This window comes from Phoxinus phoxinus, assembly GCF_949152265.1.
Source record: "Phoxinus phoxinus genome assembly, chromosome: 10".
Taxonomy (NCBI): domain Eukaryota; kingdom Metazoa; phylum Chordata; class Actinopteri; order Cypriniformes; family Leuciscidae; genus Phoxinus; species Phoxinus phoxinus.
In genome coordinates this window covers 1903844-1975932 of record NC_136885.1, presented here as the reverse complement: position 1 = coordinate 1975932, position 72089 = coordinate 1903844, and the positions used below count along the sequence as shown (strand labels likewise).

Here is a 72089-nt window from a genome sequence, read left to right as displayed (position 1 = left end):
GCCTGTAACGATGTTAAATAGGCTATGGTGTATTTCATACATTTTATGTAGAGTTTTATGTAAACGTGACAGGACTGAAAACATGGGGACAGTTGTAAAATACTATTTATTTGTAGAATTTATATATAATTTCATGGTTTTGATCAATTGATGTGAACGATAACAGCTTAAACTTGTTATTTATGGGGTTTTTTTCTTCTTCAAAATTACACTTAGCATAACAAAACTATGAAAGCTGTAGCTCCAATGAGCCAGTTCTAGAATTTTTTTGATGAAATACTTTTTTTATTTACTGTAACAATTCAAGGACAGATAATGTACGTTTCTGGTCGAATGTCCCCTATTATCAATTGCTGTATACATCACATCTATTGTTATTATATTATAACAATCTTTATATCTTATGTAGAGTAATGTTAGTCTGATTCACTAATGTAATGTCACATCGTTTTTTCTCTAGCACAAATCTGCAAGCTGCCCGGCTTATCCAGGAGGCTGTTCAGCTATTACTAAATGACCAAACACCCAGACAATCAAGCTCTGCTGACCAAACACCCAGACAATCAAGCTCTGCTGACCAAACACCCAGACAATCAAGCTCTGCTGACCAAACACCCAGACAATCAAGCTCTGCTGACCAAACACTCAGACCTGCTGCACCAGCTGAACATCAAACAAGTGAGGGGCACACAGGCCAAATAAGGTCTATTTCCTCTCCTCTGGCAGTGAGAATGATTGAGTCTCATCAATTAGGAAATTCCATTAATTTCCCTCAGCCATCAACCTCCAGAACAGATTTTGTGCAGGCTAATCTTTCAAGACTCTTTCAGCCTTATCGACAGCCAGCAGCAAGGCGGCCCACTCAGTCCCGCAGACCATATGAAACCCCATGGTCCCATTTTTTTTTTTGTCTTGCTGACCCCAAGAGTGAAATGGCACCTTTAACAGAAGAGCGCAGTGTGTTGCAACATGTTGGTCTGGGAAAACAAAAAATCACTTTTCCCAATAATAACAGCTCTTCATACACTGAATTTTGTGAACAACTGTTCAGTGCTTACCCTTTGCTGAGACAGGCAGGGGGCTTTAAAATAATGAGATGTGGAAGGAGCCGGGCATTGATACAGATACCAGTGCCAAATTCTGGCTACAGTGTGAAGTTCCTTCGAAGTGAGAGTAGTCTCAACAAGGCTTTGGCTTATATTGTGCCACTGCAGCAAGCTCTTTACGTAGAACCAGAAGAGCCAGAAGTAAAGGTAGACTACACACCAGTTCTTGTGAAATTGCACTTCATGCTGTAAAATGTGAAAAAAAAGCAAACATGATTTGTTTTATGAAGGAGGAGGAAGCTGCTGAGATCTGCAGGTTGTGTCACGAACTTGTAGCTGTTCACAAACTGGAAGAACATGTCAACAGTTGTTCAGGGTATGTTTTAGCAAAGTTGAGAAACTGACACAGAATGCTCAAAACACTTTGACTCTTCTTTGCCATAGCAACAAGTTTAATTATTGATTTAGGACTTGCAGCACTGTAGTGGACCTCACTGAAGATCAAGATGCAAAGGACTCTTCAGTTTCTGATGAAGCAGATGAGTAAGTAGTCAGTAGTAATATTGCAAATAAATGCATTCTTGCGGTTCCTTTTTTGTAAGACATCTGGGCTCACAAACCTAAATCACGCATTTAAAGGAACTTTTCCCTCTGAAATAAATGATTCGACATGTTTCTACACAGACATGACCTGGATACATTTGCAGAAGATTGTGACGCATGTCCTCAGGCAACATCACCACAAGCTGTGAGTGTAAATTAAAATGCATTATAGTGGCATTATTCTAAAGTTTAAAGAAACAGTGTTAATTGTTAAATATTTAAGTAAGTAGATGTTTCATTTGAACAAATAATAATTAATATTGGCTTTGTAGTTATGTGGTGGTGATGGTAACTGTTTATTTATAGGTACAAGTTCAGACACCACATGAGGCCGGACCAAATACAGGGTGTTTGTATACACCACTGGGGTTTGTTGTTTCTGCTGTTTAGACTAAATACGAATTAACAACTTATTTCCTTCTTTCCTAGTGTGATTACATTTGCATACAAGAGATAAATACAGTATATACTCAACCTAATGAACCCTTTCTTAAAATAAAATAAATCTTATATACCTGAATGTATATATATATATATATATATTGTATTTGTAGTAGTATTGCAATATGCTTTTATGTTTGTTTTCACTTCTTTCTTATAGTGACATATTGCTGGATAGCGATTCAGAGGAAGATTTAGAGATGCTATCATCTCCTACCCAACCTTACAGTCCAGCTCATGTGAGTGAATTGTCATTATGCACTTTTGTCTAGCAGGCAGTCTTAAATGTTATACCTGATATTTGTCTTCTTCTATTTTATTAAGGATGAGGATGACCCAGCTGAGGTTTTAAGTAACTTCAAAAATAAAAACATTTCTTCAGAAACTTCCTTAACCGTGGTGGTTAGAAGAAAGTGTGTGCTGCAAAGTGCCCTCACTGCCCTTGGCAAAACATACTTTGCATGGCACAGACGACCACAGGTTGAATTTGTGGGTGAGCTTGCTGAAGATCATGGTGGTCCCACAAGAGAGTTTTTCAGGTAAGTTCACATTGGTCAGATGTTGACCTTTATGTGCACTTAAGTTTAAATTAGTTTTCCCCATCAGTAAATTTAATAGAATAACAACATCTAAGTTTGACCTCCCTGGCCGATAACTGATTATGTTTCAAATTGATACGGAATAAAAACAGCACTTGTGCATAACAAAGTGCATTAAATGATGATAGCAGCAGATCAACAACAAAATTGAAATATATACATTTAAAAATGCTGAAATTAACAATATTTCTAAAGCATTTATTAACCTTGGTTGGTGTTAAGACTGTACAGGGTGTAAGATAATTGTTAAATAACTTATGTAGTTGTTTGATTATTACTACCAAAACTATTTCTTTAATTTGTTATAGGCTTTTGATGAAGGAGGTCCAATCATCCTTAGGAGTTTTTGAGGGACAGGAAGGAAACCTCTTTTTTACATATGACCAGTCATCTTTAGAGCAGGGCAGGTACTATACAGCAGGGAAACTGACTGCCTGGTCTCTGATTCATGGAGGACCAGGCCTCAAAGCACTGGACCCAGCATTGTATTTGCTAATGTGCGGTCAAGATGCAGATGTAGAGAACTTCCAGTTTGAGGTGTTGCCAGACAGGGAGGTGCAGGAAAATGTCCTAAAGGTATTCACCATTTGGTTAAAGTCCCCCTGTAGTCAATAATCTTATCCCTTAAAGGAACACACCAACTTTTTGTGACTTTAGCTTATTCACCGTATCCCCCAGAGTTAGATAAGTCCACACATACCCTTCTCATATCCATGCGTGCCGTAACTCTGTCTGATACACCCACCGCTAGCCTAGCTTAGCACAAAAACGGCTCCAGCTAGCATACTGCTCCCAATAAGTGACAAAATAACGCCAACATTTTCCTATTTACATGTTGTGATCTGTATAGTCACAGCGTGTACAAATAACAAGGTCACATGAGACACAGCCATCTTCTACCATATACACACTGGGAACTATATTCTCAGAAGGTGAAGCACTGCTACTTGGGCGGAGTGATTCGCTCGCAGCACCCCGCCAATTTTGACTTTGTGCATGGTTTGTCTTAAAGCCTATTAAAAAGCACCACATATTTAAATAAACAACTTTAAATAAAATGATTTTCACCACAGGAGGACTTTACCATATTCCAAAAATACAAGTAGATCAGTATAGTTAAAAGTTTGTTTTAAAAATTATATTTCTCTGTTTGGAATATCTGCCTTAAACAACTTATTCTCATTTATTACAAAAGATTAAGCAGTGCAACTCAGAAGATGATTTGGTGAAGCTCAAACAAGATCTTGGGGAATGGATCGCTGAATGTGGAGTGCCACAGATATACAACGCTAACCTTGAATGCCTTCCCCAAATTTATGGACGGATTGTGAAGCACTTCATTTTTCACAGGTATTATTACCAATTACATAGTTTAAATGTAATGTTTTTTTAATACACAATGAAACACGCAGTGACAAATCTATTATTCCTTATTGTGGGGTAAATCCAGGTGAAACAGGCTATTGAAAAAAAATGTATTTTGCTGAACAAAAATGTTCTCTTTTGAGTGGAAATTACTGAGGAAACATTTCTACAGTGCTGTTTTAACACAGTCTACAGAAATTCCATTAAATTAATTCCATAAAAAAGAATGTTAAATAAGCTTTTATAATAAGCTTATTAGCTTAGAGAGGTAACATTGGCATGCAAGCTTTCAGTTCATTGTAAGAAAGATGCTGTTTCTCAGCATATAAAATGGGCCTCATTCATGAAACTTTTGTAAATAAATTCAGACTAATTTATTGTAAAATGGACTGTCCTAAAAACTCAAAATTCATTCACACATTTTATTCACACTAAAAACATCCTGATTTTAAAAATTGCTCTGTAAAATAACAGTAATCTGCTGCCAGCTGTGGTTGCCAGCAATGTACTGTTAATTTACAAATCTCTACCGTTAATTTACAGTTCTCCTTTTTTACAGCATGTTACTGTAAAAATATCATGGAAGGTTACTCATATCACTTGGGAAACCGATTGCTTCAAACAGTTCGAGTTTAAAAACGAGTATTCAACCTGATAGTACCGTGAACTTCATTTGAGTCAACTGAAAAGTAATATTAATATTCTTAATATTAACTCTTAATATAAAACAGCAAACACCTAATGTGTATGAAATAATTAAAAAAAATGACTTTAACAAAAATCTTTGCAGATAATTTTTAGCTAACAAGATCATACATGTATATGTGCTATTAGCAACACAGTTACTGCTTTTAAATAAAGCAACGGGCCGCTTAACATCAGTGTCACTCTGCTCATCTTTGACTGAAGCAAAGGCTCTACTCCCCAGCAAAATGGTGACCCACAAAACGAATTGATTATTCTAACAGATATCTCCTATATCTTCTTGTGCAAAAACACATAAACACTTCTGTTTAATATTTACTCTCATTTTTAGTTTGACTTCACATAAGTTTTTTCTATGAACTGTCACTAATATTTCAGTGAAATTAACTTCTTTCATTCAGTAAATCTGACTGTTACGTTTTACAGAATATTACTGTTTTTCCTTGATTTTACGGAAATCTACTGGCAGCTGTGGTTGCCAGTAAAATGCTGTTTTTTTTACAGTTCTATGCCGTAAATTAATTTACAGTTGATTACCGTTAAATTACGCTTCACTCTGTTTTTTCTTTATTGGACACATTTAACCCTTTTAACTCCACTGCAAAATCTTGAATGAACACTTGTGTATCCACACTACAAAGTGTTGGACACTGAGGCAGTGTTGAAGTTAATGATATAATTCAGTGATTAATTAACTGATGATTGGGCATTAGTGATGAACACCTGGGGCCCTATCTTGCACCCAGCGCAATTGACTTTGTACATCGACGCATGTATCATTCCTATTTTGCACCCACGCTCAGCGGACTTTTCCCTCCACAGACGCACGTCGGTAAATTAGGGAATGAACTTGCGCTCGCGGGGGTGGTTCAGCGCAAAGAGGAGGCGTGTTCCGGCGCAAAACTGTCCTGGTGCTATTTTCCAGTTTTAGAAAGCAATTGCGCCATTGACCAGGAGAAACCAGTCTAAAGACAGTGGCGCGTTGCGCGTTAGTGATATGGTATTTTAAGGGCGCGTGCTTGGCCATTATGTAGTGTGTTAACGCGCATCCACTTTGATTCTCTAATAATTATAAACAGACGCAGCAGTTTTCATTTGTGCAAATCATACATTATTACAAGGAAAAATATTAACACACGAGGGAGGTTGTGTCCGTGAAGATGTGAAAAAGATCTATCTAGATTAAAAAAAAAAAAATCTAGATTAGGCTACACATTTACCCAAATTATACGCCTGTTTAACCGAAGCTAATTTGTGTGGTTTCTCCATCATCCCCAGTGTCACTTCTCTGTGTTTTACGGCCCTGACGAGAACGTCGGTCTCCTCGGCTGTGAACTGCTCCTGGCGTGCGCTGGCAAACCTGCCGTTATAATAGCGATCCGCCGTGGAACAAGCGCGTCTGCTCTTAAAGGGAATGTGAGAGGACGCTCTGATTGGTTTATTTCACGTTACGCCCAAACCACACCTATGAATAATGAAGCTACTTCAGACCAACCCCTTTTAGATTTGCGTCGGGCGCAAGAGTCGTTTATCCGCCGGGAAAATAGCAACAGCGCCCGGATCCGCCCACAAAGTTACTTGCGTTTTGCGCTTTGACACTTGCGTTTCAGATCGTTAAAATAGGGCCCCTGATGTTAACAAGCAGAATCACTGAAGGACAGAGGAACAACAAGAAGATAAAATAGCGAAACACAAGAACTACAACTGACTTCAGCCACAGAAGATATTAAATCTCTCAAGATCTCAGCAGAGGATGAATGAGTGATGAAAGAGATGTTTAATTTGACGTTACCATTTTGGAGATCAGTGTTTGCTTAAGTTGGGCTCTTGACCCTTGACATTAACATTAGATTTTCTAAAGGCTTTAATAGCTGTGTGTTTTTAAGACACGTTTGATGTGGCAGAAACAAAGCCAACAAAAATGAGATCAGCTCTTGCTGGTTATGTTTTTATCATGATGTCAACACAAAATGTTTGAATTACCAATGTTATCCCATGTCTAATTCTTTATCAAAAACTTTTTCTAATAGAGCTTAATTTAATATTACTACAAGATCAGGCAGTGCTATTATGAAGAATTTGTAAACTATTCATTCACTAAAAAGTTTTGAACTATGGCTTCAGTTTGACACACACAGACATCAAGAATCAGCCAATAAATCTCAACAATGGTGACAATCAACAAAAAAGATAACATCAAATCTGAATATCACAAAACACGCTACTAAAAGTCAACACAAAACCAACAGCAAAAATAAAAGCAAAAAGTAAAAGATAAAGACAATAACCAGACAATTCAGCTGCATATTTTATTCATGCCGCAATGCAGGCTGGGAGTCATGGCACCCAACATGCATTGCAGCATGAAACTTTTGATTGTCACCATTGTTGAGATTCATACTCCGATTCTTGATATCTGTGTGTGTCTGACTGATCTTGTATTTCATAATGTTCTGGGCATTAACTTTCTTAAAATTCTTCTTATTCTGTGGTTGTCAAAATTCTTATAGAACTTGGTCTGTAAAATCAAAGTGATACTATAACCCAAAAATCAACACACTACCAATATAAATATATTATACAACATATTAAATCAGTGAATCAGGGCACAAGATAGTGAATGTAACCATTAACAAAAAGCCACTGTCATCTGATCATGGTTTCTTTCAGCTTTTCAGCCATAGCAAATATATTTCAAAAACACAGTTACCGCAGCTGAAGAAAAACTTATGCTAAAAAGACGAGGGTCAAGGGCCCAACTAAATACAAGCACTGATCACCATCATGGTAACATCAAATGAAAATTAAATGACATCTTAACCTCTGTCACCTTTTTAATACGAATTTCTGTAGATGTATGACAGAAATAAAGTCAAACTGGTTAGTAATAAGTGAAGATGGTAATGGTAATGTGGAGTTGTTTAATCCTCCTCTGCTAATATCATTTGCTAAGATTTAATCTTTTTTTCTGTTCTTCATGTTCCTCTTTCCTTCAGTGATTCAGCTTGTTAACAGCAGGTGTTCATCAGTGTCTGAATTAAAGTAGAAAATTAACTGAACTATGTAATTATTCACTCAGTCAAGTGGACTATATTAGTGAACTAATGTAGGGAATAGTGAATGAGGGTATAGGGTGTGATTTTGAACACAGCCTCTGAGTGTTGACTTTGAGCGCTGGTAATTTACAGTATATTCCTCTAGGCTACACTCTCGAAAACAACAAAAATCACCCAGAATTTTTTCTACGGTATATTGCTGTTTTAATGGAAAACAGCATGTTACTGTCAAACAGCATTTTACAGCAATTTTTTACATAGCTTATTTTTTAAAATAAATAAGCTATGGACACATCTCCCTATACCCCCCCCCCCCCCCCCCCCACACACACACACACACACACACACAACATTCAGTGTTAATGTTAATTTATTTTAAATTTAACTAGCAAAATGCCATATTGTTTCAGTTTGATACCAATTTTTTTTTTGTGATATGAACTATTATGATAGGCTGTCTGCTTTTTGCATGTTTTGTCTTCATTTGTATTAATCACGTTTTAGATCATCGAACATGATAACACACTTTAAACAAGGGCTCAACTCTTGTGGTCAACTGTGGGAGACGGTGGAAAGGCACTGGAATGCCTTCAGGCCCATATTCACCCACAAAGAGGGACAACTCACAAGGTTGTCATTCAGATCTCTTTTTAAAGTTGTCTGGAGTGAAGAGGGTTCCAACAGGCGGGAAGCGGAGGAGGACACAATGTTCTCTTGGGAGTGTCTTCTCAGTTCAATTGAAGGTACTTTTAACAAGACATAGTTTTGAACTAACTTCAAGGATACTTCAACAAAATAAAAATGTTGTTGTCATTTACTCGCTGTCATGTTCCAAATGCTCTACAAAATGTGAATGCACGTTTCGGCTTGTATAAAGCATGAGAGAATATTTTTTTTTTACTTTGATGAATGAACATTTTATGGGTTTGGAAAATACATGTCTGAATAATTAACACATGCAATTTTATTATTAAGGAACAAACAAGCGAGCCTTCAAATATTGTAATTTTGCACATTTAAATGTAATTTATAGAGATTAAATTGTTTGTTTGTGTACAACTGGGGTTCCTATAACTTTTAAACATTAGGATTTACTTATTTTCAGGGACTGTATTCTAAATGTTTGTCAGATCGTGAAGTATTACTGCACAATGGCATATAACATTACAAATAATAGGCAATAAATGTGTCATTTTTGTGTTTAGGCCTAATTAACATTTAGAACATTAATAGATTACTCTTGGAAAGGAAATACTGAGCAATTAAACTGTATTTTTGTGATGTAACTTGTAATTTACAGAAAAACGAGTGCAGCTGACATTTGAAGACCTCCTTACGTTTGTAACTGGAGCAGATGTTGTGCCACCCCTTGGATTTTCACAGCAGCCTGAAATTCAATTCTATGACCAAGAGGGTGAATTGAAACGGTTTCCCTATGCCTCTACTTGCTCTACAGTGTTTTACCTACCGAGAGGTAGTTCTTCTGAGGATGACCTTCTTGAGATGGTTATAGAGGCAGTTCATGGATCGGCTGGTTTTGGCAAAATTTGAACCTGTGTTATTATATATGTAATACATTGCCAAATTTCTCTGTTCATCCAAAGTCTTAGTTCTTACAATGTCTTAGTTCTTACAATGAGACTGTTACGTTCCCCACGTGTTTATGTTGTTATTTTCTTCTGGTACGTTCCACACGTTTGTGTTGTTGCCCTCGTTATCTTTTCGCTCTCTCTCTGGTACTCTCTATCTGCTCTTCGGTTGCTGCATAAGGCGGGTCCTCGACGTCCACACTGATGGTGCCCAGCTGTTTTAAAAGAGCGCGTGGTTCACTGGTTCATTCAAGATTCATGGTTCATTCAAGATTCAGAGCGCGTGTTGGTTTAGTGTTTTGAGAGCTGTATGTTTATTCATCAGTTAATTGGTCCTTTTTGTGTCTTGCACTACTGTTCACTAATGTTAAAATTTACCATTTATGAAGTTTCTCATTAAATGCTGATTAATCGTCTTGAGATCCTTTGTAAAATATAAACCTGTGTAAAAAAAGATTTATGTAATGCATTGCTAAAATTCTCTGTTCAATAATAACTCGGCTCAATAAGAAAAGTTTAACATTTTTGAAGTGTCTTAATAAATTGATTAATCTTGCCATTATTCTGTTATTACTTGCACTTTGGTGGTCAGAGTCAGCCACACCCTCACCACCAGATCCATACACCCCACCCACTTGTTCACAATCACCTGAGTTCTGATCAGCAGCACCATTCACTCATAACCGCACTACCTTTAAAACTCTTACCTGTTTGGTCCTCTTTTTGAACTCTTCAGTCTTCTTCTGTCATGCAGTCAGCAGGCGTCTCCACCTAACAGATAAGAACGGTCATTAACCGTCAGCATTGGTCATTATTCAACTCGCTCACCTGCTCAAGTCAATTGTTTCCTGCAAATAAATCTCTTGTTTGGATTTTTTACCTGTATTTGCATTCTTCTGTTGCGTGACAGGTGTATTATCCACACTTTTTGTATTATTATTTTGATTTGGACCATCCCAAGAACATAAGTTTTTGTCAATGTCTGTCTTTATTCACACTAGTGTTTTAGGAAGCCAAACAATTTGAATGTAGTAACCCATTATTATTAAAAACTGACATGTATAACTATTTCAGTACAACTGAACTGTAAAATAAATTGTATATTAACTACATTGGCAGGGGTAAATTTACAACAAGGTACAAAAATGTTTCGTTATACATGTAAAATCCTGTAACTTCTGTCCGTTATTATAAAAAGTGCACACTCGTTTATAAACAATTCTTAAATTTGTTTTTTGTTAAAATTAGTTCATTATAGACCCTGTTCACAGACTGTTTTAACAGTATAATCTTATGTATGTACATGTATATAACATATATGGTTTTGTAGGGTGTTTGTAATACACCGGCAATGGGAGTGGTGGTAAAGTTGATATGTTTTGACCGCCGTTATCAATTTCTCACTTTTTTTGTCCTCTTTTTGAATGTTATGAAAAATATTATAATGGAGTTTTTATTTTGATATTTGAGCAAATTTGAGAACAAAAATAATTGGTGATTATCTTATTGACGCGCCGGTGAATTTAACCAATCTATGACGACTTCCTTTTTAGCAACGCACGCAGCGTCACGGCCTAACTGACGCTGGAAATTACCATAGACAGTAAGTTATATAAAAGAAAATTATGCTGCTATTTTGAGAACCTGCGCTGCTGCTGTTTGTGGAGAGAACAGTTCAAGGGTGACCCATGTATTTCGCGTGACTCCTACAAGAAACAATTTTACATCATGTCTGAACGGTAAGAGAGCTGTTCAGGTATTAAATTACCTATTTTACTCCAATTTGGACCTTTTACTTGTCTTGCTTTCCTAATTTTGAATAGCGCTAGCGACCAGCAAAATTATTCAATATTTACTCATAAACAAATGTAAGTTATAGATAGAAATAATAACATTTAGCACATTTTTATCTGCAGAATTATTGTTTTGGGGTGACCAGGACTGGACTTCACGTTACCTTACTTTAATCAAAGAGTAGCCTATAGCCAATAGTCAAAATTATGCTTGTATCATATTTGTTATAAGTTGTTATCGAAGAATTATAGTAACGTTAGTAGGGCTGTAATCAACCAAAGGAAATCTTGGTTGACTGAAGTCCTGAAATTTTCGATTAAAAATGACGTTAGAAAAAAAACCGTTAAATTAATTAGCTGCGCACTGTGCGCAGTACTTGGTAGCCTTGTTGTCCGCCTAAATTAATTATAAATAAACATTTAAAAAAAATAGTAGGCTATTTGCAGTATATTAAATCGTTTTTTACCTATTTATTTTGCACTGAAATGAGTCTGACACACGATCTGTCGGCTCTGACAGCATTGCATATAATATATACAATTTCAATCCAATAACGTTAACCTGCTTGAAATGTAGTATGAATGTCAGTCAGCCTTAATCAGTTTAATGGTGCACAGCTTATTAAGCAATCATGATTTATTTATTAATTAATTTGTGTTTTTATTTATTTATTTATTTATTATTTAACATGTAGGCCTATGTGTGCATTAAAAGTACCATTTCGGCAACGAGAACGTGTCTGAGCCAAATGAAGATAAAGATGTGTTCTGGTGACTGACGTGTTTTTTTAACCAATCAGATAAGAGAAATTCGAGAGTCAGCGAGTAGCTCATGTGGTTGGCTACATGAAAAAGGTGGACCCGCCCTCCACTTCGCAGTCCAGTTAGAGTCACGTCACGCAAACCCATAATTTCATCAACAAAAGGTAGTTTTATCAGAAAATTAATCAGAAAGAAAAACAATCGCAAAGATCACAAAACAATAATTATAAAAGCGCTGTTTGCTGCCATTTATGTTGTTTTCTTAAAAATGTAAAAGACAAGCATCGATGTTTTATCACAGGTGTAGCTTACACTCTAAAAAATGCTGGGTTGTTTCAACCCAATTTTGGGTCAAATATGCACAAACCCAGCCGTTGGATTAAATGTTTAAATTACATTTTTAACCCAACGTTTGAGTTTGTCCATATTTGACCCAAAATTGGGTTGAAACAACCCAGCATTTTTTAGAGTGTACAATAAAAAGTGATACATTGATCAAAATGAATTCATTTGTATCAAGAAATAAAATGGTTTAATGGAATTTTACAAAAGAAAGAGCCTAGCCTATTCTGTCGGGTTTGTTTCTGTTTATTTGTTAGGGAAAAACAACAAACTCTAACCCAGAGTTCTGTATCTTGACATTGTTGAAAATAACTGTGAAAATGGATTTTTGATTGCAGTCATTTTGTTTTATATTGTAGCACTGAATTATTTTGTTAATTGGAACTTTGTGCTTTTTTTTCTTGAACTTTTTTTCATGTTTTTAATTATAACAAATCAGTTTTGGGCTTTAGATTCAAGGATAGTCTCAATTTGTGAGTAAACAGAAATTACATTTTTAAAAGAATTTACAAGAATATATTTAAATGTTTAAAATTACCCGTTAAGACGTTTATATTATTACAAAAGTTTTTCTCAAATACATGATGTTCATTTGAAATTTCTGTTTACAAAAACACAGAGAAGAAGAGTAACTTTACACAAATATATGAAGTAGCGCATCTTTTTCAACATGGAAAGAAAAGCTAATTATCATATGAAAATATTTTTTTAATGATCATGTGACAGTGAAGGCTGGAGTAACAATGTTGAAAATCCAGGTTTGGCATTAGAGGAATACATTTTAAAATATAGAAATGTAGAGGAAAAATTTACTTCTAATAATATTTCATAATTTTATTTCTGTACTGAGTTTTGGGGTAAAATTAAAAACTTGGCAAGAGCTGTTAAGTTCAGTTGTTAATTTTGTTTGTCATTTTACAGACTTTTGTGTACAATTGCAAATAAAATATTATTTTGAAAGAAATAATTTTCTGAACCTTGGGATTTTCTAAAGAGTAGAAATTATAAAAAAAAGTCTAATACATAAAACATTTGAAAGAGAAATGACACTCCAAAATAGGGATGTCTTTTCCTTTTTTATCTGACAATGATGCTGCTTAACTGTTGACCAACTTTTTCACATAGCTTACATGGGGAGGAGATCTAGAAAACGTTTTGAGTTTCAATGTTCACAAATAATTAGGGCCCGAGCACCGATGGTGCGAGGACACTATTGGAATTGCTCTGTTTATTTAATACTATCATTGTTGTACATTTTAAACTTCTACAAATGGTAACCATAATAATACAACATTATAATAGCATCTATGTGCTTAGGAGCTGGCATTAAACCTATTGGACACTAATAACCTTGCCAGAAGATTGTAATTAAGTTTATAAAGTTTAAGTAAAACTTTATATTGCCTATATTATAAACAGATGAATGAATAAATATACAGATAGCAAGTAGTAGCAGAAGTAGCTAAATGTAGGTCTATAACTATAGAGACAAAAATAAGGAATTGTAATGGCATTTTTAATCTTTCCTAAAGATTTAACAGATTAATGCTGTATGTTCTCTGTCTGTATTCTGAGTTTCCTGATGTAACGTTGGTTTAGCTGGAGATGGAGGTGTGAGGCCGAGAATGATCTGTATCTTAAGTTCCCATGCTGGGGGAAGCTGTTCCTGCTTGTGTAAACGGTGGGGGTAGATAGATTACCGGGCATTATAAAGTAGCAGGGCAGGAGGAAGGAGTGCCTGTGTGTGTCTGTCTCTGACTCTGGCCTTGCAGCCTGGCTGCAGGGCTGGGGTCAGAGAACCATTTTCTTGCATGAATAAATTACTTTTCTTTTTAAATACAATTTGGATCTTGACGTCTCTTTGCCTGGGAATGCTGAGTTTAGTAATTGTTTTTTGCCACAACAATTTGGTGTCAGAAGTGAGGATTCCGTGAGGAAAATTCTTCTCCTGGTCCTGAGACGGATTTGACGGAGTGAATCGCCCCGGTACCAGGTACTGGTCTCATACCTCGACGGTTTGAGAGAGAGAGCTCAACAGGTTACGAGAGAGAGAGCAAACTCCTGATTTCAGGGCCAGAGAAGAATCCTCACCGGAATCAGAAAGAATCCGTGGCAGTGCATTTCAGGTAAAAAGACAGCCAAATTATTATTTTTCTTCTCTTTTGTTGGGTGTAGATTGATATAGGCTAACTGTGAGTGAACCATATTGGCTGAGACTGTTTCTTTGGTTGCGAGTAGAGTTTTTAAGCGGGAAATTGACCTGAGGAAGTCAAGTCAATTTTCTGAAAACTAGCTCGTAGGTGGACGGAAGAGCCACACCGTGGACGGAAGAGCCACAGCTGATTAAGTAAGTGAACGGAAGAGTCACAGCTGAATACAGAGCATATTTGCTAAAAACCCGTCTGATTTTGGGTTAAGAAGTCAGATCTGTCGAAGACGTTCAGCAGATTAATAAGACGCGCGTCGAAAATAAAAATCCAAGAGAGGAGATTCAGCCAAAAATGGGATCATCTAACAGTGAGCTAGATAATTTTTACACACCAGTTTTTGTTAAAAAGAAGAAATTATGGCCAGAAAATGCATGCAAGAAATTGGGAAACAGATATTTGTTTAACAAAAGGCTTTTTATAGTTGTGTTCAGCATCTGTGTAAAACTATGAATAGACAGAGAATTGTTGAAATGTAGGTATAGAAAATAGAATGTTTGTTTTTCTGATGGAAATTACAAAAGAGTGAGTTGTTGAACTGAATTGTTGGATTGCAGATAAAGAGAACAGAAAGAAACTGAAATGTAGGGATAGAAAATAGAATGTTGTTGAGAGTTGTTGAACTGAATTGTTGGATTGCAGAAAAAAAGAGAACAGATGTAAGAAGGAAACTGAAATGTAGGGAAAGATTGAAGATAGAAGGAACATGGAATGTAGGGATTGATAGAATTCATGGAACTATTTATGATCGCCTGTTAAGTCAAATTAAGTTGAAATGGTATGAAAAGTGAGTTTTAGCTAAAAATAAGGCAATGAGTATGATTAACAGGGATTAACATGAGGAATGTTTCATTAAGCAGAATGGGCAACATTCTATATGTCAGTGTTAATTATGATGTGAATGTGCTCTATTGTATTAATGTTAGGAAAACAAGGATATTGAAGAATAGATCTCCATATGTTTATAACAGAGTTTATAAAAGATTTGAATGTGCAGGCAGCTATGAGAGATGTCTGTGTAATTTAGGGGCTGAAATATGAATGATATTGTGATTTCTGTGAAACCGTCCTGATAAATAATAGTGAGACAGAAGAGAGCAAATGCTGTAAACAGCTGAAGCTGATTTGCAAATGATGCTTTTGTAAAAGTTTGATTCTGATTGAAAATAAAAAAAATAAACATAGATTGGCTCCAAACAAAGAAAGTGATGATACAAATTTGAAGAAAATTCTGTGTTAATATGGGTTAGAAAAAACAGAGTAATGTTACTATGATTTGGTATTTGGCTATTATAATTCAATTTGCAACTGAGATTGCATTAGTAGCTCTGTTTGCATTAGTGAATGGGGGATGCTTTTGAAAGCAGATAGTAAACAGAACAGTGTGACACAGACAAAGTGAAACAAATAGTTCGAAAGAGCCTTTTGAACTCTTTAAGTGTGGTTAACTTGTAAAGAAAAGACCATTGTCCTTAGGAAGACAGATGGGTTATTTAGCCTTTGAACTTTTAGTGTAGGTAATTATCTTCAGGAAAGATAGAGATTATTTACCCACAAACAAAGAATTTTCGACCTCAGGGAAGTGAGGACAGTAAAACCCCCGAGAGTGAGGGGGAATTTAGAAGACTCAGGGGAATTTAGAATTGTATTTTATTTTACTCCAGTTAGATCTAGTTTACGGGAACTGAGATTGTAAAGAATACAGAGAATTGCTATTTTGATTGAATTTGCAACTGAGAGATTGTATTGCAGTTTGCTTTCCTGGATGGGACAGAACTGCAGTGGGGGTGAATTCGGAGGCTGGCCGTGATCAAACAGTAAAGTGTTTTATTGTGGTCATTTAGCAGTAGGCTGCATCTAAATGATGTGAGAGTGACATGTATTAATGTAGTGTTAATGAAACAAAAAAACTTTTCTTAACTTCTTCAGACATTGTGTGGTGTTAAGCATGTTTATCTTCTGGAATGTATGTCTGTTTTCTCAAGGCTCGCTCATAGCAAAAACACATGCTACTGGGGGACTTTTAACACCTTAAGCCACGGGAAACTTTTCAGTCAGGAAGGCACGGATAATTTAGCCATAAATGAAGACCCCTAGGTGTGAAAGACAATTTGGCCTAGGAGGGTTAGATAGGGCAATCTATTACAGCTAGAGATGGTCGTATTACAATAAACAGAAAATTACAGAGAGAAGATCTGAAGAAGGCTATAAAATGATTGTCTTTTAATGAAACGCTTAAAAAAAGGTTCTAGATGATCATAATTGCAGATTGATAAACTCATAGAAGAGAAAATATGGAAGTAAGATATTAAAACTATGGTAATTTGAGAACATGACAACTAAAATTTAGATGAAATTTGAAATGTTATTGAGACTCAATAATAATAATTTGTTCTCTAAAGAATCAAATAAGCTAAACAGAAGCAGTGTTGAGGAAGTAACAGTTGCTAAAAGCAAAATGCGTAAAAGGCATTTGATTAAACAAAAGTTTGTTAGTGTTGACTATGAAAGACCTACAAGCTGATGTGCTGTTTGTAAATAAGATAAAGTTTATGATTTGGTTGAAAACAATTCGATTATCTGAATTTGATGTGTGCTGAAACAGTTTCAGTGCAACAGAGACTCATTCTAAATTCACTATAGGGGCAAAGGAAACTATAAAAATTATGCTTGAATTGAAAATGCAAGTTGCAAAATTATGCAAAAAATGCAAAATTATGCTTGAATTTATGGAAAAGATAACTCAAACTATAGGCACAGAGATATTTAAAGAAATAATGTTACAGGATCTTATCAATTTAGAGGACAATGTGTAAATGTTTTAGAAGTAAAACTGAATGACTTTAAAGAAGTCTTTAAAATAACACTGTTTTGATTTGTTTATTTTAGAACCAGTGACTTCTTTGTCTGATTTTAGTTGCCTTAAGGGCAAGGAATTTAGACTAATGAAGGCCATTGGACATGACAAAGGGCCATTAGTACATGATGGTGGCTAAAAATGGAGACATATTTTGTAGATTCAAGGAAAAGTCTGAGTAACGAAGGAACTAATACATAAAATAAGTTATTTTAATGAATTTATTGTTACATTTTGTCTAAATTACAGTCTTAGAAGGCTGTTGAAAAGAGCATTTGTTTAGAGAAAGAGAGAGAGACTGCTTGAGGAAGGAATTATATTTTGTCTTTCTGTATTCGGCCAGCAAAAGAAAAGCTAAAACAAATTAATGATAACGAATTAAAACCACACAGCTGGCTTTTATAAAATACATTTTTATAAAGACATGTTTTGAAAATGGTTAAGAGGCCATGTAAAAATTAGGTAAAAGCTACAGCAAAATGCAAGTTTAAAATTTTGATTTAAATGTAAATCTTTTTGGAGAAAAGACAAGAAATATGAACGGTTAATAGTCAGGTGTGTTTGATGATGACTGCAGTTTATGTTTTGACAAGAGTGAATTTAGGTATTAGATAGTGGAAGCTATTCATAGTCTGAATAGTGTGCATAGATGTGTCATTAATGTTTTATCAATTACAGATAGCTAAATGACAAATTTGAGAAAGTTGATAATTCTGAATCGATTTGGTCATTTATGATATACAGTAGATTTGAATGAATTTCTAGATCAGTTTAAGTTCTGATGGAAGTTGGAATTGTGGAGTTGTATCGGAATCCATCATGGATTGAAATAAAATAAGTTATAGATTTGACGGCAACAATACAGTAAAAAATTGGCTAGATCAATATCAAATCAGCGAGAGAGCTTTTAACATTTGTGTGAACAAAGGGCGAGAATGTTGTTCGACTGACAAAAGAAAGTCTGTGAAGTAACAACTGACCTGATGGAGACGGTTGATGACTTAAAATGTTTGTAAATGACTGAGAATTGAAACTGAGTTGAGAGTGAGGGCCATTTGCGTTTCGGGTACTTTGATGGGAGGACGAGATTGTGGCTTGGAGTGAAGAATGCAACGTTTTGTTTGGGAGGCAGAGAAAGATGTCTGGAGGACAGTGTTTAGTTTAGTGAATCAAAACACAATTATGTTAATTTGATGCACAAGTAAGATGGTGCATCAAAAATGGGGAAGGGTTTGTGATGGTTTGGGATTTCCCAAAGCCATCTGTGTTCCCAAAGCCATCGCACAGGTGGAGCAATGGATGTTGAGATTGAGTAAATCTCAGAATGGTTTAATTGAGTAAAGCCCTGCAATAAGTCATTCTTCTCCCTAACAAAAGTCTGTAAAGTGTGCTGGACAGGAAACAGGAAACGCCTTGGGCGGATACAGCAGCACAGCGGACACACAGAACACATGTGACAATAACCTTAACATTTGTTTTTTCTTTACAGAGAATGCAGACTTTTGGGCACATGGCATGAGCAAAGAAACATAAACACACACACACACACACACACAAATACACACACACACGAACAAATGATCTGATAAGAGCCTTTAAAAACCCAGGGTGGTCATGATGACCATTTGTTTTAAAACCAGCTTGATCTTGTCATACAGGAGTGAACGAACAGGGCAGACTGTGCCCAATTAAATAATGGCTATGGATGAATTTGGCTAGCTATCCTGGCTTATTATTGTGACAGAAAGGTGCGAAATCTGCGCAGCACATAACTTAAAAATTTTCTTTTGCAGAATGTCAGGATGGATTGGATCAAACAGAATTGATTCTGTTCCAAATGTATAAATATTGTTTTGTTAACATGAGTGCTTTTTCAGGGGAAAAGGACTCTGAGTGCAAGAAATTATCTGGTTATAATGTTTCGGGTTGATGATTCCACAGGTCGAATCAAGAGGGACGACCGACTAGATAAGCAGTCACTAACAAAATCACTTAAGGTCTTCGTTCGCAGGTGACAGCAGAAAGTAAATGTTTTATTCCAGTGGGGGTACGGTCATGATCTAAGGGAAATTCTTGTTAGAATCAGAAAATGATTGGAGAGTGTGAGACCTGAGTCCAAACTTCTCACCTTAGACTAAACGAACAAACACATGCCAACACGAAGTATAAAGTGAGGGATCAAAGGCTTGTTCTAGTAACAGCCTCCATTACGTACATTTATTTGATTGATTCAAACTAGGAACTAGGATTTGATTGGTGAAAATGTAGAAAATCTATTAATTAATGTGTAATAAGCAAACTAGGTATTGATTTGATGGGTGAAAATGTAGAAAATCTATTAATTGATGTGTAATAAGAAAAAAAAAGACGGTCCATAATGGAAATATTAGAGTACATTTTGAAAAAACTACATTGGTTAGAAGGATGAACACAATTATGCAGACGATTCGAGTAGCAGAAGTTACAGTGAAATGTATTAATTGAGTTAAGATATGTTTTTGTTTTGTTTTGTTTTTCTTTGTTTTTCTTTGATTTTCTTTTGTTTTTCTTTCTGAAGACGATGAAATGTAAAAAGGGTTAAAGGCAGCAATCATGCGTGTTACGAGATGACGTACAAGGACAGGATTTAAAATGAGGGGTTTTGTTATAATTTTTATTATTTTGTATGTTTATTCAAATCAACCAGGGGTGTTGAATTGATATGGTTTTCATAATATGACAATATATACAATTTCTTGTTTATACTTGAGTGAACGCGGGTCTGATTTATCGGGAATGCGGTGACAGTGCTTGCCCATTTAGCCCTGCTTCAGTTAATATTTAATTGATTGATACTTCAACAAGGTTCAAAAATTGGAAAATTGTTTGTTTTGTTTTTCTTTGGATTTACTTTATGAATTAAGTAATGATTTGTCTGACCAAGTTATTTTAAAATGTATGTCAGTATTTCTCATTTTAACCGAAGTATAACTATTTGAATTCTAAAGATTTCTGAAACTTATTGGGTTTCTGTTTATTTGTATTTTGACCATTGGACTTGCAACAATATTTTTGGACATCAATTGAATTGAATCTCTGTGTTTGGTTACACTGGATATTTTGCTGATACTCTTTTGTTGTAATGAAATTTATTTGAGTGTTTCCTGAAACAGTGTAAGAACTTGTAAGATCTTCTTTTATCATTCCTTGACCAAATTTTTTTTTAGTACATCAATTTAAGGGCTTTTTGCCGGAGACTAATTTCAATCTGACCATATCAATCCTCTGACCAATGACAAATGACATGTTTCTACTTTTGCTGTTCATTGTGCTAGATGCTTTTTAATCACAGGATTCGTGCAACCCAAGTTCACATTCTGTGTCCTCCTCAGAAAGAGGAACCGGCGTTTGCTCCCAGATTCAGTGCCTGTTCTTGTGCAGGTATTCGATGGATGATTTGCATAACGGTGCAACCCAATTTGATAGAGCCTAATCCTGCAGGGCTGGATGGTGAACAAAAGACTGAACACTGACAAACTGTTATTGCTACAAAGCTTGGACGAAAAGTCTGAAGATGGAACTGAACACAACAGAAAGCATATCTTTATGGACTGTGTCACCTTTGGATTCAATGTGTGTGGCCAACGGGACCAATGGGGAATTGTAGGATTGAAAATAATCCAAGATATTTGAAATGAACAAAGACATCTGCTTTACTGTTTTTCACCAACTCTTTCCGTAATGACCATTTGGAGTCTGTAAAGGAAACGGGGTGCTGATAGTGATCAAGGCCTGTAGGCCTAAGATGTGTGTATTTTGGGGGTATGAAATTGTCCCACCTTTGGTACAATGGGGAAGTTGTAATTATCTGATTGGTCAGTTTTGAATGTCTCACATTTGGGTTTTAGTCACATGGTCACGGAAGGGATAAAAGGAAGATTGAAATGAAAGGTATAAATATGATGAAATGACTTAAAATTGTTGCGTTTATTTGGTTATCAGATAATGATAAAAAGGGAGAATTTGTAATGGCATTTTTAATCTTTCCTAAAGATTTAACAGATTAATGCTGTATGTTCTCTGTCTGTATTCTGAGTTTCCTGATGTAACGTTGGTCTAGCTGGAGATGGAGGTGTGAGGCCGAGAATGATCTGTATCTTAAGTTCCCATGCTGGGGGAAGCTGTTCCTTCTTGTGTAAACGGTGGGGGTAGATAGATTCCCGGGCATTATAAAGTAGCAGGGCAGGAGGAAGGAGTGCCTGTGTGTGTCTGTCTCTGACTCTGGCCTTGCAGCCTGGCTGCAGGGCTGGGGTCAGAGAACCATTTTCTTGCATGAATAAATTACTTTTCTTTTTAAATACAATTTGAATCTTGACGTCTCTTTGCCTGGGAATGCTGAGTTTAGTAATTGTTTTTTGCCACAACAGGAATAAACGAAAATAAATAGCCTATAAATTCTCAAAACCAAAACTGGATATTTTTTTAAGATATAAAAATAAATGATGAACAAACGAGTAAATAAAACACTTGAAATATAAATAGGCTATCACATGATTCTCAAAAATCACATTTTTTCCTGACCAACAATGTCTCCTGTTAAACATTAGGCAAGATAGTTAAATTAGATATCAGTTAAATTAATATGGAATAGTGTGTGTGGCCCAATGAAAATGGTCTTCAAAGCGTTTAGATTTGCATGCAAATATGAAAAGAAAAACAACTTAATATTAGGATTCACAATAATTACGCATCAACGGAGCACAACAGAATAAAACTTAAAGAATCAATCAGGCAGTGACGCGAAATGTTTTACTTAAATGAGCAGATCAACAAAATGAATGAAGAAAACTGGGGTGCGTTTCCCGTACAACTATATAGCTCACTACCATAGTACGATGCATCGTTGGAGAAATCAACTAGCTGGTCACGACTGTTTCCCGAAACCGTTTGTCGCAAAGTAGCCTATCGTTCAACCACGCTGGTTTATGACGTCTCGCACGTGGTGGTCTAATACATTATTTGAATTAATCTGTTTGAGAACGAATTAACGCTAGATTTTGTCATATAAGATACAGACATGGCATCTGAAGACCATTTCTAATTTTTCTCAGTAATTTTGCTTTATTACCAGACTCAATATTTGGCTCGTTCTTACATAGTAGCTAGAGCACGTTCTCACATGCGCAGTCTTCAAAAACGGTGTTTTAAATCACTTGACAAACTAAAAGACGTATTTGTATGTATTCTAAATAAATAACACGGGTTGTACTGAATGTCAGCTTGCTTATTTTGCTAAAGATAAGGATTTATTCAGTCTACATCTCATGTAAACTAGAAATATGCTTCTAACCACGGCTCGAGAGCTGTCGTTCCAACCACACAAGTTTGCGATGCTGTTTGCGAACGTACGTTTAAACGATGGTTTCGAGAAACACCAAATCGTTAAACTGCTGATAACGACGGAACTTGCGACCATAGTTGACTAACGATGCTTTCGGGAAACGCACCCCTGGCTACCCAGATAGCAAACTGACATCGAATCAATGTGGAAACGACGTTTCTCGTGACATTGAAACAACATCGTTTTGCTCATCGAATTAACGTTGAATCAACGTCAGACACGCCATTCAACCGCATTTCAATGTTGAATCGATGTTTTATTTTCGGTGTAATAACGTTCTGAAGTTGATTCAACGTTGAAATTTGATTGATGATTGATACTAACCTTTACAACTAAAAATCAACGTTGAATCGACATCGGTCTGCTATCTGGGTATTTGCTGAGTTTATGTTGTAATTTTTGCACGCTCTGCTTCACAGAAAGTGAATGAGTTGTATTTATTTAAGAAAAGCACAATATATTTTGTTTATATTGTGAGAGTAAAAATAGGCTATATATAAAAAAATATTGTATTATTTGGAATAATTTCTTAATCTGTGGTCAGTATTTTAGTTTAGGTTTTTTTCTGCTGTTAAAAGGGAAAACATCTTTGTAATGTAACATTAAAAAGCTAACTTTAAATGATTGTTTAAAAAAAACACAAAACCACATACCGTTATAAAAAAACCTCTTGGTAATTGTAGAAGTCGTAGAGATGGCTCCGAAGAATCCAGTAACAGGAACAATAGTTTAATCCCGCTTGTCTCAGGTAGAAGTGCTGTTTTACACCAATACGTAGAATCGTGCAGGAAAAGTCTTGCCTGTTGTATGCGAATGTTGACGCGATCTTGGTGTGGGCGGTCCTTTCAGCTCGATGTATGTGTTTCAACAAGGTCCTGTGGTGGGGGTGGGGGTGGGGGTGGGGGTGCTGAAGGCGCCGGCGCAGCTTATCACAGACATTATATATATTTATCATTTTGATGAATGAAATAAGTAAAAAACACAAATCTGGTGTCATTTTTAATTAAAAAAAATATATAATTTGTGATGATTTAGAATATCTCAATGTTTTGTAGTATATTGCTAACAGTTATTTGGTTGAATTGAGCATAACTGTGTCACAGTGTCTGGTGGTTCCCTGGGTTTAACATTAGAGGTCTCAGTTTTCACGGTGTCTAGGCATTTTCACTACACTTCCCATAATCCTGTCTGTCACTGATTGTTCATTTCCTTCAGCTGTTTCTCGTCACCTTGTTTGCACTTGTGTATATATACCCTGTCTGTTTCAGTGTTTGTCACGGAGTCCTTGTATATTGTCCCCACACTTCTGTTCCTGTTGTTCGTGTGTTCTTTGGATTGTCTTTGTTGGATTTTGACCTTTGCCTGGACTGACTGTGAGTACGGATTACCCTTAAATAAATACTGCAATTGGATCCTCTCTCTCCTGTGTGTGTTCCGTGACAGAAGGACTCCGTCACAAATAGATCCAGCAGTACGGATACGATCCAGTCGGTATGTGGATACCGCGTGGCGAGATTTTCCCTCCGGGAAAGGATGAAGGATCCTCGATCTCTTTGTTGGCCTATTTTTCAATGTGTGCTAGAAGGAATGAGGAGACCATAGCCGCCAGGTTCGTAGAGGAGACGGTAAAATCACCAGAGATGTTGAGTTCGATGCCACCGAGACGCCATCATGGACGGAGGAGGAGACACAGCCCGTCTGCCCAGTCAGAGACTGTTCACGTCCCGTCTGCCCAGTCAGAGACTGTTCACGTCCCGTCTGCCCAGTCAGAGACTGTTCACGTCCCGTCTGCCCAGTCAGAGACTGTTCACGTCCCGTCTGCCCAGTTTGAGACGGGTCTAGAGACGCCCATTTGTGGGGCCGCCAAGGCAATGATGGACTATTTGGAGCGTCTGGCTCGGATCCTGGACATGCCAGTGTCTGCTGTTCCAGAGCCGGAGCCAGTGTCTGCTGTTCCAGAGCCGGAGCCAGTGTCTGCTGTTCCAGAGCCGGAGCCAGTGTCGTCTGTTCCTGAGTCGGGTCTGGTGGTTCCGATTCCGGTGGTCCGGAGACGGAAGAGGAGAAGGAGAAGGACCTCTTCAACGGACCGTCCGGTGGTTCCTAATCCAGAGACCATCTCAGAGGTGACTGCCATCCCTGACGCGCCGTTTAGGCATGCTGCCCTGCCGGCCCCGATCCAGCATCACGTCACGCCCGCCGAGCCTGAGCTTCACGTCACGTCCGCCGAGCCTGAGCCGGTGGTGTCTGTTCCAGTTGTGTCTGTACCTGTGCCTGAGCCGAATAAGAATATTAAAGTTTGATGCGTTGCCATGGCAACAGTATTTAAGATATCAATAATCCTTTCACAGGTCTACATCTGCCGTGTGTTTACATTATACAGATGAAGTTTGAAGCAAATCGGTAAAAATAAGAGGGTGATTTCAAAGCATTTTGAAAGTGACACACTTCCTGCTGCCAGTTGGTGGCGCTATAACTTTGACTCACAATAGTCACATCCATGTGATCGGCCTCTTACAGCGAACACACTGCTGAAGTTTCATCAAGATCAATTAATGTATGAGGATGTTATAACACACTTCCTGTTTCCAATATTCGCCATAAATTAGTTTCCTCGCCACGGCCAAACCGTTCGAGATATCAAAAATCCCCTGGCAAGTTATCATCCTCCATGTCTTGGCTTCATGCACACCGAGTTTCGTGGTCATCGGATGAATTCTCTAGGAGAAGTGTTTCAAATGCCAGAACATGCGTTTCCATACAACCCATAATAGCCGACTTCCTGTTGGACTGGCGTAAAACTTAGAGCACGAAAGTTGTTCGGCCCGATGAGATCTATACGTGTACCGAGTTTCATATTATTACATGCAAGCGTGTTTGATATATGGACATGTTTTTGAATCCCATTCCAGGGGGCGCTGTCGAGCCCCCCTGCCACGCCCGGGTACCAGCTTCAGTCCGGCCCTGATGGCCGCGGGTTTTGACATTTGTGCAAAGTTTCAAGAGTTTTGAAAAGGCGAAGGCCCTATTGTTTTTCTTAGGATTATTAGGGCCCAAGCCTTGAAAAGGCGAAGACCCTATTGTTTTTCTAAGGATTCTTCTTCTTCTTCTTCTTCTTCTTCTTTATTAGGGCCCAAGCCCTGAAAGGGCGCAGAGCCCTATTGTTCTTCTAAGGGTTTTTTGTTATTCTTCTTCTTTATAATAAATTTTTTTTCAAGGTTTTTGCCACTTTTGGGGGCCTTAACGTGCTCAAAAACTCTTGAAACTTTGCACACTGGTCAGAACCCGCGGCCATTAGAGCCGGACTGAAGCTGGTACCCGGGCGTGGCAGGGGGGCTCGACAGCGCCCCCTGGAACGGGGTCCGAAAACTTGGTCCAAAAATCAAACACGCTTGCATGAAATAATATGAAACTCGGTACACTTATAGATCTCACCGGTTCATATATCCTTTGTGCTCTGACTTTTTACCCCAGCCCAACAGGAAGTCGGCTATTTGGGGTAGTTTAAAAAACACATGCAATGGAATTTAAAATACTCCTCCTAGACGATTCAAACAATCACCACGAAACTCGGTGTGCATGAAGTCAAGACATTGAGGATGAAAAGTTGCGAGGGGATTTTTGATATCTCGAACGGTTTGGCCGTGGTGAGGAAACGAATTTATGGCGAATATTGGAAACAGGAAGTGTGTTATAACATCCTCATACATTAATTGATCTGGATGAAACTTCAGCAGTGTGTTCGCTGTAAGAGGCCGATCACATGGATGTGACTATTGTGAGTCAAAGTTATAGCGCCACCAACTGGCAGCAGGAAGTGTGTCACTTTCGAAATGCTTTGAAATCACCCTCTTATTTTTACCCGATTTGCTTCAAACTTCCATCCATCCATCTTCTTCCGCTTATCCGGGGCCGGGTCGCGGGGGCAGCAGTCTAAGCAGAGACACCCAGACTTCCCTCTCCCTAGACACTTCCTCCAGCTCTTCCGGGGGGACACCGAGGCGTTCCCAGGCCAGCCGGGAGACATAGTCTCTCCAGCGTGCTTCAAACTTCATCTGTATAATGTAAACACACGACAGATGTAGACCTGTGAAAGGATTATTGATATCTTTAATACTGTCGCCATGGCAACGCTTTAAACTTTTATATTCTTTTTGGATGCATTTGAGGCTCTTAACATGCTTCAAATTGCATGAAACTCAACATGCATTTGACATTTATTGTGTAATAGACATGTGCGAAGTTTCAGAAACGGGCGTGGTAAGGGGCTCAGTAGCGCCACCTTTAGTCAAAAATGGGGTATTAGTTTTACCTACAGTAACCAAACTCGGTACGTATATTCTTCTCTTCAATCCGGACAACTTTCTAATTTACAGTCATTAGCTCCGACCAACAGGAAGTCAGATATTTTGGTTTGAATGTGTACTGTTTGGAGCATTTTCCCTCTGCCCCTCTGTGTGTGTGTGTGAGGAGGGGGGCTAGTTTAGTTTAACCCTTTCTCTGCTGTGTGCAAAATTTCTGCCACTTTTGAGGGCCTTAACATGCTCGAAAACTCTTCAAATTTTGCACACAGGTCAGAACCCGCGGCCATCAGGGCCAGGCTGAAACTGGTACCCGGGCGTGGCAGGGGGGCTCGACAGCGCCCCCTGGAATGGGATTCGAACACTTGTCCGTATATCAAACACGCTTGCATGAATTAATATGAAACTCGGTACACATATAGATCTCATCGGGCCGAACAACTTTCCCTGGGTCAAGTTTTACGCCAGCCCAACAGGAAGTCGGCTATTACGGGTTGATTGGAGAACGCTGGCTCTCGCATTTGAAACACTTCTCCTAGAGAATTCATCCGATGTGTGTGTGTGTGTGTGTGTGTGTGTGTGTGTGTGTGTGTGTGTGTGATTTTGGTTGGGTGACAGTTGTAGGTTACAGTTTGACAAGAGTTTATAGTTTAACAAAAGCACAATGTTGTGTTTCATTGCGAGTGTACACTAATATAGAGAAACACTTTGCATTTTGAATGATGTCCTGACCTCAATCCTCTGTGAGTGTGTGTGAGGAGGGGGGCTAGTTTAGTTTAACCCTTTCTCTGCTGTGTGCGACTTCTCGGGCACTTTTGGGGCCCTTAACGTGCTCGAAAACTCTTGAAACTTTGCACACAGGTCAGAACCCACGGCCATCAGGGCCGGGCTGAAGCTGGTACCCGGGCGTGGCAGGGGGGCTCGACAGCGCCCCCTGGAATGGGATTTGAACACTTGTCCATATCTCAAACACGCTAGCATGTAATAATATGAAACTCGGTACACATATAGATCTCATCGGGTCCGAACAACTTTCGTGCTCTAAGTTTTACGCCAGCCCAACAGGAAGTCGGCTATTGGTTGTATGGAAACGCATGTTCTGGCATTTGAAACACTTCTACTAGAGAATTAATCCGATGACCACGAAACTCGGTCAGCATGAAGTCAAGACATTGAGGACGCTAAATTGCTGACGGATTTTTGATATCTCAAACGGTTTGGCCGTGGCGAGGAAACGAAGTTATGGCGAGAAAAGAAAAACACAATGTGTTATAACGTCTTCATACATTTATTGATCTTGATGAAACTTCAGCAGTGTGTTTGTTGTAAGAGGGCGATCACATGGATGTGACTATTGTGAGTCAAAGTTATAGCGCCACCAACTGGCAGCAGGAAGTGTGTTACTTTCAAGATACTTTTGACTAAAGTGGGGGGGTTATTTTTACCTACAGTCACAAAACTCGGTCTGTATATTGTGCTTATCGATCCGGACAACTTTCTCATTTACAGTCATTAGCTCCGACCAACAGGAAGTCAGATATTTTGGTTTGAATGTGGTTTTGTCTCTCTCTGACAGAGTTCCCCCTGCCATTCTCTCTCTGTGTGTGTGTGTGTGTGTGTGTGTGTGGGGAGGGAGGGAGGGCACACACACAGACAGCCCCCCCTTTTCTGTGTGTGTTTGGAGGGGAGCAGAAAGACTCACACTGATACAAGCTCTAAAGCAGACTTCTTCTCGACAGTCTTGTTGTAAGTAAGTTTGTTGTAAGAGGCCGATCACATGGATGTAACTAAGTTATAGCTCCACCAACTGGCAGCAGGAAGTGTGTTACTTTTGACAAAAGTGGGGGGGTTAGTTTTACCTACAGTCACAAAACTTGGTATGTATATTGTGCACATCGAGCCGGACAACTTTCTAATTTAAAGTCATTAGCTCCGACCAACAGGAAATCAGATATTTTGGTTTGAATGTGGTTTTGTCTCTCTCTGCCTCTCTCTGACAGAGTTCCCCCTGCCATTCTGTGTGTGTGTGTGTGTGTGTGTGTGTCTGTGTGTCTGTGTGGGGAAGGGAGGGAGGGCACACACACAGACAGCCCCCCCTGTCTGTGTGTGTGGGGAGGGGGGCAGAAAGACTCTATTAAAAATAGGTATATTGTGCCATTAAGTGTTTTATACTATGTATACATGTGTTTTTTCTTTTAAACAAGTGTTTTAAAGTACAGTAATTTCAATGAATATATATACCACACTTCATAGGAATTTTCGGTGTTGTGTACTTACAATGGCTGCTGATTTCATGTGTCCGTTAAGTCCATGAGACTGTATGGTGTCTAATTTTTCATTTTAGGTTTCAGAAGGGTGCTCACGCATACTTTGTGGTTGATATGTGCCCTCGATGCGCACTTTTGCAGAACCCACACTGATGCAAACTCTAAAGCAGACTTCTTCTCGACAGTCAAAGCGGAGTTACGTTATTGCCCGTTGTGCACAGGAACCCTAAAGGCACCGGGGTGGCGGTGCCACCGGCTTGGGCCCGTAATCGCTGCTTGCAGCTATATTTATTTATTATTCTTCTTCTTTATTATTATTATTTTACTACCTTTTGAGCACGTTAAGGCCCCCAAAAGTGCCCAAAAGGTAGTAAAATAATAATAATAAAGAAGAATAATAATAAATAATAATCCTAAGAAAAACAATAGGGCCTTCGCCTTTTCAAGGCTTGGGCCCTAATGAGAGACAAAACTGAACAAATGAAGGCAAGGATGAACAAATAAAAAGAATGAACGAGTGAAAGACAACAAAAGAATAAACAAAACAGAAATAATGAAGAAAAACTAATGAGCAAACAAAAAGCTAGTAAAATAATAAATTAACAAACTAAAGAGAAAAGAGAGAAAAACGAAATTGAATAAAAAAATAAAGTAATAGATAAAAACAATCTGAAAAAGAAGTGAATGCTTTGTTTTGCGCAAAAACATAATTTACCACTTTATTTACAAAATATTAATCTCCAACGCGCGTTCACGCAACAACTTCTGCACGCATGCGTGGTGCTCTCGTGAACGCGCGTCTCTGTTTACGTCTCTCTTGCTGCGTTCCAAACCGCATACTTCCCTACTATTTAGTATGGGAAAAAGAGTAGGCGAGCGAAAAAGTATGTATGAATCCAAAAGAGTAGGCGAGAATTACCTGGGGGACGTACTAATTATCGCGAGATTCGGACTTAAGTGCGTTCCAATATGCCTACTTTCCTACTATATAGTAGGCGAAAACAGTACGTGAAGGAAGCAGTACGTTCGAAACATCAGTATTCATAAAAGAGTAGGCGAGGAGTTCCCGGATGGCTTACTGCTTCCGGCCCGATTTTTGAGTGCTCAACCGATGGATACTCTGGATACTCTTCTATCCCAGGAGGCCATGCGAGAGGATACGTCATTATAAAATATCACGGAGATCAGCGACGCGCGGGGTTTCAAATGTGAGTAAACACGGTTCCTTGTGTTAAAATTGCATGTGTTAAACTAATAGAGTAAACGTTTTAACTGTTGAAGGTGTAAAGGAGTTAGACAGTATAGTATGATTGTGATTTGGCTGTAAAAACACGTTTTATTATGTATAGCTCTAGCTGACAGGGGAGCTCCGGTAAGGACACGTAAGTTCTCTAACGTGGATTTACATAAACTATAAACATCTTAAAGACGCTTATTTTAAACATCTATTTACATCTGACAGGAACATCTTTTATAAGTATTGCAGAAGAGCACATCACAACATGAAATATACATCTGAGTGGTATGTGTGCTATTATGTAGAACAAATCTATAAAGTAACTAAACATAAGTAAGTTATCTATTTTATTTGTCCATTAGTACTGTTGATAAATTGAGGAACATGTATGTTGTTAAACAACCTCAACATGGTAATGTAGTGTTGAGCTCATAAATCACAGAGGTTATGGGAGTCTTGTCTGGATGTTACAGGGAATGTTGGATGCATGAAGCTGAAGTATACTACAGAAATTAATAACAACAACTATTTAAATATTAAGTTGTAGTTTTATTTTAATTATTGTAATTTCAAACAGAGTTATTACAGCACTTTTCTGATTCTTGATTTCTGTGCATTTGCTGCACAGCTGTTGTGGTGGAGCAGGACCTGCAAGGAAAGATGATGGCGGCATTTGTGAAAAAAAGCGTTCTTGTCTTCTAAATAATACTGAAATCAAATGACATTGTGCTGTTAAAATGACTGCTTTTGTGTTATGTTTGTGCATTTTTGTAGGATCTGAAATGTCAGCAGACTGGTGTGAGCACTGAGGATGAGGAGCACAGAGCTGAATCCTGGAGATCGTGCCATGGACGAGACCCTCCATCACTCCACCGGCCCTTATGAGTCCCTCCATCACTCCACCGGCCCGTATTGCCTCAGATTGTGAAGCACAACACATCACGCAACAACCTCCGGCACGGCTCACCTCTGGCGTCCGCTGGTTCATCAGAATAAAGCCGCAGGGGGTGAACTGCTGTGTTGAGATGGCAGTAGATGTGGTTCAGCGCCTGTAGTCTACATACATGATTGTAGTTTGAATAAAGCTTTGTTTCATGTGTTGACTTGTACCGGTATATGCATTTGTTTATTGTGTGATGGTGACTTTCATTCATTTATTAATATGTATCATTGTTGTCAGTAAATAAAATATAATTAATTAATTAATGCTTTATTTAATTGTTTGAATGAAAATGTAGATATGTTCACAATATACACATCTAGAGTGTATTCATGCATAGCTATGTCATTTGACATACATTACATTTGTTTTATTGAATTATATCATTTTCAGTAAAAAGTAATATAATTAAGTATTTGTCGTTGTTATTATTGTATGGTTTGGGGTGGGATAGCAATGCAATTCATTCTGGGGTAATATTGATTTTTAATATTGATACGTATAAAACCAAAAGTTTTCTCCAAAGGCTAATCTTCACACAGCTGCCCAAAGTCTCCTTTGTGTTTGTGCAGAGATTACAGACGCTGAGGAAAACCGTTCTGTAGGGCTGTCGAGTTACTGATGTTATGAGGTGTATATATATATATATCATGGGTTTGCATACATAATATGAGATTTTATACTGAGGAAAAAGGTTGAATATCTTATATATTTTCTTAAATAATTAATTAAAATACATTTAAAAAAAAACATTTTTTGTTATTTATAGGTCTGAGGGATGAAACGACAGAAAAAGAGGAAAACAGCAGTAAGCCACTTTTGCTTGTGGATGAAAATGTTTGGATATAAAATAAAGAAAGTAACAACATATTCAAGAGATGACAATTTTGGGATTTCGTAATAAAAAATAAATAATATCGTTAAGGATAAAACGGTGGGTCCCCAGATAGCAAGGTGACATTGATTAAATGTTGAAATTTCATCAGAATCATCATTTTGGTTGAGGTCGAAAATTCAATGCTAAATAATATTGGATCAATGTTGAAAAATCAATGCTAAAATATTATTGGAACAATGTTGAAAATTCAATGTTAAAATAATATTGAATCAATGTTGATAATTCAATGTTTTTCAGTGTTGAAAAGACAAACATTGAATCAATGTTGATTTTTGGTCAGCTTAAATTTCTCCACTGGTTGCCAAGACAATCTTAACATTGGTTGCCAACCGCCAATCAGATCAAAGCACGGCATAACAGATTTCTACACGACATAACAGATTTCAAGCGCGAAAATCAGACAGACAGACGAAGCATTCGGGCAACGACAGAGTGGTTTTTAGGTAAGTTAATCTTAAATCTCAATTTCATTTTGCATGTTTATGTATCTATATTTCTTACAACTTGTTTGCTTTTCCTGGGTGAGTCAGAATGAACTGCAATATGTTAGATTTATTAGTCACATGAACGCGCGCCGTGAACAAACCAACGGCCCGGATTTTCCCTAATAATATATTGAATAAAACCAAACAGTGGGTAAATTGTTAATTTTCATTTTAGGGCGAACTAACCCTTAAGTCAAAAAAGGCGCAATTAGAAGCGATCGAGAGTTCATATAGTTGGGCACGTGAGACGACGGCAAAAATATAAATGTTGTAACGTTAACGTTATTCCATAGCTAGCTAACGTTATTTCTTTTAAAATCCATGATGATAGCGTTTCCACGACTTCCAAAAAGGGGTCAAAATATATAGAAAAAACAGCTGTAATAGGGTCAAAGACGAGACGTCCCTATAATCTGGTCAAATATAATTTACAAAAGTAATTGCAGAGCTGCCAAGTTGGCCGTGAGACACGCATTTGGTTGGTTTCACACGCCACACCATCGATTTCTCACGCTGAAGTGTCAACCCGGTCGGTCAAATGCCTGAAAGATGAGTTTATCTATAGATCTACCTGTTGGGCCACTCGTGATCGACTAGTTATGCCAGACTGATGCCCGCAAATTAGTTACAATCTCCCTGAATCAGACTGTGCTCCAAACCGCGTAGCGCGCGCACGGCGTAGCCCAGAGTGCAGTCTGGACTATGGGGCGGGGTGACACGGGTTGCTCCGCCCACCCCCAATTTAATTGGCTTATTATACAGCAATCTTATTGGCCTAGACGATTCAAGCCTGAGCATGCGCATTCTTTATGGGCATGAATTTACTATTTTTGTGAATGATTTGAAATATTAAATGTTAACTATGTTAATCTTATTATCGGTTTACCATGGTAGTTAAGATCTATTGACTAATGTTTTATTGTTAAGACACAGAATAGACAAAGTTATTGTTTAAAAACGAATGCTTGGTGGCACCTCAGTGTAGGCCTACCTAATAGAGCTGTTTTAGCTACACTTGGCTTCTTCATATTTCCATCAGGGTCGGTGGATCAGCTCAAACTCGGTATTTTACGCAAATTATGATAAATCGCGGTATTAAAGGAAAGACATTGGACAAACCCGAGCGCAAGCAGCTGATTTTTTTAACGAGATTTGTTCTCCAATGCTTGCATTTTTTGCCAAATAAAATGTTTAATGGCAAACTCATGTTTCCTTGTTGTTTACCTGTTAAAAAATAGTTTCAAATATTAACACTGGCATTAGCTATAGCCTAACTATTAAAAAAAACACAGCTGTAAATCTGTGCAATAGGCCTATAGCCTAACAGTAGCCTACTTCAAATAGTTACTTATTAGGGGCCAAGCACTGAAGGTGCGGGCACCTATTGTATCTGTTCCCGTTCTTATTAGGGGCCAAGCACTGAAAGTGCGGAGGCACCTATTGTTTTCGTTCCGGTTCTTATTATTATTATTATTAGGGGCCAAGCACTGAAGGTGCGGGCACCTATTGTATCTGTTCCCGTACCAAAAATAATTCTTCTTCTTCTTCCGCTCTGGGAGTCTATGGCAGCCCATAGAACCGATCGCGGGAAAGTTGTAATGGTTTGACATTCGGATAGAGGACAGTCCCAACATTAAATACACCAATTTTGGTGTGTCTAAGTCATTCCCTCTAGCGCCACCAACTGTCCAAAGTTTCACTCATGTTTATTCTAATAACTTTTGAACCACAAGGGCTAGAAACAAAATTCTTTTTTCCTCTGATTCCTGACCTCGTGACGATTCGATTGCACCCAATGACGTCATTTTGCGCCATGAAAAGTTTTCCGCCATTTTGAATTTTCCGAAAAAGCTACTTTTTCGAACTCCTCCTAGGCCGTTGCTCCAATTTCCATGAAAATTGAATCAGATCATCTACAGACCATGCCGACAAAAAGTTATGGAATTCAAGTTGATTCGCTTAGCAATTTTCGAAAAAACCCACAAACAAATTTTACGTAGCGCTTGCGAAAACAGACGTAAGGCTGTATCTCCGCAACGCTTTGTTGGATTCAGACCAAATTTGCCACATGTCATCACAAGCATGACTTGAGGCTACATGCTGCGTTTCGGCGCAGCGCCACCTACTGGTCCGGAGATATGAAAAATGGCTATTTTTGCTTATAACTTCTGAACAGTTTGCCCAAAAATCATCAAATTGGTCTCGTTAGATTCAGGCCAACATGCTGAGTCGACTGATATCCAATTTTACCATGTCGGCCATTTTGGCTGTCGGCCATTTTGAATTTTGTGCTAAAATGCTGTATTTTAAGAACGCATGAATGGATTGTTACGAAACATGGTATGGGTCATCAGCACGATGCCCTGAAGGAGCGTGAGAAGTTTCGAAACAGCGCCACCTTGTGGTCAAAAGTTATAACAACATTTCCAAAAAGGCTAATAACCTTTGAATACATCTGCCTATTGAAATGCCACTGGTCTCAATAGATTCGCTGGGTCACGCTGAGAACATAGATACCAAGTTTGCCATATTTGGCCGAACTTCCTGTCCGCCATCTTGATTTTCAGTCAAAACCTACTTTGTCGAACTCCTCCTAGACCGTTTGTCCGATTTTCACCAAAATCGAATCGTATCATCTCCACACTGTACCGACAAAAAGTTATGGAATTCGTGTTGATTCGTCAAACCGTTCTCAAATACCGCGCAAACAAATTTTACGTTGTGCTACAGCTACAGATTTAGTGCAAAAGTACTACATCGCCCATAACTCCTAGAGTCCGTTTGTCCTAGACTCAAGTGTCTCACACCACTGTGATCCCTGGCTCAAGGCGGACAAAATGGCTATCTCCAATTTCGATTTAGGCCAGAAAAATGTTCTGCTATGTCGAATTTTGTCCGAAACCTACTTTTGCAAACTAGTCCTAGGTTTTTCACCAGATCGGAACCAAACCAGTCTAGGACATTTCTCTGGACTCTCTAGATCAATAAATATCGAAAAAAAAGTTGAACTTTTGCATTTGGGTGGCTGTAACAGGGTCATTTAGAAAAGGGGCGTGGCAAAATACACTAAAAAGCCTATAAATCCCATATGAAAATTCAGAACTTCACCAAAATTGATGAGCATATGTGTCAGAACATGGTGAGGAAGCATGCAGAGTTTCATGGAGATCGGACCATAGGTGGCGCTGTAACTGGCAAAAAGCCTTCAATCTTATTAGGGGTTCAAGCATGAAATGCTGAAACCCTATTGTAATTAAGGATTCGTAAAACGCATCGTGCAGGCCAAACCGTAAGGCCTAGAGACGTGAAACCTGGCCAGATGGTAGGCCTCAATTTGGGGACAACCTATCAGAGTATGACCCCGAATGGCCCATAGGTGGCGCTACAGCAACCAAAAGTTCAAAATTGATCATAGCTCTTAGACCGTTTGTCCCAGGATCAAGTGCCCCAAATCGTTGGAATCCTTGGCTCAAGGCGGACAAAATGGCCATCTCCGATTTCGATTTAGGCCAGAAAAAATTTCTGCTATGTCGAATTTTGTCCAAAACCTACTTTTGCGAACTAGTCCCTGGTTTTTCGCCCGACCGGAGCCAAACCAGTCTAGGACATTTCTCTGGACTCTCTCGATCAATAGTTTTTGAAAAAAAGTAGAATTTTTGCATTTGGTTGGCTATAACAGGGTCATTTGGAAAATGGGCGGGGCAAAATACAGTCAAAAGCCTATAAATCCTAAACAAAAACTCAGAACATCACGAAAATCGCTGAGCATATGTGTCATGACATGGTGAACAAGCGTGCCGAGTTTCATGCAGATCGGACCATAGGTGGCACTATAAATGGCAAAAAGGTTCCCTTATTATTTAGGGGCCAAGCACTGAAGGTGCGGGCACCTATTGTATCTGTTCCCGTACCAAAAATAATTCTTCTTCTTCTTCCGCTCTGGGAGTCTATGGCAGCCCATAGAACCGATCGCGGGAAAGTTGTAATGGTTTGACATTCGGATAGAGGACAGTCCCAACATTAAATACACCAATTTTGGTGTGTCTAAGTCATTCCCTCTAGCGCCACCAACTGTCCAAAGTTTCACTCATGTTTATTCTAATAACTTTTGAACCACAAGGGCTAGAAACAAAATTCTTTTTTCCTCTGATTCCTGACCTCGTGACGATTCGATTGCACCCAATGACGTCATTTTGCGCCATGAAAAGTTTTCCGCCATTTTGAATTTTCCGAAAAAGCTACTTTTTCGAACTCCTCCTAGGCCGTTGCTCCAATTTCCATGAAAATTGAATCAGATCATCTACAGACCATGCCGACAAAAAGTTATGGAATTCAAGTTGATTCGAATTACCGTTCTCGAATACCGCGCAAATAAATTTTACGTAGCGCTTGCGAAAACAGACGTAAGGCCGTATCTCCACAACGCTTTATCGGATTCAGACCAAATTTGGTACATGTCATCACAAGCATGACCTGAGGCTACATGCTGCGTTTCGGCGCAGCGCCACCTACTGGTCCGGAGATATGAAGAATTTATATTTTTGCTTATAACTTCTGAACGGTTTGTCCAAAAATCACAAAAGTGGTCTCGTTAGATTCAGGGCATCGTGCTGAGTCGACTGATATCCAATTTTCCCATATCGGCCATTTTGGCTGTCGGCCATTTTGAATTATGTGCTAAAATGCTGTATTTTATGAACGCATGAACGTATCGTTACGAAACTCAGTATGGGTCATCAGTACAACGCCCTAAAAGTACTCAAAAATGTATGAGACAGCGCCACCTTTTGGTCAAAAGTTATAATGAAATTTCCAAAAATGCGAATAACTTTTGAATAAATTTGCCTATAGTAATGACACTGATCTCAATAGATTCCTTGGGTTATGCTGAAAACATAGATACCAATTTTGCCATAGTCAATCAAAGTTCCTGTCCGCCATCTTTATTTTCTTTTAAAACCTACTTTTTCGAACTCCTCCTAGACCGAACGTCCGATTTTCACCAAAATCGGATCGTGTCATCTCCAGACTGTGCCGAGTAAAAGTTATGGATTTCGTGTCGATAGACAAAACCGTTTTCGTATACCGCAGTGGCAAAGTTGAGGCATGATGCCAAAATGACTATTCAGGCTTTATATCTGCAATGCCTTGACATATTGACACCAAACTTTGTATGTGTCATTGTCACTTCACTCTGACCACATCACATCAGTTTCGTAACTGCGCCACCTATTGGTCGAAAGTGATAATCATATTTTTAGTTATTGTATGTGATTTTTCAACCATTTTGCCAAAATTCATCTTCAAATGTCTTTAATTGCTCCTTGCTGCAGTGGGTCTCACACTCCCAGCCACTTTGGCATGTCTTGTCGTCTTGCTTGCGCTTGGCCCCGGTGATTGCTGCTTGCAGCTATATTTATTATTATTATTCTGCTTCTTCCGACTGGGCGTCTATGGCAGCCCATAGAACCGTTTCCGGGAAAGTTGTTCCGGTTTGACATTCTGATAGAGGACAGTCCCAACAGTAATTGCACCAATTTTGGTGTCTCTAACTCATTCCCTCTAGCGCCACCACCTGTCCAAAGTTTCACTTATATTATGCTAATAACTTTTAAACCGTAAGGCCTATCAACAAAATAATTTTTTCCTCTGATTCCTGAGCTCATGACGATTCGATTTCATCCTATGACGTCATTTTCCGTCATAAAAATATGGCCGCCATTTTGAATTGTCCAAAAAACCTTCTTTTGCGAACTCGTCCTAGACGGTTTGTCCGATTTGCACCAAAATTGCACCAGATCATCTTCAGGCTGTGGGGACAAAAAGTTATGGAATTCAAGTTGATTCGTCAAACCGTTTTCGATAAACGCGCAAACAAATTTTACGTAGCGCTTGCAAAAACAGACATAAGGCTGTATCTCCGCATCGCTTAATCGTATTCAAACCAAACTTCCTACATGTCATCACAAGCATGACTTGAGGCTACATGCTGCGTTTCGGCGCAGCGCCACCTACTGGTCTGGAGATATGAAAAAAGGCTATTTTTGCTTATAACTTCTGAACGGTTTGTCCAAAAATCACAAAAGTGGTCTCGTTAGATTCAGGGCGTCATGTTGAGTTGACTGATATCCAATTTTTCCATATCGGCCATTTTGGCTGTCGGCCATTTTGAATTATGTGCTAAAATGCTGTATTTTATGAACGCATGAACGTATCGTTACGAAACTCAGTATGGGTCATCAGTACAAAGCCCTAAAGGTACTCAAAAGATTATGAGACAGCGCCACCTTTTGGTCAAAAGTTATAATGAAATTTCCAAAAATGCTAATAACTTTTGAATAAATTTGCCTATAGTAATGACACTGATCTCAATAGATTCCTTGGGTTATGCTGAAATCATAGATACCAATTTTGCCATAGTCAGCCAAACTTCCTGTCCGCCATCTTTATTTTCTTTTAAAACCTACTTTTTCGAACTCCTCCTAGACCGAACGTCCGATTTTCACCAAAATCGGATCGTGTCATCTCCAGACCGTGCCGAGTAAAAGTTATGGATTTCGTGTCGATAGACAAAACCGTTTTTGTATACCGCAGTGGCAAAGTTGAGGCATGATGCCAAAATGACTATTCAGGCTTTATATCTGCAATGCCTTGACAGATCGACACCAAACTTTGTATGTGTCATTGTCACTTCACTCTGACATTATCACATCAGTTTCGTAACTGCGCCACCTATTGGTCGAAAGTGATAATCATATTTTTAGTTAATGTATCAACCATTGTGCCAAAATTCATCTTTAAATGTCTTCAATTGCTCCTTGCTGCAGTGGGTCTCACACTCCCAGCCACTTTGGCATGTCTTGTCGTCTTGCTTGCGCTTGGCCCCGGTGATTGCTGCTTGTTTTCTTTTTCTTTTTCTTTTTCTTCCGACTGGGCGTCTATGGCAGCCTATAGAACCGTTTGCGGGAAACTTATACAAATTGGCACAGTGATAGAGGACAGCCTGAACTATCACCATAGCAAATTTGGAGTCTCCAACTCATTCCCTCTAGCGCCACCAGCTGTCCAAAGTTTCACTCATGTTTATGCTAATAATTTTTGAACCACAAGGGCTAGAAACAAAATTCTTTTTTCCTCTGATTCCTGAGCTCATGACGATTCGACTGCACCCTATGACGTCATTTTCCGTCATAATAGTTTTCCCGCCATTTTGAATTTTCCGAAAAAACTACTTTTTCGAACTCCTCCTAGGCCGTTGCTCCGAATTTCACGAAAATTGAACCAGATCATCTCCAGACCTTGACGACCAAAAGTTATGGAATTCAAGTTGATTCGAATTACCGTTCTCAAATACCGCGCAAATACATTTTACGTAGCGCTTGCGAAAACAGACGTAAGGCCGTATCTCCACAACGCTTTATCAGATTCAGACCAAATTTGGTACATGTCATCACAAGCATGACTTGAGGCTACATGCTGCGTTTCGGCGCAGCGCCACCTACTGGCCCGGAGATATGAATAATTTATGTTTTTGATTATAACTTCTGAACGGTTTGTCCAAAAATCACAAAAGTGGTCTCGTTAGATTCAGGGCGTCGTGTTGAGTTGACTGATATCCAATTTTTCCATATCGGCCATTTTGGCTGTCGGCCATTTTGAATTATGTGCTAAAATGCTGTATTTTATGAACGCATGAACGAATCGTTACGAAACTCAGTATGAGTCATCAGTACAACGCCCTAAAGGTACTCAAAAATTTATGAGACAGCGCCACCTTTTGGTCAAAAGTTATAATGAAATTTCCAAAAATGCTAATAACTTTTGAATAAATTTGCCTATAGTAATGACACTGATCTCAATAGATTCCTTGGGTTATGCTGAAAACATAGATACCAATTTTGCCATAGTCAGCCAAACTTCCGGTCCGCCATATTTATTTTCTTTTAAAACCTACTTTTTCGAACTCCTCCTAGACCGAACGTCCGATTTTCACCAAAATCGGATCGTGTCATCTCCAGACCATGCCGAGTAAAAGTTATGGATTTCGTGTCGATAGACGAAACCGTTTTCATATACCGCATTGGCAAAGTTGAGGCATGATGCCAAAATGACTATTCAGGCTTTAATATATGCAATGCCTTGACATATTGACACCAAACTTTGTAAGTGTCATTGTCACTTCACTCTGACCACATCACATCAGTTTCGTAACTGCGCCACCTATTGGTCGAAAGTGATAATCATATTTTTAGTTATTGTGTGTGATTTTTCAACCATTTTGCCAAAATTCATCTTTAAATGTCTTCAATTGCTCCTTGCTGCAGTTGGTCTCTCACTTCCAGCCACTTTGGCATGTCTTGTCGTCTTGCTTGCGCTTGGCCCCGGTGATTGCTGCTTGCAGCTATATTTCTTCTTCTTTTTTTTCTTTTTCCGACTGGGCGTCTATGGCAGCCTATAGAACCGTTTGCGGGAAACTTATGAAAATTGGCACAGTGATAGAAGACAGCCTGAACTATCACCATAGCAAATTTGGAGTCTCCAACTCATTCCCTCTAGCGCCACCAGCTGTCCAAAGTTTCACTCATGTTTATGCTAATAACTTTTGAACCACAAGGGCTAGAAACAAAATTCTTTTTTCCTCTGATTCCTGAGCTCATAACGATTCGACTGCACACTATGACGTCATTTTCCGTCATAATAATTTTCCCGCCATTTTGAATTTTCCGAAAAACCTACATTTTCGAACTCCTCCTAGGCCGTTGCTCCGAATTTCACGAAAATTGAACCAGATCAACTCCAGACCATGACGACAAAAAGTTATGGAATTCAAGTTGATTCGAATTACCGTTCTCGAATACCGCGCAAATAAATTTTACGTAGCGCTTGCAAAAACAGACGTAAGGCCGTATCTCCACAACGCTTTATCGGATTCAGACCAAATTTGGTACATGTCATCACAAGCATGACCTGAGGCTACATGCTGCGTTTCGGCGCAGCGCCACCTACTGGTCCGGAGATATGAAGAATTTATATTTTTGCTTATAACTTCTGAACGGTTTGTCCAAAAATCACAAAAGTGGTCTCGTTAGATTCAGGGCATCGTGCTGAGTCGACTGATATCCAATTTTCCCATATCGGCCATTTTGGCTGTCGGCCATTTTGAATTATGTGCTAAAATGCTGTATTTTATGAACGCATGAACGTATCGTTACGAAACTCAGTATGGGTCATCAGTACAACGCCCTAAAAGTACTCAAAAATTTATGAGACAGCGCCACCTTTTGGTCAAAAGTTATAATGAAATTTCCAAAAATGCTAATAACTTTTGAATAAATTTGCCTATAGTAATGACACTGATCTCAATAGATTCCTTGGGTTATGCTGAAAACATAGATACCAATTTTGCCATAGTCAATCAAAGTTCCTGTCCGCCATCTTTATTTTCTTTTAAAACCTACTTTTTCAAACTCCTCCTAGACCGAACGTCCGATTTTCACCAAAATCGGATCGTGTCATCTCCAGACTGTGCCGAGTAAAAGTTATGGATTTCGTGTCGATAGACAAAACCGTTTTCGTATACCACAGTGGCAAAGTTGAGGCATGATGCCAAAATGACTATTCAGGCTTTATATCTGCAATGCCTTGACATATTGACACCAAACTTTGTATGTGTCATTGTCACTTCACTCTGACCACATCACATCAGTTTCGTAACTGCGCCACCTATTGGTCGAAAGTGATAATCATATTTTTAGTTATTGTATGTGATTTTTCAACCATTTTGCCAAAATTCATCTTCAAATGTCTTTAATTGCTCCTTGCTGCAGTGGGTCTCACACTCCCAGCCACTTTGGCATGTCTTGTCGTCTTGCTTGCGCTTGGCCCCGGTGATTGCTGCTTGCAGCTATATTTCTTCTTTTTCTTTTTAGGGGCCAAGCACTGAAAGTGCGGAGGCACCTATTGTTTTCGTTCCGGTTCTTATTATTATTATTATTATTATTATTCTGCTTCTTCCGACTGGGCGTCTATGGCAGCCCATAGAAGCGTATGCGGGAAAGTTGTTCCGGTTTGACATTCTGATAGAGGACATTCCCAACAGTAATTGCACCAATTTTGGTGTCTCTAACTCATTCCCTCTAGCGCCACCACCTGTCCAAAGTTTCACTTATATTATGCTAATAACTTTTAAACCGTAAGGCCTATCAACAAAATTATTTTTTCCTCTGATTCCTGAGCTCACGACGATTCGACTGGACCCTATGACGTCATTTTCCGTCATAAAAATATGGCCGCCATTTTGAATTGTCCAAAAAACCTTCTTTTGCGAACTCGTCCTAGACGGTTTGTCCGATTTGCACCAAAATTGCACCAGATCATCTTCAGGCTGTGGGGACAAAAAGTTATGGAATTCAAGTTGATTCGTCAAACCGTTTTCGATAAACGCGCAAACAAATTTTACGTAGCGCTTGCGAAAACAGACATAAGGCTGTATCTCCGCATCGCTTAATCGTATTCAAACCAAACTTCCTACATGTCATCACAAGCATGACTTGAGGCTACATGCTGCGTTTCGGCGCAGCGCCACCTACTGGTCTGGAGATATGAAAAAAGGCTATTTTTGCTTATAACTTCTGAACGGTTTGTCCAAAAATCACAAAAGTGGTCTCGATAGATTCAGGGCGTCATGTTGAGTTGACTGATATCCAATTTTTCCATATCGGCCATTTTGGCTGTCGGCCATTTTGAATTATGTGCTAAAATGCTGTATTTTATGAACGCATGAACGTATCGTTACGAAACTCAGTATGGGTCATCAGTACAAAGCCCTAAAGGTACTCAAAAGATTATGAGACAGCGCCACCTTTTGGTCAAAAGTTATAATGAAATTTCCAAAAATGCTAATAACTTTTGAATAAATTTGCCTATAGTAATGACACTGATCTCAATAGATTCCTTGGGTCATGCTGAAAACATAGATACCAATTTTGCCATAGTCAGCCAAACTTCCTGTCCGCCATCTTTATTTTCTTTTAAAACCTACTTTTTCGAACTCCTCCTAGACCGAACGTCCGATTTTCACCAAAATCGGATCGTGTCATCTCCAGACTGTGCCGAGTAAAAGTTATGGATTTCGTGTCGATAGACAAAACCGTTTTCGTATACCGCAGTGGCAAAGTTGAGGCATGATGCCAAAATGACTATTCAGGCTTTATATCTGCAATGCCTTGACATATTGACACCAAACTTTGTATGTGTCATTGTCACTTCACTCTGACCACATCACATCAGTTTCGTAACTGCGCCACCTATTGGTCGAAAGTGATAATCATATTTTTAGTTATTGTATGTGATTTTTCAACCATTTTGCCAAAATTCATCTTCAAATGTCTTTAATTGCTCCTTGCTGCAGTGGGTCTCACACTCCCAGCCACTTTGGCATGTCTTGTCGTCTTGCTTGCGCTTGGCCCCGGTGATTGCTGCTTGCAGCTATATTTCTTTTTCTTTTTCTTCCGACTGGGCGTCTATGGCAGCCTATAGAACCGTTTGCGGGAAACTTATGAAAATTGGCACAGTGATAGAGGACAGCCTGAACTATCACCATAGTAAATTTGGAGTCTCCAACTCATTCCCTCTAGCGCCACCAGCTGTCCAAAGTTTTACTCATGTTTATGCTAATAACTTTTGAACCACAAGGGCTAGAAACAAAATTCTTTTTTCCTCTGATTCCTGAGCTCATGACGATTCGACTGCACCCTATGACGTCATTTTCCGTCATAATAGTTTTCCCGCCATTTTGAATTTTCCGAAAAACCTACTTTTTCGAACTCCTCCTAGACCGTTGCTCCGAATTTCACGAAAAATTAACCAGATCATCTCCAGACCTTGACGACCAAAAGTTATGGAATTCAAGTTGATTCGAATTACCGTTCTCGAATACCGCGCAAATAAATTTTACGTAGCGCTTGCGTAAACAGACGTGAGGCCGTATCTCCACAACGCTTTATCGGATTCAGACCAAATTTGGTACATGTCATCACAAGCATGACCTGAGGCTACATGCTGCGTTTCGGCGCAGCGCCACCTACTGGTCCGGAGATATGAAGAATTTATGTTTTTGCTTATAACTTCTGAATGGTTTGTCCAAAAATCACAAAAGTGGTCTCGTTAGATTCAGGGCGTCATACTGAGTTGACTGATATACAATTTTCCCATATCGGCCATTTTGGCTGTCGGCCATTTTGAATTATGTGCTAAAATGCTGTATTTTATGAATGCATGAACGTATCGTTGCGAAACTCAGTATGGGTCATCAGTACAACGCCCTAAAGGTACTCAAAAATGTATGAGACAGCGCCACCTTTTGGTCAAAAGTTATAATGAAATTTCCAAAAATGCTAATAACTTTTGAATAAATTTGCCTATAGTAATGACACTGATCTCAATAGATTCCTTGGGTTATGCTGAAAACATAGATACCAATTTTGCCATAGTCAGCCAAACTTCCTGTCCGCCATCTTTATTTTCTTTTAAAACCTACTTTTTCGAACTCCTCCTAGACCGAACGTCCGATTTTCACCAAAATCGGATCGTGTCATCTCCAGACCGTGCCGAGTAAAAGTTATGGATTTCGTGTCGATAGACAAAACCGTTTTCGTATACCGCAGTGTCAAAGTTGAGGCATGATGCCAAAATGACTATTCAGGCTTTATATCTGCAATGCCTTGACATATTGACACCAAAACTTTGTATGTGTCATTGTCACTTCACTCTGACCACATCACATCAGTTTCGTAACTGCGCCACCTATTGGTCGAAAGTGATAATCATATTTTTAGTTATTGTATGTGATTTTTCAACCATTTTGCCAAAATTCATCTTCAAATGTCTTTAATTGCTCCTTGCTGCAGTTTGTCTCACACTTTCAGCCATGTAGGCATATCTCGTCGTCTGCTTTTGCGCTTGGCCCCGTAATGGCTGCTTGCAGCTATATTTTATACCTACTTTTATTGAAGTTATACTTATACTTAAATTGAGGACATAAATAATAATATTTGCTATAGATCGACATAATAATATTTGTTTTAGTCACTTTTTTTCCACTTTTCAGCACTGCAGGTTTTTAAATTCCCATTGTACGCAAAAAAAAAAAAAAACAATGGCCAGGGCTTGTATTATTTGGTAGCCTATTATTGTCTTATTTGTCACTTTCGGAACTGTGTCTTACTGAAATACAGTGAATTATCATCATCTAGTGTAAAATCCCGAGTTTGTTTTTATTCACCAATCCTAATGGAAAAATTAAGAAGCATAAATAAATTAATGATGTAAAATTACGGAGCCCTGCATGACATTCGGAAAATATTGTCTACTATCTCAGCCTAATCGGCTATCTCTCATTGCAATGCTAGTAATTTAATGCAGTCATGATCATTGCTCACTTAAAGTAGCATTGACTTATCTGCTGGGTAAATTAATAAATATAATTTAGCTAAATCTAAAACATTGTATCATTTATATCAGCAACATATTTCTTTATATCGCCCAGCTCTAAAACTACTCAATATTAAAGCTTGTAGGCCTATATTACTTTTATTTTGTTAAGTATTTAAATAACCAGGGGACTTTTGTCCCGAAAATGCAGTTTGTACGATGTAATACAGGGGTTTCACTACACGTCATCAATCATATCAGTGTATGACATCAAAGTACAGAAAGTACAGTACACCCGTGACCCGTCTGCTAAATCACTCTTGCTGTACTTTGATGTCATACATCCGTCTGAATTTAACTATTTGCTTCAAAAAATGATTCACTGTTTCGAAGTGTTCAAAACAGTCATGTGTATTTTTTTAATGATCTTTTTTTTGTCTCTTACAGTGTTCCAAAGCTGATTTCTCTTCTAGACTCCAGGTTCTCTTTGTAGTAAGCCTGCCATTTTTTTACTAAACAACGCACCATTGCAGAACAATGTCCTCTCGTTGGTCTAAAAGGCGACACTTGAGAAGAATAGTACAGTCAACAGAGTCTGACATTTTGCGGGAGTTTCAGGAGACTGTCCGACAGAAACAAGATGTTGTTGAAGATCCTATTGTGAGCGAGCAGTCTGTTTTGGTTGCCGAGGAGTCTGGTTATGTACGTGATAACTCAGAGTTGGCTGGTCCCGTTTCTGATGAGTTTGCTGGTCCCGTTTCTGATGAGTTTGCTGGTCCTGTTTCTGATGAGTTTGCTGGTCCTGTTTCTGATGAGTTTGCTGGTCCTGTTTCTGATGAGTTTGCTGGTCCTGTTTCTGATGAGTTTGCTGGTCCTGTTTCTGATGAGTTTGTTGAAATACCACTGGTTGGCACTGGTTTAGATTCATTTCTAGTTGACAGTCTTCACAATTCAGCAGCTAGTGAGTCAGATGACTGCGAAACTGAAGGCAATGATAGTACTCCAACAGATGATTTTCTCTTACGGAGTTTGAGATATTGGGCCACAACTTTCTCTGTGTCACTTGTTTCACTTACAGCACTTCTGAGTATTCTGAGGGTTTTTCACCCCCAAATCCCAAAAGATGCAAGGACAGTCCTTAGGAGTCAAGTTGATGTGCCTACTACCAAAATGGAGGGAGGAGAATACTACCACTTTGGCTTGGCAAAGGGACTGCTGTCCCGTTTGAAATGTTTGACCTTGCCAGCAAATTTGCATTCATTAAAGCTTCAATTCAATATTGACGGGCTTCCTCTTTTTAGAAGCTCCAAGGTTCAGTTTTGGCCAATTCTAGCTTTAATCAATTGTGATTACAGTATGTCCCCGTTTATTGTTGGTCTGTTTTGTGGAATTAGCAAGCCAAAAAGTGTGTTTGAATACTTAAGCACTTTTGTTAAAGATTTGACACACTTGCTGACTAATGGCATAATGTACAACGGTAGAAAGTTTCAAGTCATTGTCTCTTCATTTGTGTGTGATGCCCCTGCTCGTGCATTTGTCAAGAATACTAAGGCTCACAATGGTTATGCTGGGTGTGACAAATGCTGCCAAGTAGGGGAGTGGAAAAACAAGATGACATACCCTGAAACAAATTCAAAGCCACGAACTGATGAAGACTTTGATGCAATGCTTGATGATGAACATCACTTAAGACAGAAGCTTTCTCCTTTAAGTGGCATTGTAAAAATGGTCTCAATGTTCCCATTAGACTATATGCACCTTTGCTGTTTAGGTGTCACCAGGAAGCTACTGTATATATGGACAAGAGGGCGTTCACTGGCCACACGATTATCTACTCAAAGCATAAATGAAATTTCGACAAAACTTATGATGCTCCGTTCCTACACACCTGCCGAATTTAACCGTAAGCCCAGGTCTCTGACAGAGATTGATCGATGGAAAGCCACTGAGCTTCGCTCATTCATGTTGTATACAGGGCCCATTGTACTCAGAGACAGCATTCCAAGTGAGCTGTATGATAATTTCATGTTGTTTTCCGTTGGGATGTGTTTTCTTCTCTCTCCTGGCACATCTGATGCCATGGTTGACTTGTCTCATAAAATGCTTGTCTCCTTTGTGAACCATTTTGGAGAGCTTTATGGCAGGAATGAAATTGTGTTCACCATACACCAAGTAATACACCTTGCAAATGAGTACAGGCGTTTTGGGCCTCTGGATAATGTGTCTGGTTTTCCTTTTGAGAATTATCTAGGACAGGTCAAGCATATGTTACGTAAGCCACATTTACCATTGCAGCAAGTTGTAAAAAGAATATCTGAAATCCCATGTGTGCACATCCCAGTCCCATTCAAAGAGTGCATTTTACATAGCCTACATTTTGATGGCCCATTGCCTCCTCAGTTTAGCTTAGCTGAACAATACAAAAAAGTTACCACATATAAATTTACATTATCCACACAGGAAGGAGATAACTGCATACAGGTCGGAGATGCAATTGCTCTTGTTAAAAATATAGTTAAGGTGGAAGAACAGATATTTGTACTGTATCAAAATTTCAAACATCAGGAGTCATACTTTTCATATCCCTGCATGTCGTCATTCATAGGGTGTTACAAGGTCTGGCAGATGCATGACAATCTTGGTGTTAGCAGACGGGCATACATCCAAAATAAATGTGTCCTCTATCCTGATAAACATGGCTTCATTGCAATGCCTATGCTTCATATGAAGTGAGGTAGAGGTTTACTGTTGCTTTCCTGTTGGTAATACCCTGTTATTTTGTCTTTTATAGTGTTAAATTTAATATGGTAAATTTACAATCATGGACATTTTTATTTTAACAAACCATACAGTACATCGAGTACAGTACATTCTTATATTTTATCTTTTCCATTTACCATCTTTGCTTTCTTTTCTCAAGGTATCAAAATGGAAACCAAGCAGCAATGGTGCCTTGTTCAATTTAAAAATGGTGGCACTGAAATAGTTCCCCACAACTGGCTTCATGGTGACAAATTATCATGGCCACCATTCTCCACCAAAGAGAGATCAAAAATTCATGCTGCAGTTAAAAATTACCTCCAGCCAGGTGACGGATGGATTTTGTATGAGCCAGTGAGACATTTAATTAGTCGTGGTAAGTAAACAACTGTTGAAGCAGAATTTCAGCAGGATAGTTTACCTAAAATTGTCATTAATTGCTCACCCGCATGTAATAATAATAATAATAATAATACATTTTATTTATGATGCACTTTACATTTCCATGAAATCTAATTCCAAACCCATACGATTTTTGTTCATCTTTGTTTTCATTCAACTTTTACACAAGTTGACACAGTTCCCTAGCACTACAGAATTATTCCAATATAACAATAGACCTATATACATTCAACAAGCCAACATAAATACCAAACAAAGATAAATATAAAAAAAACTATTTTCAGGTAGGTCTAACTGTACTTGTAGTAGTAGTAGTAGTAGTAGTAGAAGCAGGAATTAAAGGGGTACAGTTTGAAGGTCCCCCCCCCCCCAACTTTATCTTAAGGGTGTCTTTTAAATGCTTTCAGATACTTATGACGAAGCCCAAAGAAGCCTGAAAAGATATATAAAAGACAACTGTGACACAACTGATATTCAGTCAGACGAGGAGTTCGATGGTCGACAAAGACGAAAGTCGAAGTAATGTTATTTAAATGGACAAATAATATAGAAAGTGATCAAATTGTATTTATGATTCTGCCCATCATGCTGTCTGATTCTTTGTTTCAGACCAAACCCTATATATAGTCAGGATGTTGACTCAGAGGAGGAAGGCACTGAGGTTAAAAGGAAGAAGTTTGCTCACGCTCCAAGAATTGAGATACCAGGTATCCTGATTCCTGTTTGTTTATTTATTTATTTATGGTTATGTAGTCTGTATATTCAGATCCACTTACCCTGCAATATAGGAAGTTTGAAAATGCTGCACCATGGTGTAACATGATTGATTGAAAATTCTGGGTGTCTCGTGTATTTATAAAATCAGTAGAGCTGCAGTAGAGAGATTTATTTTTTAGTCAACTAGTAGTCGTTCATTTAAGCCATTGGTTGACTAATTGCATGTTTATATCTTTATATTTATTTGAGGTATGGATGATAGGCGAACGTTTGGATTTCTTGCCCCGAAACTGTCATTACCACAAAGAACCGTCATTAACGATATGTCACTCACAGGCTGCGTGATTTCGCCACAAGCAGGGTTTTTTTCTGTAACTAACCGACTAATACAATTTTGGTCGGCTAAGCCACTTCTAGTCAACTATTAGGGGACAACCCTAAAAATCACCCACACTTAATGTAATGTGTGGCCAAGCAAGTCTAAAAATCATAAATACTTTTTCAGCATTTTAATGATGATATTATGTTTTTCCTTCTAAACAAGTCTGATGTTAATCAGGGACTATTTACTATACAGTGTCTGTCCCAGGCTTTAGTTGGCACCAATAATTAACTCCTTCCTCTACAGCAGGACCTGGAATTGTTGGTGCAAGCAGTGGGAGGGGGAAATCCTTAAGAAACAGTAGGCTACCTATTGTAACTTCAGGATGAGATTGTTTCATACTAATGTGTCCTGCGTACATTAAAATAACACTTCCATTTGTGCTTGTTTATTTTAAGGCAAAACAAGTAAAGTAAATAGTCAAGCAAAAATCTTGACTGCCTTGACTAAATGAATAAATTAATTATAGCATTTTGTGATTTTTCACTGTGATGACTCTTAGTTCAGGGACTCTCTGCTGCTGGTGCCCAATGTGGCCCTCTTCATTCTGAGGTGAAAGCTGCCCTCAGCCTGGAGAAAGATGTGCATCACCATGAGCCCAGTGTTCATCAACTTTTACCCACTGGTACATTACTGATATCTAAAACGATGAACTTGATTTAAAAGGAGTACTACTACTAAAGTGGATAGTATACTACTTAGTGTTGTCACTGTACCAAAATTTCAGTATTCGGTACCAATACCAGTGAAAATCCATGGTTAATTTAGATTGAATTTAGATATATTAAAGTGTATATCACTGTTAAAAAATATGGAAATTGTAGTATTAAAAACACTTTACAATAAGATTCTATTTGTTAGATAACATTAGATAAAAAGTGCATATGGTCTTTATGTAAAACATTATAGATCACCATCTATTTAGTAACCCATTTTGGGCTCCTTTACCAAGATGTGGAGTGCTACATTATATGTAAGCATCCTGAATTTTTTAGAAAATGGCTAGCCACTGACTTTTTTGTATGTGAATAAGGGGTGGAACTACTAGGGGTGTAACGATACGCTCACAATCCCAAGTCTCAACCCAATCGCATGCCTGATATGGTTTCTGCTATTTTGCTTGTACAGCACTGTTGTTTTTAAATGTGCGTGTGTTATATATAAATGTGTCTTGACTAAACAAATATTAAGCAATATTGCTAATAAATACCTTGTGTCACTTAACATATCTCCTTTCAGCAGATGAGCAAGTTGATTGCTGGCCCTTCAATGAGATGCAACAAAATGGAAGAAATTGTATGTAGCACTGTAGTCAACTCGCCTTAATTAATATTGAGCTTTATACAATACAGATTGTAGCTTTACAGGGATTAACAAGAAATGTAATTGTTCAGCTTTTACAAAAGTACTGGTATTGTTATTTTTATCAACTCTGTGCTTCTTTTCAGCAGCACCTTCACACAGCATAGGAGATTACTATAGTATGTATAATGGTAACTATTTGCAAAAACAGTGTTGAATGCAGATACATAAGCAGCATATTGTAGAACCATTATTTGTTGTTGTATTTAGACCCACTATATGAAAACCAGAGTGCCTTTGGTAAGTTAAAAAGAACATCTACAGACTTTTGAGATCATTTTGCCTGTATCTGTCTATTATGGATTAGTTACTTTTATATGACTGTTTTATTACTTTTGTATTACCAAAATTACAATGTTTGGTTCAAAACCTAATGCCTATGTTTTTCCCTCATCATTTTTCCCTTATTGTAGGCCCATCAGAGGGACATTTCCCAAGTCCGCTCACATATGGTAAGAATTAATTTGTCAATTGGTACCTGCGACAGGTGTTGAATATTCGTATTCATTTTATTTTTTGTTTGTTTTTTAATTATAGGTCAGAGAATGGAATCTCCTGATCCAAGGCAGATAATTAAAGGCAAGTAATTAAGGAATGTAGTGTACTAAATGTATATCTTAAAGCCTCTTAAAGTTAATACAATCTTAGATTTTGTAAGCGGATCCTGTTGCAAAAGACAGCATATGCTGGCTAGGTATGTTTTGAAGCATGGGAGCTGGTTTAGGCTGGTAAAGTGCTGGTCCTAAGCAACTAGCTCTAGCTCATGGCCAGCTCAAACCAGCTCCCATGCTTCAAAACATACCTATCCAGCATATGCTGTCTTTTGCAACAGGATCCATTTACAAAATCTAAGATTGTATTAACTTTAAGAGGCTTTAGTAAGTTCCTATATATATGCTGTTTATTTATTTAACAGGGGAAGAAAGTATTATTTTAATTTGTATTTTATTTATTAAACTGCAACGGTACAAAGATATTTTAGATATCTCACTAATTAAAACACCTGATTCGACATTCTGGGTGGGGGGCCTGAGTACTGGAGTTAAGAAAAACTGACTACTAAGAGTTATGAAAAATTAAGGCTGTGTATCATAGCAGTTGTTGACATATTGTGCTTTTAAAAAAAACTGCTTTCCCTTTCAAGACATTGCAAAGTCTAAAATGGCAGAAACACTGGCAGAGCTAGTGTCTGAAGTTAAATCCCTCCGTCTAGAGGTCCAGGGTTTCCTGAGACGGCAACTGCCAATATCTTCTCCACTACCTCTTTCACTCCCTCTTAAAGACTTGACTGAGTTAGAAGCAGCTGAGCAGATTCTTCAAAGTGAAGATGCCAGACATGCGATGGTAAGGAAGTTTTTTTCATTCAACACATATCTACCATGCACATTTTAAAAAAATGTTTTCTAACAGGAAATTTTGTTTTTGTAACCTATCCATGTTCTATGCAAATATTTTCCTGACACCTTACTAGGTTGGCCGTTTTGCTGTAGTGGGAGGAGCATCAGTGGATGCACGCATCAGGAGGATGCTGGCCTGTAGTGTAACTAACGAGCTGGCCTCTCAGATGAACTGGGCTGGAAAGAAAATAAAAAATGAGCAAAAAAGGAAAACTGCTTTTAAAGACACTAAAGTCAAGAGTTGCATGTTTGGTAAGTCAGGGCCCCAGTGGGTCATTAAAAGTCTTAATTTCAGTTTTTTTTATCAAATTAAATTGGCTATTGAATTCTGCTAATTATGTTTTAAGGCCTAAAATTTAAGACCTCTTAATGTTAAAGCTTTTGTTATACCATTTTGAGATATTTTAGACTTTATATGACTTTATAATTTGCAAAAGGGGATCTACTTCTCTTCCTTTACTTTTTTCACAAACTATTTCAATCTTCAACTTGCTTTTCCATTTAGTCCTCCTGTGTGTCTGCAGGTGCTTTAAAGCGAAATGTCTAAAAATCATTAAATAGTCTTGATTTTGAATTCAGCGTGTTTTAACTTAAACTTTATATAAAATTTAAAGTTTCACTTAATTTTGTAGTACATTTGTAATTTATAATTAGTCACATTTACAAATATTTTCTAATTTTGTTTTGTCTAGATGCCTTACAACAGCAAGCAAAAGCAGAGAAAAAGGAGGCCTCAGAGTTTATTTTTTCTGTTTCAGTACAAAAATGGCTCCGTTACGCCCCTGAACGGCTTGGGGGTATTGCTCGTGGTGGAAACCCCTGAGTTCATTACGGTATGGTATTCTACCCAAGCGTAGAGGTAAGTGCATTTGCCTAGCATTTGCCTATTAGAGCTGTCCCTTCTCTATCTACTTTCAATTCTTTTAAAAACCTACCTATTTTATTTAGTATATTGATTATTTTCTTTGGTTGGTTTTATTAATTTATATCTGAGTTCTGATTTCTGTTTTGGTTCTCCTGTTTTATAGAACTCTTAGTTATGTTGCTCTTATTTTTGTTTTATTTTATAATGCATGTTATATCTTTTTTTATATATATAATGCATGTTATATCTTGTTTTATTTGTTAATGCATACTATATCTTTGTTCTTCTTTGTTCAACTATATGTTGTTCTTCTGTAAAGCACTTTGGTCTGTTGTAAATGTGCTACATAAATAAAATTGAACTTGAACTATTTATCAGAGTAATGTTTCATTCTTTCTTACCGTAGACCTCCGCTGTTTTTTGTCTTTGTCACCACGAAATTACACTTTTTTCTGAATGTGATATTTCCTGTTCAGTTTTGGGGGCATAAATAAATACATTTGCTTGTAAACTAAAGGATGTAGTTTACTTTGAATGACATTTTGATTAAAAAACATATTTAATTGCAACCCTGTCTGAAAGGAGTCATAGTCCAAAAATATTCAAGCATATTACAAGCCAAACTAGCATAGAATATTGCTGTACATAAAGCAATATTGATTTTATATTGTTTCTATGTTGATTCAATGTTAAATAAGCGATTTAATTATGGTTGAAATAATATTGATTTTATGACCATATTGATTGATTTTTCATCGTTGAAATAACATTATTTCAGGGTGCAAACCTGATGAAAAATCAATGTTAAATTAAAACATTGATTCAATGATCTTTTGGTTAATGCATTAACATTGATTCAATGTAGATTCAATGTTGGTCTGCTATCTGGGTCACATAAGTAGGGTTAAATATAAGAACTTAAATCAACCCTGAATGTATTCTCAAAATAAATGGGCAGCAGTTTCTTTAAAAAGACCATAAAATGAGCAAGTTTAATCAATATCAGATAGATGAATTAAACGTGTCGTTCAAATCTTTTAAGTTGTTGCACTTGTGATAACAAGATTTGCGGAAACGAGTCAGACGTCCCATCAGTAATTAAGACGAGGACAGAGTGTGGGGGCTCCCAAGATGGCAGCGTTGTAGGAGGACGTGTGCTTGTCGCTCTGCGAGCAATTTCGAAGGGTTTGTGATATTACTGCCATTTTTTAAAAATAATTTGATGACAGAACCTTGAGAAAAAAAACCCAAACATATAGCAAGTCATAATAATTGTAGGCTACCACGAATGCCCAAGTCTAAAAAGAAAAAGAGGAACTGGTTAAAGAAAGAGCAAAATTTAACGATTTCTCAACACGTGTCGCTAAACATGGAAGATAACCAGTCTCAAGAGTCGGTAGCCCAGAATCCTTTGAGTGGAGACGAAATGTGCTGGTATGAAGCCACCCCAGAGCCATTGTCAGACACCGATTCATTTCCCATTTTGGCGGTGGAGACACCAGAGAAGCCTGCCAAGAAAAGGAATCGTGAATCTCAATCAGGTGGGCGAAACTGGGAGACGGCTAATGCTGAACTCATGGAGGCGATACGAGCCATGACCAGCAAGCAGGATGAAGCACTCCGAGCCATGACCAGCAAGCAGGATGAAGCACTCCGAGCCATGACCAGCAAGCAGGATAAAACACTCCGGAGAATCTCTGCTATAGGCATAACTACTGAAGCTACTTCCAAACCGGTTGAGGAGCTGACAACAACTGTCAAACAGCTGTCTCTGGATGTTCAACAACACAAGCAAACACTGGAGGAAATGAAAGTTGCCAATATAAAGCTCCAAGAAGAAAATAAGCACCTGAGAGTAGCTGTTGCTGAGGGTCAACGCTACAGCAGAAGGTGGTCGCTTAAGATACACGGCGTAAGGGAGTCAAGAGATGAAGACATCAGAGGCAAGATAATCGACATCCTTGGGAAAATGGCACCAAAGCTTCGGGAAGACTTGAAACAAGGCATTGACATCGTCCATCGCGTGGGGAAACTGAGAGATGACGGCGCTGCGAGATCAACTATAGTTTTGTTTGCCTTGCGTCGCCTTCGTGATGCCGTCTGGAAAGAAGCTAAAAACTCTCAGTATTTGCAAGAGAATCGTCTCAGGATTACCGAAGCTCTTTCTCCGGAGGACAGAGCGGCTCGGGAGAAGCTCTGGCCTTTGATAAAGAAGGCGCGTGATGAAGGGAAAAAGGCCTCATTCCGTGGTGCTTCGGCTGTCATCAATGGAAAAGTTATTGACTGTCCGGAATAGCCTCGTTGGCTGAGCATCTTCTTTTACCAAAGGTATTAAGGTACACATAAGCCCACTGTTCATGTGGCTTTTGTGGAAAATAACTTCAATGGTCTATTTTGTTCTGGAGATTTAATACAATGTATGTAGCCAGGCTACCTTGTCGTTTAACAGATTTTTACTTTGTTTATATATATTTTTTCATACAAGGTCTCCTTGTTGGACTTAAAATTAGTTCATGTTAGTTTAATTTACTATAAGTGCAGTCGTCTCGAACGTTCTTCATTCTAAGTTGACGGCTATTTATTTGTACAACAGGGTTCTTGCTATCTTAAGGCAGGTTATCATCACCTTCTTGTAAGGTCTTTGCATACTTTTTGCGTTCAATAGCACTTTCAGGTAATTTCTGTTCTATATCTCTGTTCCTTTATGGACTTTTTGTTTAAACGTCTTAACGTCTTGTCTTTAAATGTGAGAGGTATTCGGGACTTAACAAAAAGGAAAGCATTGTTTTTATTTTGTAAAAGGTCTGAAGCTGACTTGATTTTATTACAGGAAACACACTCTTGTGACTCTGATTCAGGGTTCTGGAAAACTCAATGGGGTAATATTGCTCACTTTAGTCATGGTTCTAACCATTCTGCTGGTGTTTCAATCCTTGTGCATGGTTTCAAGGGGGATATTTTGGAAGTTGTGCCCTCTAGTGACGGAAGATGGATAACAATAATAGTTAAGCAGGACAATATAGTTTTCATAGTTTGCAATGTATATGGATTTAATTCACACTTTGACAACAAAAACTTATTCAATACCATTACTGGCCAGCTAAGGGATTTAAAAGGAAAATACATAAATGCCTTCATAATTCTTTCGGGGGATTTTAATGAATGTCCTGACGAAATAGAAAAGATAGATACCCACCTAGAGCGGCTCGCTCCTCCCAGGGAAGCGATTTAATCTCTTCTCTGTGCTCAGACCTATCCTTGACTGATGCTTGGCGTTTTTTTAACCCAGACATCCAAGATTTCACCTGGAGTAATAGAAGTCTGACTCTGAAGTCGAGAATTGATTTATTTTTAGTTTCTTCTTCTTCTCTTCAATTTGTTAATGAGGTTAAACATGTTTATGCACCCCTTTCGGACCACAAATTAATTATTTTGAAACTAGGCTCCATTGACCCGCAATCGGGCATGAGAGGTTATTGGAAGTTTAACAATACTCTTTTGAGTGACGTCTCCTTTAATGATTCTGTTAAGCTTCTTGCGAAAGAGATCTTCGAGATTGACATTAATAATGAACATAAGAAAAAGTGGGAGTACTTCAAGTATAAAATTAGACAATTGGCTATAAAAAGATCTAAGGAAATAAAGAAAGAAAAATATAATTCAGAACATGTCTTGATGAATAAATTAACTCAATTAATGTCAAAAGGAAACATTAACCCAGAAGAAGAAATTGAGCTAAAAGCCATCCAAATTCAGATAGACCAAATATATACAGAAATGGCAAAGGGGGCATTTATTAGATCAAGGGCTAAGTGGCTGGAAGAGGGCGAAAAAAACACCAATTATTTTTTTGCTTTAGAAAAAAGGAATGCTAAAAGAAATTCTGTAACTGAGCTCTACATTGATGGCACCCTTTCTAAGGATCTTACTCACATTTCTAAATTTGTTAGCTCGTTTTATGGTAATTTATATCAATCTAATTTTAACAGAGAAGAAAGTGTAAGTTTTTTTGAAAAAATTCAGCACAGTATCCCTATTATTAGTGAAGATTATAAAGCATCTTGTGACGCTGATCTCTCTTTAAATGAGATTAAAAATGCTTTGTTTTCTATGAAGAAAGGAAAATCTCCCGGGATAGATGGGCTAGGAGCTTATTCAACTCCCTTTCATGCACATGTATAGGGAGTGTATTGATCAAGGGGAAATGACCACAACAATGAAGCAAGGCATTATCTCCTTGATCCCGAAACCTGGTAAAGACCCTCACCTAATTGATAATTGGCGTCCAATCACATTATTAACTATAGATTATAAAATTCTGGCCTCTGTATATGCAAATAGATTAAAATCTGATTTAAATTCAATAATTGCAGAAACTCAAACGGGTTTCATGAAAAACCGCCACATTAGCAATAACATAAGACTTGTTTTAGACTTGCTTGACTATGCTGACAATATTGATTCTGACGCCTTCGTTTTGTTTCTTGATTTTTACAAAGCGTTCGACACAATCGAACACCCTTTTTTAATACAAGCCATCAAGGCATTTGGTTTTGGAAACCCTTTCGTCGACATCGTCAGCATGTTCTACAAAGATATAAATAGTTCTGTTATAATTAATCAAAATACTTCTCCACGATTTCAGATTAATAGGGGGGTCAGGCAGGGGTGCAACATTTCTCCCTTTTTATTTATCTTAGTAACCGAACTACTAGCTATACACTTAGTAAAGGACGTACATTTTGGAGGAATAAAGATTTTTGGAAAAGAAATAAAGATCTCGCAGCTGGCAGACGACACTACCATTTTTTTGAACAACAAGGACCAGTTGAGCATTGTCTTTGAACTGGTGGAGAAATTCTCTTCTGCGTCTGGTTTAAGGCTTAATCGATCCAAGTGTAAGCTGTTGCCACTTCATTGTTGTAGTGACTCTGCTGTTGATAACATTCCAGTTGAACAGATTGTAAAATATTTAGGTATACATGTATGTAAAAATATTATAGTTAGACAGAATTTAAATTTCTCGAATAGGATACAGAAAACCAAATTAATATTCAACTGCTGGCTACAAAGAGACCTGTCCGTCTTAGGTAGAGTATTACTCTCCAAGGCAGAAGGTCTTTCTCGCTTTGTTTACCCTTCCTTGTCTCTTTTTGTAAAGGACTCAATTGCTAATCAAGTCAACAAGACTTTTTTAGATTTCATTTGGAAGAACAAGTCTCATAGGCTTAAAAAGAATGTTCTCTCTAACCCTAAAGAAAAGGGAGGTCTAGAGATTTTGGATTTTATAGATGTGGTCAACACTTTCAAAATTAATTGGTTAAAAAGGTGCATTCGAAATCCTGATTCTATTTTTTTCTTTATTCCAAACTTTATTTTTAATAAGCTGGGTGGGCTCTCATTTCTTCTAAAGTGTAATTTTCTACCAAATAAATTACCTATCAAACTGTCCAACTTCCACCAACAGTCCCTCTTGGCCTGGAAATTATCCTTCAATCACAACTTCTCACCACACAAATCTCTCCTTTGGAACAACTGTGACATTCTTATTAGGAATAAATCAGTATTCTTCCCTAAGTGGTTCGATAGAGGAATTAACCATGTACTCTGCTTATTTGATGATTCTGGCACCATGCTCTCTTATGAACAGTTTATGGTAGCTCATGATTTCCCAATACCTTTTAAAGATTTTAAATCTATCTCTGATGCCATCCCTGTCGGAATCAGACAATTAATTAAAAATCATCTGAGCTATGGAAACAAAGAAATCAGACAGCTTTCACTTATGTTGGATGGTGTAGAACTGTCTGATAAAAAATTTAATAATAAGCATATTCGCCGACATTTGCAAAAGAGTAACTCCATTGCTCCAAGGGGGATGTCTTATTGGAACTCCTTAATAAGTGAAATAAATTGGAAAAAAACATGGTTGATTCCTCACAAATACTGTATCTCTAATAAAGCTAAAGAGGTCCACTTTAAACTTTTACATAACATTTACCCTACAAATTGTTTTGTTGCTAAGTTTCTAGACATTGACACATGCTGCAGTTTTTGTAAACAAGACACTGAAACCATTCCTCATTTATTTTTTAATTGTCCAGTTACCAAAAGGTTTTGGGAAAATTTGGGTACTCACTTTCTCCAATCTCAAAATATAACTCATTCATTCACCCTGAAAGATATTATCTGTTACTTTTATTTCCCACAAGATGGCACCCTGGAGTTTGTATTAAACTTTATAATCTTATATGCTAAGTTCTTTATACACAAGCAGAAATTTAATAAGTCTTCCTTATGTTTTAAACATTATATTTTGGAACTTAATATGCTTCTTAAATCACACAAGCTTGTAAAGAACAAGAAGAATGGAAAACTTTTGTGTAAATATTATGACCTATTCCCCGAATCCTCTTAATATTTTTATTTTTCCATTTTTTATTTAGTATGTATGTTTTTTTTTTTATTTTGTTTAGTTTGTTCTTCATTTGTTTGTTTTGTTCTTTGTCTCCGGTATGGTATGTCTGTATAAATGTTTGATTGTATATTGATGGTTTTACACGTTTGTACCCATTGTTGCCTTCAATAAAAAAAAAAAAAAACTTGTGATAACGCGTCGTAGGTCACATGATAACGTCAACATGGCAGATGTCCGGTTCGCATTCATACTTAACGAGATTTGGCTATAAAAGTTCTATTTTTTTTATCTTTTATTTACCTACTCTTTTAGCGCTCGTTAAGTAAGTACTTATTGAAATTAAGTACCTACTCATTGAGTATGCGGTTTGGAACGCAGCATCTCTCTCTCTCTCCTCTCTCTCTCTCTCTCTCTCTCTCTCTCTCTCTCTCTCTCTCTCTCTCTCTCTCTCTCTCTCTCTCTCTCTCTCTCTCTCTCTCTCTCTCTCTCTCTCTCTCTCTCTCTCTCTCTCTCTCTCTCTCTCTCTCTCTCTCTCTCTCTCTCTCTCTCTCTCTCTCTCTCTCTCTCTCTCTCTCTCGACACACATAGAAAGTTCTCAAAGCAAGTTCTCCTGTCGCCATTTTAAGCAGGAAAAATACGAAATACGACACGGAAAAAACAGCATCAAAGTGTTATCAACGTTTAAGAAGGAGTTTACGTGTAGTTTATGATGTTAAAGCTGGAGGATTTGAGATCCTGTATCTTGTAAAAGTTTGATCAAGGTGAGTGTTCATGTGTGACTTTCTCATATTAATATGAATCTCTGGAGGACATTTTACGTGATTGCTTGATATGAAACCTTTAATAAAGGGTTTCTTTCACTTCAATGTTTCCTTTGTTCCCTTTGATTCTTCAGAAGTTTTGCTTATGTGTAAACATTCATAGGCCAATTGCAATTCACACAAACGCAAACAAACACGTTTTTTTAAAATCGGATCAGTGTCTGTCGATGTGTGTCCGGGGTTGTTTTTTGTTTCACCCGAACATGTTCAATCAGCGTTTCTATTGAGTTTCCTTTGTGTCTTTTTTATTCAATCAAACATACTGTGTTTGAGAGTAAAACAAATTATTTTGTAATTACAAAAATTAAAAGATTGCAAAAAAAAAAAAAAAGGCTTTATAACAAAATTATTTGCAGTTCATGTAAATCTTTGAAAACGTACTCGGTTACTAACGTAACCTCGGTTCTCTCTAGAGAGAGGAATGAGTACTGCGTTGTCGTAGCAACGCATTGGGGAAAATCCTTTTCCACGAGAATACTGAAGCAAAAAATTATCCTTAATTTTGTATCAATGTAAAACGCATTGCCACAGCATACAGACCTAGGCGAGACAGCTCGCGCGCCTATTGGCTGCTGTGCGGCAAATGCTTAATCCAATGGAGCGAGCCCATGAGTGACGTCTGCGTCACGTCCCGCTGAAACGGACGTGGCTTAGGGCTATATATTTCGCTCACAGGCTTATGAACTCTGATTTTTAACAGCGAAAGCAACCAGAGCGCATACAAGGCAAGAAACGCAGTACTCGTTCCTCTCTCTACGTTCTCTTACGAGAGATACTCTCGTACTGCGTTGTCGTAGCAACGCATTGGGGAACACCCTGTAAGACGCCGTGTGTGCAGTGATCCGACACCATAGACCCAGAGCACTGAGCTGGGGTTCATACAGTACATAATCACCTTTAGGACTCACAGAGAATCCTGAAAGAGGTGGATTCTAACCACCATCTCCCACAAAAGTGACTGCATCCAGCAGATCAGTATAGAGATGACTGCGCTTAGCAGATCAGTATAGAGTCGACTGCGCTTAGCAGATCAGTACAGAAAAAACTGCGCTCAGCAGCTTCAGCATAATTATGCCATAATAGACGACTGAAAAGTCAGTCTAACAAATACGGCTATTTAAACCGAAAATATCTTGGCCTGTAAGGCGGGTACCTCAAGGTTATAAAACCTGATAAATGTAGACGGTGAGGCCCAGCCTGCCGCCATACAAATATCCTGTAAGGCAATCCCACTCGACCAAGCCCACGAAGAAGCCATACTTCTCGTGGAGTGCGCCCTAACACCCAAAGGGCACTGAATGCCTTTGGATGCGTACGCTAGAGCTATAGCGTCCACTATCCATCTGGATAAGCTCTGTTTCGAAGTGGCCAGTCCCTTGAGACGCCCACTGAATGAAACGAAGAGCTGCTCTGTCTGTCTGAAAGCAGACGAGCGTGACACATAAGCTCTCAACGCCCTAACCGGGCAGATGAGATTTTCGTCCATACTATCCCCGGTGACCGGAAGGGCAGACAGGGAAATAACCTGCGCCCTAAAGGTGTGTTTAGGGATTTCGGAACGTAACCATGCTTAGGTTTGAGCACGATTCTGGAGTCATTAAGCCCAAATTCCATGCACGACGCGCTCACCGAGAGCGCGTGTAAGTCCCCAACGCGCTTCACTGAAGCGAGAGCCAGGAGAAACACCGTCTTGAGCGACAGGTGTTTCATATCAATCTCCTGAAGAGGCTCGAAAGGAGGACCCTTCATGGCGTCCAGCACCGTGGAAAGGTCCCAAATGGGAACTGTGGGAGGTCTGGGTGGATTAAGTCTCCTAGCTCCTTTAAGGAACCGAATGACTAAATCGTTCCTTCCTATGGACTGGCCGTGCGCGGTTTCAGAGAAAGCCGCTATAGCCGCCACGTATACTTTGAGTGTGGAAGGGGATCTCCCGCTATCCAACATCTCTTGTAAGAAGGATAAAACCTCTGTCACTCCGCAGTCTGGGGGTGACACGCCGCGAGATGTGCACCAGCCAGAGAAAACTGACCATTTCGACGCATAGAGCCGTCGCGTAGACGGAGCTCTAGCTTGTGTGATCGTGTTTAACACTCCCTGAGGGAGGTCAGCGGATACCCGTTGATGGCCCACACATGAAGGGACCATAGCTCCGGGTGAGGATGCCAAATCGAGCCGCTTGCTTGAGAGAGGAGATCCCTCCTCAGAGGCACTGGCCACGGGGCGGTGCTGGCTAACTGCATCACAGCTGGGAACCAGGGTTGATTCAACCAGAGCGGCGCTACTAGCAGCACTGAGCATCCTTCTTCCCTGATCCTCTCCACCACCTGAGTCAGGAGGGAGACAGGGGGAAAAGCATACAGGGGACGGCGTGGCCACTGATGAGCCAGCGCGTCCTTGCTTTTTGAGAAAAATTCTAGACAGTGAGCGTTCTCTGGGGACGCAAAGAGGTCCACTTCCGCTCTGCCGAATTTCCTCCACAACAGTTGTACTGTGTGTGGGTGTAACGACCATTCTCCTGCCGGAACGCGGTTCCTGGACAGTACATCTGGTCCAACATTCAGGTGCCCTGGCACGTGCGCAGCCCTTAGTGAAAGGAGGTTGCAGCGCGCCCATATCAGAAGGCGTCTGGTCAGCCTGTATAACAACAGGGACCTGAGGCCGCCCTGGCGATTTATGTATGACACCACAGACATGCTGTCTGAACGTATCAGTACATGGCAGCCCATAATCAGGGGACGAAAGCGAGTGAGCGCTTTGCACACTGCTAACATCTCGAGGCAGTTTATATGGAAGAGCTTCTCCCGCTCTGACCAAAGGCCAAACAGCGGTCTGCCCTCGAGCAGCGCTCCCCATCCTGCGTTGGATGCGTCCGTAGACACCACCCTCAGACTCGAGGAAGTCCCTAGGCTTACACCTGACAGGTACCAGTCTTTTGACTTCCATGGTTTCAAAGCTGCAACGCAAGCTTGATTGACCTTGAGGCGAAGCCGACCGGTGGCCCATGCTTTGCATGGCACCCTCCCCTTGAGCCATATCTGCAGCGGGCGCATGCGTAGCAGGCCCAGCTGCAGTACTGCAGATGCTGAGGCCATCAGACCTAGCATTATCTGAAAGCCCTTTAGAGGGAGAACAGCGCCGCAGCGAAATGAGCTGACTGTGCGCTGAATGCGCAGCGCGCGCTGTTGTGACAGCCGCGCTGTCATCGACAGCGAGTTCAGTTCTAGTCCCAGGAAAGAAATATTCTGACTGGGAGATAGCGAACTCTTTTCCCAGTTTACTGTGAGACCGAGATTCTCGAGGTGACTCAGCAGCAGTGCTCTGTGCGCCACTATCTCTGAATGAGATTGGGCTAGAATGAGCCAATCGTCCAAATAGTTCAGCACTCGAACGCCCTGCAGTTTGAGGGGAGCGAGTGCTGCGTCCATGCACTTCGTAAATGTACAGGGTGCTAGAGACAAGCCGAACGGCAGGACTTTGTACTGGTATGCCTGGCCCTCGAAGGCGAATCTCAAAAATCGCCTGTGACGTGATGCAATTTGTATTTGAAAATACGCGTCTTTTAGATCTACTGACATGAACCAGTCTCCTTGGCGAACATGCGCGAGGATTTTTCTGGTCGTTAGCATTCTGAACTGGCGTTTCACAAGCGCTTTGTTCAGCTGCCTCAGATCTAGTATGGGTCTGAGACCCCCGTCTTTCTTGGGTACCAGGAAGTATCTGCTGTAAAGCCCCCCTTCGCTCTGAGCCTGAGATAAAGGTTCGATAGCCCTTTTTCTCAGAAGTTTCTGAATTTCGGCTCGAAGTAGATGTGCTACGTTCGAATCTACCGAAGTCTCGACGCGCGCCGCGTGGTGGCGAGGGCGTCTGCGAAACTGTAGCGAATAGCCTTCTTTTATGATGTTTAACACCCATTTTGAAACCCCGAGAAGCTTTTCCCATGCATCTGCACGTGTAGCTAGGGGTTGAGTGAAAAGCGCGCTCTGATCGACTAGCGATACAGCGGCTTTCGCGAGCTGCGACATAAGTGTCTTGCTCGTAACATCTGAGGCCGGGGCCGCGCTTATGAGAGCGAGCAGAATGTCCGCGCTCGACCCCTCGACAGCCTTTAGGCGGAAGAGGGAGGGCTGGACGGGTTCCATGGGAACCGTAGTGCTTGTGTGGGAACGCGGGCACTGGGGACCGGGCACGTTTACCACCTTTATAGCATCGCTCGCCGGAGCGGAGCGCCTGCACGCAGGTTTTGTTTTTACAGAAACCGTGCGATTAGCAGGAGGTAGCATTAGTGGGCACTGGGTAGTGGGCACGTGTGCTACTTTTAACGCGCAATCAAACTGTGTCGATTTTATGTGCGCGGGCCCTGCGTGTGGGGCCGTGTTTGTGTGTAGGGATGTGCACATTACAGCGGGCAGATTTACTACACAAGAAACACCATCGGCCGTGGCCGGGACACCAGAAAATGCACTCTTTAATGGATTTATCTGGGTAGCCGTGAAAACGGCTGTTGTGTGCAGGCAAGCGGCCATTGAGACGCGCCTGTTGACTGCAATAATCGCAGGTACAATCACTTCTCTTGGGACTGCACGAGCGGTGAGCTTCGGTGAGGGTCCGGCCGCAGCGGGACTTGAACACCGGCGCTTCCCTAGCAATGCTAGGATGTCTTCGGGGGTTCTGGCTTCAACGCTACCTTCTGTCGCGGGCCACGCGGCGCGGCGACCGGAAGAGCGAGAGCGCGGTCTCGAGCTCTGGGTCTGGCGGCGCTGAGATGAGGAGCTGGGCGGCGGTCTCGGCTGTGAGCTCTGAGCGGGCGGTTTCGCACGGCCTGCTGCAGAGCTGGAGCGCTTCGGCAGGAAGTGCTTCATAGCCTGGGTCGCCTTCTGCACCTCCGCATACCTGTTGGTGAAGTCCTTCACCGAAGTCCCGAAGAGGCCAGCAGGGGAGAGCGGGGCGTCAAGGACTGTGTCCGTTCTGCTTCTGGCATGTCTGAGAGCGTTAACCAGAGGTGCCTCTCAGACACGGTGATCGCCGCCATGCTGCGTCCGATGGCTTGGGCCGCAGACTTCGAAGCGCGAAGAGCCAGGTCTGTAGCGCTTCTCAGATCCGCCACGCAGATCGCATCGGGTCCGTTCTCGTCCAGCTTGCGGAGGAGATCGGCCTGGAATATCTGCAGCGTCGCCATGGAGTGCAGCGCTGACGCGGCCTGTCCGTTGGCGGCATAAGCGCGACGGAGCAGGGATGACGTCGTGCGGCAAGCCTTTGAAGGCAGCGCCATCTTAGCCCGCCGTCCAGCGGGGGGTGGGCATAAGTGGGCCGCGATAGGCTCTTCGACCGGCGGGAGGGAAAGGTAGCCTCTGTTTTTAGCGTCGTCGACCTCGGAGAACGCTAGGGAAACAGATGACCTCGTCCTCGTAGAAAACGGGGAAGTCCAAGCTCTCGCGACCTCCTCATGAAGCTCAGGAAGGAAGGGGGCGGGCTTTGAGACAGGCGTCGACTTCTCCCCGGGCAGAAAATAGCCATCCAGTCGGTTTTTAGCGGGCTGCTCGGGCGAAACCCACTCAAGGCCAAGGCTCGCCGTGGCTTGAGTGAGAACGCGCATGAGCTCCGCCTCGATGCTCGCTCTTTTTCCTTTCGGCGTGGGGGCAGGGGGCGCGAGGTCCGCAGAGCTCGCCCAATCCTCGCTGCCAGAAGCCAAAACCGAGCACGAGTCCTCGTCCCTCAGCAGGTCGTCGATAGCGATGTCATCGATATCGTCGACGGAAGCGGCGGCAATCTGTGGTCGCTGTCCGTCGGGTATCGACGCTGAGGAAGCCGGAGACACAGTTCGCGGGCGCGCCGGCGAACTTTGACGGCTTGACGGAGGTTCGGGGTTCCGCTGTGCACGGCGCTTTTTACGGCGCGGCACAACAGCGGAGAACACGGGCTCCTGGAACGACGCCAGGCGAGTCCGCAGAGTCGCCAGAGGCAGTAGTTCGCAGTGATGGCAGCCGCCATCCGCGAGGGCGATAGCCGCGTATTCCTCGCCCAGGCAGGAAGCGCAAATCACGTGGCGGTCCCCGTCGCTGAGCGTGGTTCGTTTGTACGAACCGCAGAGAGGCATCTAGAAGAAGACGCCGCTCTAGATACAAAAGAGAGAAAAAGTGTGAGTCGCGCCGGCGACCTCACACACACTCAACACAGTGAAAGGATATTAGCGCCGGAACGCGCAGCTGGAAGGCGACGAAGGCGGCGGTGCCAGCAGCTTGTCGTGACTTCTCCCGCTGATGTGCTCTCTCGACGGCGCCGCTTCTTCTGCTCGGATCAGCGATGAGGTGCTCTTCGCTGAAGGATTAAAAATCAGAGTTCATAAGCCTGTGAGCGAAATATATAGCCCTAAGCCACGCCCGTTTAGGCGGGACGTGACGCAGGAGGGCTCATTGGGTGTGACGTCACTCATGGGCTCGCTCCATTGGCTTAAGCATTTGCCGCACAGCAGCCAATAGGCGCGCGAGCCGTCTCGCCTAGGTCTGTATGCTGTGGCAATGCGTTTTACATTGATACAAAATTAAGGATAATTTTTTGCTTCAGTATTCTCGTGGAAAAGGATTTTCCCCAATGCGTTGCTACGACAACGCAGTACGAGAGTATCTCTCGTAAGAGAACCTTTATTTTTCTTTGTGCATTTCGAACACTTTTCATCACAAACGCACAAATGTTGCTCTCCTTTCTGCTGTCTTGTTTGCGGGTCTAAATCTTTTGTGAATAAAGCTGTGTCAGTGGGCGGTCTCTACCAACCAGGGTGGAAGGCCCTTTCCTATTGGTCACCCTGAGTCGAAGTGACAGGTTGACCACACCCACTACTTTACATACACTGCAAATCATTTTGTTATCAACTTCTTTATTTTTTACGCCTTAAGAAGACTTTTTTGCAATCTTTAAATTTTTTCTTTTACAAAATAATTAGTTTTACGCTAACGCATTATGTTTGATTGAATAAAAAAGACAGAAAGGAAACTCCATATGTTTCTCGGTTATTTTTCATAAAATTATAAATCTAACGGTCGACTTGTTTGTGTGTGAAAAGGCCCAATGAGCTTGAGTTAACGCAGTCACATGATCCTTTTTCTCCCACTCTCCAGATATGTTCAGCTAAATTATGAAGATTGATTAATTTAATCATTTATTTTAGTGTCTGATTGTGTTCTTCATTCAGAGTCAGTGGAGGAGATCGAGCTCATCAGATTCTCCTGCAGCTTCATCATGGGTGATCCACAAGCGTCCAGAGATGGAGATTTGTCTCCAGGATGCAGGTACTTTCAACAAACACTGTTAAATATTGAAAAAAGTTGTTTCTGTGTGAAACGTTGCAGAAATGTTAGATTACATTTAATCTAACCCCCCCCCCCCCCCACACACACACACACACACAGAGAGAGAGAGAGATCAAAGGAAGTTTACAGAAAAAATATGATTTTTTTGCCTATTTTTGTTTTGAAACTAACATGAAATATTAAATAAAAAGATCATTGTTTCCTCAAAGTAGTTTTGCTGCAGGATGAATGTAATCACAGTAATGTAAAGGATTAAACTGAATCTGTTCTCTGTCCAGTTCAGTCCAGCAGAAGAGCTCAAACCCAGAGTCCAGCTGTGTGTCTGTGAAGAGTGACCGCTCTATGGATCCGCCGCGAATAATGTTTAAGAGTGGAGACAAACGGCCGGATCTCAGGTATATCATTTCTATTAAAGTTATGTTTATAGTAGGGCTGAAATTTAAAGGGTTATAACTCATTAGCAATTTCATAAAAATCAAATACTATAAACTAGGGCTGTCAAAAAATTAATCGTGATTAATCGCATCCAAAATAAAAGTTTGTGTTTACATAATATATGTGTGTGTACTGTGTATAATTATTATGTATAAATACACACACATTCATGTATATATTTAAAAATATTTTAATTTATATACTGTATATACATTTATATAATTTATATTATATATAAATATTTTATATATAAATAAAAACAAATTTTCTTAAAAATATACATGATTGTGTGTGTTTATATATATATAAATAATTATACATAGTACACACCAGGGGCGGACTGGCCATCGGGAGCACCGGGACATTTCCCGGTGGCCTGACGGTCGTTCTGGCCTGCCGGCTGCCAAAAAAAAAAAAAGGCCTGCCGGCTGCGCAGACGATCAGCCTGGCATGTGATAGGCTGGTGTGCAACTACGAATTAATTGACGGATCTCTCAATCGACGAATCATAATGGCGGAGTGAAAATGACAATCCCACCCAACGTCACGAAGCACTGCCTAATAACTGACTAAATAGTTCAAAAAATGGAGCGTAAACGCAAAGGAGGAGCAGAGGGAGCGTTTAAAAAGGAAAAAAGCCCTGGCCACAGACGCAGCAAGCTGCAAAATCTCAGCCATGTTCGCCAGTAAGGGAACAGGTCGGTCAAGATTACATTTACATTATATTTGTAATAATTTGGCAGACGAACGCTTTCATCCAAATAGTGTTCATTTCGTCAGACGAGACGAGACTAAAAATGTTCGTCAACGACCTTGTTTTCCATGACTAAGACGAGACGATTACGAGACTGCACCAATGTCCAAAAACGCTGACTGAGACTAAATTAACATGCATTATTGTTGACGAAAAAAGACGAGAATGTTTTGCATAAAATAAAAACTAAGATAAAATCTCTCTTCATTTTCGTCTCCAATCGTCTCTTGCCATCATCAGGAGATTGAATATTCATCTGTTATTTACAGATTAATGTTAAAAACTAGTTGCATTAAAAAAATCTATTACATTTTTTTTCAGGTAATTATGACATTTAACCAATATTTGAGATGTGTGAAACACTATTTGACTGAAATAGTTATCAGAAATAATATCAGAAATAATTTGTTATTTAAAAAAAAGACTAAAATGTTTTAACTAAAACGTAGAAATATTGAGTTTCTTTTGACTAAAATTAGACGACTAATTAAAATTTGACTAAAATAACGAGACTTTTAGTCGACTAAAACTTGACTAAGATACCTTGAGTTTCTTTTGACTAAAACTAGACTAAAATGACGAGACTTTTAGTTGACTAAAACTAAGACTAACTAAGACATTTGGCACAAGACTAAGACTAAATTAAAAATAGGTGATGTTGTGGCAAAAATTCATCAAACAAACATCACTGCGTAAGGGACACTCAGAGTCAAATTATAAAATAGAAGTATTTATTCTTGCAAGAATAGGAGCAGTCTAATACACAGCTGTTACCCTGTGCAGAAGAGTGACACACCCCCAGACAGACTCAACAAGCTTTTATCTAAGATTCAAGGCCTTCTTCTTCAGAGCCCTCCTCCCACAGTAGTTTTCCATCCAGTGGTTTTCCATAGACAAGGAAGCCATAACACTAGTTTAGATTTGTCACTAGTTGGCCCATAAGCCCTCCTTCACCAAATGGCCTTCTGACATCTAGGTCAGAGGTCCTCGTTCGTCTGTTCTCTGGAGTGTCTCTCCCTTCTGCCTTCCCAGGTACATAAAAAGAATCTTCTCTCACTACAAGTGAGAGTCACACATGTGACATTCTTTGAATCATCTATATTTTACTAAAGATCAATGAATATCATAAAATAGCCACTACACTCCTCACTTTTTATCATTATTAATCAAACATAATAATAATAATAACAATAATAATAAAATGCAAGTTCAAGTCATTACATCACATCATAAAAATCAGTCTCCTTGAACCTGTGAAGAAAAAGTTTAGAATGAAGAAGCATAAGGCTGTTTTTGTGGGGGAAAGCCCCATTAATTATTTAGCAAGCAAGTAAACAATTTACTAATGCCGGGCTCACTACCGCAGTCACACTAGTAAGGAAAAAGATTATAGCACAGTAGGAAAACAAACAGATAATAAATAAATAAAAAAATAAAAATAAAAAAATAAAATAAAATAAATAAAAAAATCCCTCAGTTTCAAACCCTGTCCTTGTACGCCATCTCGTAACACGGATGACTGCTACTTTTAACCCTCTTTACATATCAATCGTTCTCAGAAAGAAAAAGAAAACATCAACACATTTAACTGTAATCTCTACTTGAATCATCTGCATAATTTTGTTCACCATCATCATCATCCAGATAGACTGTCATTTTCAATTGAACAGACATTCCAGTTTTCTCACATTCACCCATGAATAACAAAATTATCAGAATAACACATACAATCATAACTCCTGCACATTCAACATTTTCCCCATATCCATTTCCCTAACCATATTTTGTTCTTTTACCTTTAATTCAATCAGGCAGTGGTTCTACTTGATAAGCTTCAATAATCCCTATAATTTACATTAATTAATATATCTTCTCTTCCTGAAAACATTTGCCTTAAATATTCTCTAATAAATCCGTAACCAATCAAATCATTTGTCATATACCAATATCAATACTAAGCCCTATTTTAATATAATCAGATAAAATCCTCAAAATCATCACAAAACCACATTCTTAATTCATTAGTTGGTCCACATCCTCCTCCAGGCGTGTTGATCATCTCGTTCGCCCCATGGACCTGTGAATGGAGACATTAAGTATTTTGTTAGTGACTGCTTGTCTTTCCCTCGTCCCTTTTGGTGTGACCTGTGGAATTTTCACCATCTGTTTAC

At 39.3% G+C, this 72089-nt stretch overlaps 3 protein-coding genes across 6 annotated transcripts in view; all 3 read left to right on the top strand.

Moving 5' to 3' along the window:
• The first annotated feature begins 32741 nt into the window (after window positions 1-32741).
• LOC307005401 (uncharacterized protein) lies at window positions 32742-52594 on the top strand. 2 transcript variants are annotated; one of them, XM_079625527.1, is made up of 8 exons: window positions 32797-32828; window positions 46749-46793; window positions 49222-49437; window positions 49871-49982; window positions 50073-50170; window positions 51065-51187; window positions 51805-52376; window positions 52462-52594. In XM_079625527.1, the coding sequence occupies exons 3-7, from the start codon at window positions 49230-49232 to the stop codon at window positions 51864-51866; spliced, it is 603 nt and encodes a 200-aa protein (XP_079481653.1). In that variant the 5' UTR covers window positions 32797-32828; window positions 46749-46793; window positions 49222-49229; the 3' UTR covers window positions 51867-52376; window positions 52462-52594. The 2 variants fall into 2 exon arrangements, with proteins under 2 accessions (XP_079481652.1, XP_079481653.1); XM_079625526.1 differs by having other exon boundaries at window positions 32742-32828; window positions 46749-49437.
• A 137-nt stretch (window positions 52595-52731) lies between these two features.
• On the top strand, window positions 52732-54534 carry LOC307005402 (uncharacterized protein). Its single transcript, XM_079625528.1, has 3 exons — window positions 52732-53268; window positions 53396-53573; window positions 54014-54534. Exons 1-3 carry the CDS (start codon window positions 53086-53088, stop codon window positions 54142-54144), a joined length of 492 nt encoding a protein of 163 aa, XP_079481654.1. The 5' UTR covers window positions 52732-53085; the 3' UTR covers window positions 54145-54534.
• Window positions 54535-61207: 6673 nt separating this feature from the next.
• LOC307005392 (NLR family CARD domain-containing protein 3-like) overlaps window positions 61208-72089 on the top strand; it is a 232388-nt gene continuing 221506 nt past the window's right edge. Inside the window, exons 1-3 of one of the 3 annotated variants that reach the window (XM_079625513.1) lie at window positions 61208-61365; window positions 68612-68708; window positions 69008-69124. In XM_079625513.1, coding sequence (XP_079481639.1) covers window positions 68659-68708; window positions 69008-69124 — 167 coding nt within the window. In that variant the 5' untranslated portion in view covers window positions 61208-61365; window positions 68612-68658. The remainder of the gene's footprint in view (window positions 61366-68611; window positions 68709-69007; window positions 69125-72089) is intronic. The other 2 variants (XM_079625511.1, XM_079625514.1) reach the window with 2 other exon arrangements.

Excerpts from the sequence above, each read along its gene's own strand:
- LOC307005401 (XM_079625526.1), top strand. The coding sequence starts at position 49,230 with ATGGAAACCAAGCAGCAATGGTGCCTTGTTCAATTTAAAAATGGTGGC. Across the intron at positions 49,438-49,870 it reads GAGACATTTAATTAGTCGTG|ATACTTATGACGAAGCCCAA; the intron begins GTAAGTAAACAA and ends AAATGCTTTCAG. Across the intron at positions 50,171-51,064 it reads TCCAAGAATTGAGATACCAG|TTCAGGGACTCTCTGCTGCT; the intron begins GTATCCTGATTC and ends GATGACTCTTAG.
- LOC307005402 (XM_079625528.1), top strand. The coding sequence starts at position 53,086 with ATGGCAGAAACACTGGCAGAGCTAGTGTCTGAAGTTAAATCCCTCCGT. Across the intron at positions 53,269-53,395 it reads AAGATGCCAGACATGCGATG|GTTGGCCGTTTTGCTGTAGT; the intron begins GTAAGGAAGTTT and ends ACACCTTACTAG. Across the intron at positions 53,574-54,013 it reads AGTCAAGAGTTGCATGTTTG|ATGCCTTACAACAGCAAGCA; the intron begins GTAAGTCAGGGC and ends TGTTTTGTCTAG.